Genomic DNA, 71,035 nt, shown 5'->3' with positions numbered 1-71,035 from the left:
GCACAAATTACCCCGGTTCAACCAATCAAACAACAAAGTGCAGCCACAAATGAAAGCAAATAATTATACGACATCACATGGGATCAGGCTTGATCATTTATTACTGTCCATACCTCACACCACCAATATCAGCACAAGAACTTAATATGGTCTGATCACTGTGAAGCCACGCAACAGTTCTGATTGAACCTGGTGAATTGTCAACTTCTCTTGGGGGTGCATCTGGACGATTCAAGTCAAATATACGAAGAATTTTCTCAAATCCACCAGTAAGTAGAAGGTGAGTATCCTGCACAAAGGACAACTTAGATATTGGATGCATACAGCAGAAACAAAGGAGAATGCCATAGAAACAGATACAAAGGAATTTTTTTAAACTCAGAATTTTTTTTTTTATTAATGTCTAAACTCACCTACATGATTGCATAATAATGCAAATAATACAAAGGAATCAGATTATACAAATCCAGAACCAAATAATATATTTCTAAAAAGGAAAAATCAAACGGTGGATATAAAAAGCAAAATCAAATGGAAGTGATACAAATGAAGGAAAGGAGACCCAACAGCAAAAATCAAAGGTTACATACAAGTTAATTGAAAGACACTACAACTAAAGCTACCAACTTATAATCTATCACAAACTAACATGTCTTAGAACTTAGGTGCACCAAAATACAGAAAGAACAAAAAGGAAACACAACCAGAACAAGGACCAGGCCCATAATGTCAGGCAAGAAACCCAATTCAATACTCCGCTGAGAATAAAAACTTGGTAAATGTATAAACAATCAGCTTATTTGAATAATTTTAACAGCAATTGAGACAATGTTGAAACTTTTGAAGGCACTTTCAAACAAATATCAGAAAACAACATCGTTAAATTGCTACAATCATTTGGAATTTGGTTTAAGCATCTCCTTTTGATGGATCAATTGCATGCTGACTCCTCTTACATTGAATAGCATGTCACTCTGTCATTAAATGTGAAGACTATGACAACTTGGACATTTAAAGACTGATAAAAATGTTCCCTTCTTGTACTATTGACAAAACAATACCTTCTATAATGAAACATTACAAATAAACAAAACAAATCAGGCTCAAGAAAATAAAGAAGTAATAGAATAGAAGCAAAATTCAATTCTACCTCTGAAAATGCGCATGCTCGAACAATATGCTTATGCTCAAAAGACTGTAATTCATCCCCTGTCAATGCATCCCACAATTTCCTGCAAACAATATACCAGACATATTATAGAACCTCTCTAAATTGATTGAATTTATGATATGTTGATCATTTAGCATCTTTCCACTTGCCACCATGTGCACTAACATGAGAGAAAGAGAGAGGGGTCTTAAAAGAAAATTGCCTAAATAAGGAAGTATACAGGTCACCTGGAAAGGAATACATAAGTCAATATATATTCATGAATTTCAAAACATAAAAGGAAGGAACTTAAATAACATACGCAGAAAAATCAGCGGAGCCAGATGCTGCACGCAAAGCATTAGTGTCCAGGCAGCAACTCCACACTGCACCTTTGTGCCCTTCAAAGGTTCCAATCCAATCACCAGTCTCCCCATTTCTCAACATGGGACTCGAATCTGAATTTCAAAGGATAACGTTATTTTGAAGTGAGGAATTACAAGGTCTCAATGAAAAGAGGTTCAACCCCAATTTTAAGTTAACAAATGATGAATCAATCATTATGCAAATCCTAGTTCAGTAATTTCATGACTACATTCACATTAGCACAAAGAGACAATAAAATGATCCACAGTCCTTTGGGGTTATCTTGCATTTGGAAGAAGTGGTGGAACAAGGGATAAACATAACGACTATTTGATTCTTTGTTGCCATAGTAAATAGGAGAAATAACAATGATCAATGTTGAAATCTCGATTCCCAATCTACAATAACAAAAAGATCACTGATACTATCTAAAATACAATTAAATCAGTATCAAATTCACATCTTACAGCGGTCAACAAAACCTAGACCAAGCTTTCAACTAAATCAGATGAATGTAAGAACAATTCAAATTTCAATGGCATAAGTAACAGAAATGAAGTAACAACCTCAATGACCAATGACTATTCAATGGAAACCCAATTGCTTAACGGAATCCAAAATCACAGTTAACAGCAGATACCCAAATGAAAATGGATAAAATTCACTGCTTAAAACAATAGAAAACCTTAAGAAAAATAAAGAGAGAGCAGGCATACCCTTGCTAGCACTAATGAGAAAGAAGCCATCAGGAGTGACAGGACTGTAAAACAAATCCACAACAGGACGTGAATGTCCATGGCACACTAATGGCACAGCCACCTTCTTCTTGTCCATTTTGCCCCTCAGCAACAACAAACCCCAAAAAAACCCTAATGGATCAAGAATTCCAAGAACCCAAAACGAGAGAGAATTATATAGACAAAAAAAAGCACTGATACAAAACCCAATTCACCTATTTAAACTACACAACAAAGTTTGACGTCAGAATTAATCTCCTTTTCTCTCTATATTGCAGGGAATGTTGCTGGCTAAAGCTATGATTTTCTCTTGTTAAGGCTATATAAATTGTTTTCTATGAAACAGAGTTTTAGTGATATATTAAAAAAGAAACAAAAATCAAATGAAAATTAAAAAAAAAAAAAAAGGATAGAGAACTACTACTATGTGAGGGCTAATCGCAGAAGACTTGAACTGGATAGGGAGTGGATTTATAGGGTTGATTTCCCCCTTTCTTTTTCTTTTCCTTTTGGTCCTTTTGCATTAAGGCTCTGCTTCTCTTAGAAATATAAACTCAACCCCCTATTATTTTCTACTATCTCCTATTTAACCCACACTCTACATGATGATGATGGGTATTATAAATAGATTTTGGATTCTTTGACATAAAATGGTGCTATAAATTCATTTTCCATTATTGGTATTTTTATGGTATATTATATTTAGTAATGAAAAGTATTTTTTTTATTACCTTTTATTACATAGAAACAGTCATGGTTAACCTATACAGAGTTTAATTATATTAATTACAAAGAAATTGGTTCCATTGAGTTAATCTACATTAGCTTCAAGTTCTTAGGCTAAGTTGAGAAAGCCCATTTCATGAAGAATTTTAGGTCGACCAAAGAACCAAAATCCAGTCCTCCTAGTAGCTTGGGAGTTTTTCAGCTTATCTGGGCTGGGGTTAGCTGTATCAATTGGATTACTGTGATTATTAATTTTTTTTAAAATATATCAAAATAATATTTTTTAATATTATTATATTAAAATGATTTACAAACATAATATTTTTTTTTTATTAAAACTCTGTAAAATCACGGCCGCAAACAGGGAGCCAAGTAATCCCAAGTACATGCGGGCTTTGTGGACTGTAGCCCCCAGAAAGAGTGAATTCTCAATCTCATCAGAGGGATGAAAAAGCCTTGAACTGTTTTTTGTTTAGATAAATTTTACTGAAGCCATTGAGCGTACTGGTTAAAGAAGGAGAGAGGATGTTGGTATTGATGGTTTAATTGGAGCTCGGAGATTTTGCAGTCGATGAATGAAAAATCTCAAGGCTCTTTGGTTGTCCCATACATTTGATATTGCTGATTAGTTGTCTACAATGTTCTTAAGATTTTGTTCGAAAAGCTTTGCCATTTGGTTGGTAGAAGAATATTGGCTTGCAATTCTATAAATTGTTCCTAAGATGGTGAGATATTTGATCTATCTAAGTTTTGTGATTTATTCTGTTAAATTCGCAACTTGAACCTTCTATTTTAATGTATTTAATTTTTTAATGATATATTTAATTATAGAATACATGAGTAAGGTGATTGCCTTAAATTTGTTTTTTCTTAAACTATTTTTTATTTAATTATATAACAATTTTTTTATAAAATTAAATATCAATCAAATATTGAAGTATTTATTTAAAATTGAGATAAACTTACAAGTATCAAAGTGAAACAAACCACATAGTCCAACTCAAAATAAATAAAATCTCGAAGCATGAAATTAGAATAAAAATCAGCAAGAAAAATAAATAAAAGTGGAAAAATAAAATGAAAACGAAAGAACAAAAGAAAATAAAAAGCCCAGGCTCACGGGCCTAGGGCTGCCCACCTGTCTTGGGCTATAATCTTTTTAGGAGCGGACGAATGTCGTCTATCCAACTAGTTTTTTTTTTTTATTAAAAAAATATTAGGCGATTGTCACTTGTTATTACAGATTTTGGCCACTGATTGTGGCCATAAAATCAGGGAGCCACTCCTAGGAATTAAAAACCTATCTGACCCATTTTTTCAGCCAAAAATATCTAAGAAATTATATTAACCTTAAAAAACCTATTTGAGGCATTAAATCACCATTTAGCCACCTTTTAGGCAAAATAAATGGAAAAAAAAGACCTAAATGGAACTCTTCTAGAAAAATAAAACTCATTGACACCAACAACGATGAGTTTCATATTCAAAAAGTGAGCGTTTGTCAACTTCTCTCATTCGTCGTAATTTGATGTAATTCGAACACCACCCTTAAAGCTAGCGATTGGCCATTGAACGATGCCACACACGCCACCTGAAAAGCGCAATCTAACCCATACATTGATGCGTCAGTCATTTTTTTTAATAATATTTATTATCTATTAAAATACTTGTTTCCCCCTCAACCTACTTGATTATATAAAAAAAAAGGGTGAAAAGATTAAAAAAAAAAAAAACAAAAGGTTCCTGGATGAAAGTTATATGATTTTTTTATATTAAAAGTAAATTAATTATTTTATTATGCTTTTAAAAATAAAAAGTCTAAACAGTCTCTAGACGATCATTTCAATATTTTTTTGCTTTTAATGGTAACACAAATATTTCTTTGTGCAGAAAAGTACAAAAATACCATATTATCCCCAACAACCAGGCCAAATATTTTTGATGAAAAAGGTAAAATCATAATTTTACTATTTTAACATTTACCTTATTTCAATCCACAATGCAAATGAATTAGAGCTACAATATTTAACATTATTTTTACCCCCATCCATTTTAGTATTCTCTTAATTCGCTATTAGCATGTTATTCTATGTCTTCAATTAGAACTACTTGAACTAAAAAAATAACGTGTGGATTGTTTTGAGAAAGTGGGAGGGTTAATTTCGTTGTATATACTATATACTACCTGGTATATCATGATAACCAATATGTTATTTATTTATTTTTTTTTCTTTGAGATCAATTTAAGTTCATTGCATTTTTTATTATCCCACGTAATCTCATAGCAAATTAAGAAGAACACAAATTCGCACCCCATGTTTGTGTGCACGCCTGTCATCCCCGCGGTGTTTTACCTGCTCACTGGGCTTGCAGGATATTGTTCAGTGGGTCTGGGGATTAGTCGTGGTGCGCGTAAATTAGCCCAGACACCCCGGGTTATCAAAAGAAAAAGAAGAAGAAGAAGAAGAAGAAGAAGAAGAAAACAAATTCCTAAGCTATTTTTTCCATAAAAAAATGTACCAAAGAAATTATCACCATTGGTCCATCCTTCAACTTTATGTGATATATATGCACGAGTTTGCTAATCGCTACCATGTATATTTTCCTTCAAACCCTAATTTGTAACAATTCAGCATCACAACTTGTTAGAAACTTCAAAAAACTTCATTTTCGTTCAATTTGGCTTCAATTGTTTTGCACCACAGACGGCTGTATATCACCATGAATTTCGTTGGGAACTCATGAAAGGGACAAGCTTGCATGATCACATGTTGGATTGGTTGGACCGTAGGTGAACTGTTTGGAGACTCCGTGATGCAGATCAGAGTAAAGGAAGGATAAAGGAGTTTAGCTAAGGGTAAATTGAGTTTATTACATGTGAAAACCTTCAAAGATTAATAATTATAAGGGAAGATAACTAAAATATTTATTTTTTATTCATTCATGTTTTTGTTTGTCAAAATACTATTATAACTCTTTATATAGAAAAATTAAACAAAAACCTTGTAATTTTGAATAGGAAAAATAAATTAAAAAAATTATTCCCTTCAAATAAAAAAAATAGAAAAACATAATAATACAAAACTATAAAATATAAATATAAAATTAACAAAGAAAAATATCTATTTTTTTAAAAATAAATGCTTCATCAGTATCCCAGGATTGGAAAGAACTCGTGCTTGAGTCGAGACGTAAGTCTGAAACCATCATCTACCAGGAACATCATTTGTATGAGCCACCTTATCCAACACAACATCTTCGTAAGGGTTGTCCCATCATAAACCTCTAATACAACACTTTTGTACCAAGTCAACCCATCATAGATCTTACAATTAGGATTTTCAAGAACAATAACCGACCCAGATAAAAATAACATACTAGTACTTCTGAGATGTTTTTTTTTCCAAGAAGAACCTCCTCATCTTGTTCGGCATAAACATGTCCTGTTCTGCGATCTTTCTCAACCATAATTATTTAACGGCACAAAACAATTAAACACAAAAAATCATTGAGTTCTGATATATATCCTTTACAACCTTGAACCAAAACCACCAAAAATTATTGAGTTCTGATATCAACCAACACAAATAAAAACAAAGGATAAAGAAGTACGTTACATGTTAAAACACTCAAAGATAAAACATACCGTAAGTCCGTAACTACATGGAAGACAATCAAAATATTCAATTATTATTCATTCCCGTTATTATAACATTTTATATAGAAAAAATAAAAAATTCTGAATAAAAAAACTAAAATAGAAAAATTATTCCCTTCAAATAAAAAAAATAAAAAACTATAAAATTAAAAATTAAAAAATTAACTAAAAAATATCTATGTTTCTAAAAAGCAGCTCGTGCATCTCTCCAATTTGAAGCTGCAAATCTAACCTTCGGTAGACACCTTTTGGCTACAAATGCGCGAGGTTTAAAAAGGCTTCTCTTGTTGGTTATACAGTGGCAGGCAACCTTCCCTGTCAAATAGAGAAGTCGGTGAGTGTTACAGTAATTCAGACTGGCATATATCCATTCGGGATCTCCATAATCTATATTTCTTGCCCAAAATTATCTGAGAATTGTTTGAGCGTTCAAATATGGAAAAGTGATCACCCCTACACAACAAAAATATTGTTCTCCTGCTTTTTGATCGAATAAACTTGTTTGGGATGATGAGATATAGTTTGCCCTCATCATATAAAAGCAGTCAATTAAACAGAAACCACAATCATTAATTCTTAATAATGTTTTTGTCCTCGTATATACAAATCATGGCTTGTCCTAACCGTACTCATTCCATTGTCACCGATCTAGTATTATATTATAATGGACTCAGATGAGAAAATTAGATACAGCAAAGAGCATATGTACTTACTTTCAAAATAGAATGGATGGTTGATTAATTTTATATATATATTTATATTTAGACCCAGTTTAATTTTGTATTTTAAAAATATTAGAAAAATTAAAGATTTTTTATTTTTTTAAAAAAACATAGATTTTACATTCTGAATTGCCTGTCAATGCCATAAGGGCACAGCGCCATCCGTTTTTCTAACCTGAATACAGGAAAGAGGAAGGAAATCCGTGGCCCTACTTCCACTTGGAGAGTCTCTCGCCAAGGTCTCTTCTGAAGACGTGTTTCAGATTTTGCCGCAGTCTCCGTGGGTGTCGGAATAATTACCTCGATGCTCTCTCTACTATTCAATTCTTATTAATTCGGTACTTCATCTTATAATTCTCTCAAATAAGCCCCTGTACTGTCTTTCCATCTATTAATTTGCCCTTTGGCTCCATTCCTCTCTATTAGTGTTTATTTGGGAATTGCTATTTTTAATGCTTAAAATAAAATATATTACAAAAACTACAAAATTGGAAAAGGACCGGAACCCTTTTAAATTAAAATCTCATTATCTTTTTACATAATATATCCAAACTCGTAAAAAGAAAAACACAAATAAATTAGTACTTAGGAATCAAGATTGTAAACTTAAAAATGCATTTAGGGGGGGGGGGACTTGTTTGATTGCAAGCTCTAGTTTAAATTTATTGTTTAATAACTTAAAATGATATCTAGTTTTTATTTTCAGTCAGAGAAATTATTATTATTATTATTTTTTATTAACGCGGGTGTTTGGATCAGCTTGCGTGTACCTCGACTAATTTCACAGGCCCGAAGTTAACGACCATGTAAGTCTCCAGTGGCTATCATATTAGCAACCACAGGACTCAAACCTGAAACTAGAAGATAAGTAAATTTTTTGATCTCAAGCTCTTAAAACTGATAAGAGAAATTATTTTAATTGTGCGTGTCCATGACATTGATAATTGCATGCCACCAACTCCTCTAGTGTCAAAGGATCGTCATCCCTCATCCAGAAAACTCGTCGTCTAAATTATTGCCCTGCACCAAAAGCTATGAAATAATTGGATTTGGATTTGATTTGAGCATAGGATTGGATATTGGGTATGCTTGTGATTTATTCTAAGGTGTATGAATTTGTTTGTGTTAAAGGGACAATAGAGGATTGGTGTCATGTAATGATAAAGAACAAGAGAAAAGGTTGAGATGAAAAGATTTTTGCTGTCTTGTCGTCTTTATTATAAATCGTTAAAGTAATCTCGGAGGAATCGGATGGAAGTTTAAAAGACAAAAAGATCGTAGAAGGGTCTCATCAAGATAAAGCATACGATGAGGGACCATACAGACAAACATTGAATAGTAGAGGGACAACCGAGCTTATTGACTCCCTGTGTATAAAGAGATGGCGAAGTCCTCTACTACAAGCAGCCAAGTCGAGAAGAAGTGCCATTTCACACACAACACACTTGGTCTCTGTTTTCTCAACCGAGATTCCTGGTGAATTTCCGTAACCAGCATTCTGTCTGGTATTTCTTTCTCCGAATTCTCTACTATTTTACTCATACAAACAGGCACATTCCTGCTTGCTTCAGCCCTTCTTGTTCAAGACTTGATTTTTGTGGCTTTCATGTAATCTTGGCTTCCTTGTTTTGGGCTTACTTTTCTTTTTCTGTTTCTTGGCTGTGCAAGAAAAATGAAAAGCTGACTTTCGGTTGTTTTGGTAACAAAATCTGTGGCTGGTTGATGATGACATGCAGTCAAAAGAAACGAATCTACATTTCTTTTCCTTTCTTGATTTCATTTCTTTGTAAGGAAAGGGAGATTTTGCTCGATCAATCCTCCCTACATTTCATTTCCTCAGCTTTGAATGTCAAAGATTTCCTTTCTGTTTTTTTAGAAAGAATCAAATTTCTCTGTTTTCCATTTTGTCCTTTCATTTTTTACTTTTGATGTAACAGTTTGGTAAAGGAGTTTCTTTTACAGGTATAGCAGAATATTTAATTTGCTATAATTTCCTAAACCTCTGTTTTCTCCAAATTTTCCTCTCTTTCGCTCTCTCCCACACCTCTGTTTTCTTCTGTTTTCTAAGTGGTTCGTCTTCAGTATCTTTTCTTATCTGATTGTAATTGCACTACTGATACTATATTGTAATTCAGAGATCATGGAGAACATGAAAACCCCATTTAGAGGTATCCTAAACGATGTTAAAGGAAGAATAGCTTGCTATAAACAAGATTGGGTTGCTGGCATTCTTTCTGGATTCGGGTATCTATTACTCAAGTAGCATAATCTTCCCATCCTGTCTTTGAAACTTTATCTAAATTTTCTTTCGATCTTTTGTGACAGTATACTAGCACCAACTACATATATCTTCTTCGCTTCAGCCCTTCCTGTTATTGCCTTCGGAGAGCAACTTAGTAGAGATACAGGTTGCCTCTTTTGAACTCTCAATTTTCATGCTATCCTCTCTAGAAAAGCATAGCCCAGTAAAAGGTGGATATTCGGACTTGTAGAGATTGCAGTGATTCCTTTTGTTTACTTTAGAAAATGAAAGATCAGGAAAAGGAAATGGAAATCCTGAGAAGCACAACCTCTGATAAATTGCAGAATTTAATATATTGCAGCTTGGTGCATAAAAAATAAAAAGTAGACCGTTAAAATGGATTCTTAAGGCTATATTTGTTTTTTTTTTATTAACTTACCCTCTTTGCACTATTTGCTTCACTTCTTGTTCTAATCACAGGTCCATAATTTTATTTAAGGAGTTTGGAAGTAATGCAACTTTTTCAATTTACTATTTGTAGATGGAAGCTTGAGCACAGTAGAAACATTAGTTTCTACTGCTCTTTGTGGCATCATACACTCAATACTTGGTGGCCAACCTCTTTTAATTTTAGGAGTAGCAGAGCCAACTGTTATAATGTACACTTATTTGTACAACTTTGCTAAAGGAAGGGAACATTTAGGACAAAAACTCTTCTTGGCTTGGGCTGGATGGTATGGGAAATTCGTTTTGTGTCTTGCTCAAAATTGTTGCTTATATTTGGATTTGTTTTATGTATTCGTTTTTTCTGGTGACTGCTGCAGGGTTTGTGTCTGGACAGCTGTTTTGCTGTTTCTTCTTGCAATATTCAATGCTTGTGCTATAATCAATCGGTTTACTCGGTTAGCAGGCGAACTTTTTGGCATGCTGATTTCTGTTTTATTCATCCAAGAGGCTATCAAGGTATGTGAAATCAATACAAAAAAGAAATAAAAAAGTTTGTGTAAGTGAATAGAAACTTGATGAGTGTGATGATACTATGGTAATTAAAAATGTTGCACCATATTTGGATCACAGGGCATGGTCAGCGAGTTTGAAATTCCCAAATCTGAGGACCCGAAGTTAGATAAGTATCAATTTCAATGGCTTTACACTAATGGACTGTTGGGTATCATATTCACTTTTGGACTTCTTTACACTGCCTTAAAAAGTAGAAGGGCAAGAGCATGGTGGTATGGCACAGGTTTGTGTAGCAACGTTTAGAATCTTTGCATTTCTGGTTAGATATTCATAGGTTGAACACGAGGTTTTAAAAATTTTTGCACCATGTTGTCCAGGGTGGTTTAGAAGTTTCATTGCAGACTATGGTGTTCCTTTGATGGTTGTGGCATGGACAGCACTTTCATTTAGCATACCTAGCAAAGTTCCTTCTGGGGTTCCCAGAAGACTTTTTAGCCCTCTTCCACGGGACTCTGCATCCTTACATCACTGGACTGTCATCAAGGTAACCAAACCTTGATTGGAATTTCTAAGGCAGCATTTTTTTACAAATGGATCATTCTTTTGCTTAATGACTTGTTTGGTGCATGACTGTTTTATCAGCTTCAAGACACTTGCAGATAATATCTATTTTTTGCATCAATTACAGGATATGGGAAATGTCCCTCCAGCATACATCTTTGCTGCATTTATTCCTGCTGTGATGATAGCAGGGCTCTACTTTTTTGACCACAGTGTTGCATCCCAGATGGCACAACAAAAGGAGTTCAATCTTAAAAATCCTTCTGCGTACCATTATGACATCTTGCTACTGGGCTTTATGGTACATATCATCCACATATGTTAAAGCTGGCTTTTCTTATCATCATGTTTCTCAAAAACTTGTGTTCTACTATTGACTGGTTGGTTTCAGACTTTGCTTTGTGGATTAATCGGGCTACCTCCTTCTAATGGTGTTCTACCACAGTCTCCTATGCATACTAAGAGCCTTGCAGTCCTCAAAAGACAGGTCAAATTGCAGATTTTCAATAGAAAACTTCTTAAGCTAATTAGCTTAGCAGCCTTTAGATGCTTATAGAATCTGGTTGATCATTTGCAGTTGATTCGAAGGAAGATGGTGGCAAGTGCCAAGGAAAGCATCAAACAGAAAGCTAGCAACTCTGAAATCTATGGCAATATGCAAGCTGTGTTCATTGAAATGGACAGCATTCCAATTGTGAGTTCTTTGATCAATACAAACTTAAAGTGTCCGTCCTGTTAAAATCAACATTATAATGCTTCTTACGCCAAACGCACGAACATTTTCTAACAAATGACCTGTACAGGTTCCGTGTTGTAGCCATATGTTTAAAGTTTTAAGAATTTTAGCTTGTCTCTGGGATGATGGTAAAGTTCACAAATCGTCGCAGCATATTAATGCCAACACCATGGTTTTCTGATTTGCAGAATGCAGTAATTAAAGAGCTGGAAGACCTGAAAGAGGCAGTCATGAAAGGAGAAGATCCAAAGGATACGTTTGATCCTGAGAAGCACATTGATGCCTACTTGCCTGTCCGAGTTAATGAGCAAAGAGTTAGCAATTTTCTTCAGTCTCTACTTGTGGCAGCATCAGTATGTGCTATGCCTGCAATAAAGCTGATACCTACATCAGTACTTTGGGGATATTTTGCTTACATGGCAATTGACAGTCTTCCTGGGAACCAGTTCTGGGAGAGAATGCTACTTCTATTCATTGCACCTGGCCGGCGCTATAAGTAAGTTATTTGTCATTCCGAGTAATACAATAATCCAAATGGTATTTTAGAATTAGAGCAATATTTTCTAAAACCTTGCTCAGTTGCATCTTAAGAACCAGATTGAACCAAAATTGTTCAATTTTTTCTCATGATTTCAGAAAATTCTGTTTTTTTATAGGAAAAAAATTGAATCTTGAATTTTCCCATTTTCTTCAAGATATCTCTTTAAATGCATCATAAATGTTAAATGTTTTTAAGAGCTTCCTGATTGCAAGTGTATGTTACTTTTATCATTCTGACATGTATTGTTATTAGCTGCCTATGATTTTACCGGTTACCACTGTGCCTGGCATTCACTTTTGACAGGGTCCTGGAGGGGATTCATGCTTCCTTTGTGGAATCAATTCCATTCAAATACATAGCCATATTTACCATCTTCCAATTCGTCTATTTCCTGGTCTGTTTTGGTGTGACCTGGATTCCGATAGCTGGAATCTTGTTCCCCCTGCCGTTCTTTATTCTCATCAGCATCAGACAGCACGTCCTTCCTAAGTTGTTCCGTCCAAATCATTTGCGGGAACTAGATGCAGCCGAATATGAGGAGATTACCGGCGCCCCACGACTTTCTCTCAGCTTCTCTTTCAAGGCATATTATTCTCCAGACCTCTCTTGCTATCTGCTGATTCTTTGTAGTTTTTATTGTGCTAATACTAAATTCATGTGACATTCTATGAGGAACGTGTTCTATCAGGAACGAGAAGCACCTGTTCTTGGAAATGAGGAAGGCAAAGTCGAAATGTGTGATGCTGAGATATTAGACGAGCTAACTACCAGCAGAGGGGAGTTGAAGGTTAGAACTGTAAGCTTCAGGGAAGAGAATGCTACTCAGGTATTCTGGTTTCTTTATTCTTAAAAAGTACAAAGAACTCAAGAGTAGGACTATTGGTGCTATATTGCATTTGAAAAGTGCACGTTCCAGTACGTACATAAATGTGTTTCAAATTTCTCTCTATCAATTTTATTCACATATTTGGCATAAGAAATCGATGTTTACAGGTTTCTATGTCGTTGTTGCAGGTCTGCTCCAATGGTGCTGTCCAACCAGAATGAGAGATGGTGAATTGTACTCGGAAGATATAAATGGCGACGACGACGACATTTACAGTTAGGAGAGAAGAATTCCATCATAATAGTTACAGAAAGAAGCCAAGAACAGATCATTAAGTTTTGTCCAGTCAGAATTATCCCATCCTTTAATTTCTAGTCCCTTCAATGTATATAAATCCAAATTAGCATTAGTAAAGCGATAGAGAAGATTTGCAGTATATTTCATGAGATTACTTAGATGGATGTCTCGCCGTATTTAATTTTTTTTTTTTAAGAATCGGGTCAATTTAGTTAATTTAATAATATAAATAAAAAAAATACAATGATAATAAATAAATAAAAAAATAACAGTAAAAAAATAGTTAAAAAGAACTTTGATCTAAGCCCGTCCGAGTTAGTATATTAAATATGCGACTTGATTATAATATCGGGGTAATTCTATCAAAAACAAATTGAATAAAATTATAAAATTTAATTATCAAGTAATTTAAAAAAACAAAATTCAATCAATCCAGTTGAATCCAACTCGCTGCAAAATTAAGGAGAAAGCCCGCAGCGGAGCACGGGCAGCATATGTAGTGTTTTCTATGATTCATACGGAGAAGTTTTCAATTAGTTATGGGATCCACAGGCCACAACAATGCAGAAGACGCCTATAATAGGCATTTTTCGAGGAACAAGCTCCTATAATTTTTTATAGTAGAAAAAACCATAGATACATCATTCTTCGAGGAACATTATAATTAAACTCATTTCAAGCCCCTCTTGTTTACATTACAAGAAACCTATGGTACATAAAGACATATATATGATGATCAAGATGAAAGAATGTGGTTTGCACAAGCAATGCAATTAGCACATTATCACAGATGACGCCTTGGATTTCGAACACTAACCAGCTTCACATCATCTAATACTGGGCCGCATAGAGAACCAGAGTTGTCACTTTTCATGGTGTAAAATGAGCTAAGAAATGTAATTCTTGTGTGATTTGACACGGCCTTGAACACGAACTTGGCACGCTTGAACCCTCCTTTGCCATTAGATTCATAAGGAACTTGAGTTCTGTCCTTGCCAGCATAAACCTCTACAACCATTGATCCCACACATGAGTTGCTGGTGTCACCAACATAGAATGTGAGGACATAGATCTTATTGATTATGGTCTTCACAGTTTGCGAGATAGCACTCTCTTTTCCTGCTACAAGCTCAACAGCTCTTTTTCCCTCTGGGACTGTAAAGTGCTCTCTATCTATGTACTTTACTGCCTTGAGAGAGTCAACTATCCATCCAGGTAGAGGACATTGATCATCTTCAATGTGGGGAGGGATTAGGACACCCCAGTCTGTGTTGGGAAACATGTAAGGACCCTCCTCAAAATTCCCATTCTTTAACAAGTTGTCTGCGATATAATAAGTAGAAATAAATCAAAACCAAATCAGATTAAGATTTGATTGAGAAAAAATCATATTAATTAAGTTGAAATCCAATTCCTTGATAATTTTGTTACCTCTGGCACGCTTTGGATTGGACAAAAGCTTTAACGCGACGGAATCAACAAGTGGGCCGCAGGCGGCATCCTCCTCCACACCAGGGTTGTGGATGGAGATCTCAACCTCAGGCCCGTCAGCATGGAAAGCCCATGCATAGGCATCCCATCCATTGCTACTATACATTGTTTGCATTGGCAAGATTCCCCAATCTCTTGGCTCCGAATTAGGTGAAACAGACAAGTTTAGTTTCTCCTCTTGGGCACAAGTGCGAGCCACATTGAAGGTTAGAGAGTAGAACTCGCCTTGTGTGACCTTAACTTTTTGCTTAATTGATGCTTCGTTCCCTAATCTGACTGCGTAGGCTCCAACAGGCACTACCAGCAACATGTCACCTTGTTTATGCCCTGATTTAATGTACTCGATGAAGCCGGAAATTTCCCAGTTAGGAATTGCATTCTTGGCTGTCACTACCGTTCCTTTCATTTCCGATGGCTTTGGCCCATACTCGAAGTCTCCATTGGGCAATAAACCTGAAATCAATGGCCATTAGTTGACTCAAGCACATGAAATATAAATGCTGCATGTAAACGCCATCCTGCATGTTGGGATTGATATGAAAATGCAAGCTAAAATCAAAATTAAAAAAAAAAGTGAATTAAGTTTTTTACAAAATTAAGGGTCTGTTCACTGATAGAAAGTTATTTCTTTTTTTTTCATTTTCGTTTTCACATTTTTTTAGCAAATAAGGAGCTGATTCTCAGCTTAGAAAAAAAAACAAGCAGGGTCTTGAATTCAGATCCAACGATAAGAAGGAATCGAAGAAAAAACAAGCAATGGCAGATACATGTATTATATATCCCACAAGGAACCAAAAGGAAGTGACCAGCAAAGATGTGGTAGCAAGCAATTCAAAGCTGAAACTTTGTGAGTGGACGAAAAAACATTTGGAGGACTTACCATCGGTGACTGACAACGCAACTTGCCAGGTGATGCAGAGTGACACTAACAGCACGGTGGCTCTGTACATTGCGTTTAATTTACAGGGAGAGAGAGGGAGGAAGGAGATGTTAGGCATGGAGATCGCTTGAAGGTGTGCCGTGTGCGTTGGGTTTTATTTGCTTTGGTCCACGAAAAAGACACCGGTTTGGGTCAAAACTACATGAGTGCCACTGCATCTATTTGTTGGTCATCTTCATTCAAGACAAAAGGTCACTAACATTGTGGATTAATCTTAAAACGTTCTCATGTTTCAAAATCACTGTTTTTTACGTCATTATAGTTTTTTTTTTCATGGTCATCTGTGATTATTTCTTTTATTGAATTGAGAATATGAATTTAACCCAATATATAATTTGATTAGAAATATATTTAATTAGAAAAAAAGATACAAGATAATTCTATACTTAGATGCAAGAACTTGGTATGAATGTACACTTCTTACAGTTCTACACACTCAATAAGAGTTAGAACAGAAATTAAATTATAAAAAATAGTGATCAATTCAACTGTAATAGTAAAAGTAGCTTAGAGAATACAATTCCAGCATTTTTTTTATATTTGGAGAATGATATAAGAATCGAATATTCTTGGGGAGCTAAATTTTAAGATTTGGTCGTCTTCTGGTGGAGGTTAAGAGGGAAGGCATTGAAAGCCACGCGCTATAATTAAGATGTTGTTTATAATAATAATCAAGATTTGAATGGTTCCTAAAAGTCTGAGAAGCACGTGGTTTACATAATGTTTTGTTGTCTGCATCGGTCGCTTCTGGGAAGCTGATTGGTGCCCATGATCTGTAGATGCATCAATCGACAAAAACAACCTTAATCCACTAATTTGGAAGCTGATTAACTTAATTAATATTATGGCTCGTGTGGAAGAAGCAGAAACATCTCAGAATCAGATGTGAGTGACAAATCATGTGGATTAGATTAAAGGATGATTCAGATCTTATATTATACAACCCATGTGCGAAAGAGGCGTTATCTTGATGAGTATGCATTCAGTTTCCTGACATATAATTACAAGCCAGCTTAATTTAGTACATTTTATAGTTATAATATAGTTTTTATATCTGGTTCTGCTCTTTTTTGGTCGGCAATCATACTATATAACTTAATGGTTCGTGGGCATGTGCAGGCAGTCAATGGATGCATTGGGATTGAAGACGCGATATATAATATATATTAGATTATTTTTTTGGGTCGAATCAAATTTCTTTATAACATAGAAAAGAAGTTCAGTCAATGATATTATGAGATATTAGGTAGTGATATCTTCTAGAATGGAAAGTAAAAAACAAAAATAACAAAGCTCAAGGTTAAATAATCTAACTTTTAAATGATAAAATTAAAACATATTAATTTTAAAAAAAATATTAAAGAAAAAACCTGAGTCAACCCGAGGTCACTCTACTAACCTATTACCCACGATATAAGATCAAGATTAAAAAAATTATTTTTAAAAATAATGACCTAGAAAAAAGAATCGAAGTTAAATAAATAAATAAAATATTAAAAAAAAGACTTGAGTCACGCTGGAAATGAAAGAACAAATCAAGAAAAGGATTAAAAACAACAATCAAATGAAAGAATATCATATTTGATTTAAAACTAAATGGAAATGGATGAAATTTAAGAAACAAATCCAAGACAAACAAAGATCAATAAACAAGATAACCACAATTGAAATAAAAAATAAATAGGAGGATAACTCTGAATTTTTGTTAACCTAGCATGAATTTCAAGGTAATGAGAGAGAAAATAGGGGGAGGAGAAAAAAATCTCACATTTGTCGAACCGTCATGAATTGCATTACATGAACTTTCCCATTAGGAGCACCACCACTAGACACTTTGGAAGACACGACGGTTGGACTTTTTTTGTCGTTGAAAGATGCCTCATGCACCGTCTAAAGGGTACAGATAGCATCTACTCACTAACGCGAGCTATGCATGCCCCATCTACTTTATTATTATTATTATTATTTGTTAAAATACTAATTTGCCCCCAATTCAAATAGATTATAACAGAAAAACTATGATGAAAATATCAAAATACCCCTTGACCCCTCCTTTTTTTTACAATGAAGTAATTTCTTATTTTAAAAAATGAAATGGCGCAAAAGCCCCTCTCATCCTTTAAATTTTTGTTTATTTTTTTAGGGTATTTATGTCATCTAACTGTGCAAAAAATTAATTAACCATTACACCTGATTAATTTCATAAAACCAAATGAATCCCCTGTAAAAGACCATCTCACCTCGTATAAAGGTCATTTGTTTTGTGTAATGAAGAGCAAAGATATCATTACATTGTAGCAATCCATGATTTAATATATCTTATCTTACAGTAAAAGATTGATTGCGTTTAGTGTTTATTTTCTAATATATATATATATATATATATATATATATATATATATATATATATAAAAGAAAAGAAAACAACAACTATAAACAACACATAAAAATATTGAAGAAAAAACCCGAGTCAATCCGAGATCGCTCTACTAACCTGTTACTCACTATATAAGATCAAGATTAAAAAAATTCATTTTAAAAATAATGATCAGGAAAAAAAAGAATTGAAGTTAAATAAATAAAAAAATATTAAAAAAAACTTGAGTCACTCTGAGTTAACTTGACTAACCTGCGACCCAAGATAACCATATAGAAAAAAAACATAAAAAATCAGAAAGCTCAAGACCCAATAGCCTAATGTCAAAGGATGCAATTGAAAAAAAAATCCAAAACAACTCAGGTTAACTTGACTAACCCGCAATAAAATGAAAAAAATGAAAAAAAAAGTGTAATTAAAAAAATAAGGATCGAAATTGGATAAAAAAACAAATGAAATTTTAAGGGATAAAATTGAAAGAAAAAAAACAAATTAAGAAAATGATTAAAAATGAGCAATTAAAAGAATGAGGATGAAAATTAGAAAAAAAATAAATCAAATAAAATATTGAGGGATAAAATTGAAAAAAAAAAAGAACAAATCAAGAAAAGGATTAAAAACAACAATCAAATGAAAGAATATCATATTTGATATAAAACCAAATGGAAATGGATGAAATTTTTTTAAAAAAAATTCCAAGACAAACAAAGACCAATAAACAAGATGACCACAATTGAAATAAGAAATAAATAGAAGGACAACTCTGAATTTTTGTTAACCTAGCATGAATTTCAAGATGATGGGAGAGAAAAGAAGGGGAGGAGAAAAAAATCTCACATTTGTCAAACCATCATGAATTGCATTACATGAACTTCTTCATTAGGAGCACCACCACTAGACACTTTGGAAGACACGACGGTTGGACTTTTTTTACCGTTGAAAGATGCCTCATGCGCCCTCCAAAGGGTGCAGATAACATCTACTCACTAACACGAGCTATGCATGCCCCATCTACTTTATTATTATTATTATTATTATTTGTTAAAATACTAATTTGCTCCCAATTCAAATAGATTATAATAGAAAAACCATGATGAAAATACCAAAATACCCCTTGACCCCTTCTTTTTTTTACAATGAAGTAATTTCTTATTTTAAAAAATGAAATGGCGCAAAAGCCCCTCTCATCCTTTAAATTTTTGTTTATTTTTTAAAGGTATTTATGTCATATAACTGTGCAAAAAAATTGATAAACCATTACTCCTGATTAATTTTATAAAACCAAATGAATCCCCTATAAAAGACCATCTCACCTCGTATAAAGGTCATTTGTTTTGTGTAATGAAGAGCAAAGATATCATTACATTGTAGCAATCCATGATTTAATATATCTTATCTTACAGTAAAAGATTGATTGCGTTTAGTGTTTATTTTCTAATATATATATATATAAAGAAAAGAAAACAACAAGTATAAACAACACATAATTCCCCTTGTCATCACATAAAATTTCTAATTTAAAATTTTATCATCAAATATTTTCTCATATTTCTTTCTATGAGGTTTACAACTCCTTATATAAACTCAAAAAATTAACCTAAACAAAATAGAAAAAAAAGTCCTACCCAGAAAGTAAAAAACCAATAAAAGTCCAGAAATCAAAAGATCAATAAAAGTTCTAAATAAACTAAATAAAAAGAAAAAAAACTAACCCGAAAGAGAGCTTATGGGCTTGATTTGGCATCCTTTTGGATCTTGATTGATTATAGCTATAGATTTGAGCTTCTAAAATCTTTTAACCAAATTTGAGCACAATGTAATGGTTTGATCAGAAGTTATGGTTATTTTATCAGGGCGATTACTCTACACAACTCAAACATCTTTTTTAATTTAGTCATATCCTATTAATCTATAAGTATTCTTGTATGGCTATTCACATAGCTCAATTATGACAAATCCATAATGTACTAATCAGAACCACCTAAATCAATTAGGTCGGGAGGGCATGACATGTTGCTTGCATTAGATGCATATATATGCATGATTTTAAAGTATTTAGTGAAATACTAGATTATTGGCTCACGCTACGCTGCAGGTCAAATTAATTTTCTTTAATGTAAAAAAAATAATTCAAGTGTCGCTAACGTGTTTTGTAGTAAGAAACATTTTTTAAACGTTTGAGGGTTGACCCGATATGATCCAGTCAACTTGATGGATCCAACGACAACCCAAATGACCGTTAAAAACATAGTTTGACTAAAACAATTTCAAGACATCCTTTTCTTTTAATATTGAGATAGAAACATATTGGATCAATTTATGTCAACTCAAATTAACTTGTCAAATCTACGACCCATGTCATGAGACTAAGATAAACTCATAGAAAGAAAATCAAAGCAAATTATGAAACTCAATTCTCAATTAACCCAGTGTTAAAGGATGAAATTGAAAAAAAATCAATTAAAAAAAGTCCCAAGAACTAGAAACTTGAGTCAACTTGAGTTAACTTGTCAAGCTCACAATAAAGGTCATGTAACTGGATAAACTCATAGAAAGCAAATCGAAAAAATTATGAAGCCTGATTCTAAGCCAACCAAATGTTGAAGGATAAAATTAAAAAAAAACAATTAAAAGAAAAAACAAAAAAAACAACGTGAGTGAACTTAGGTTAAGCCACCAAACCCATGACACGAGTAATACGACCAAGAAAACCACATAAAAAGTAAACTGAAAAAAATTTGTGAAGCCTAATGTCAAATCAATCAAATATTAAAGGATAAAATTGAAGAAAAAAATCAACAAAAAATGATAAAAAAAAATATCCTATTTAATTTGTCAAACCCTTTGACTTAAGTGATGAGGTCGGGTAAGAAAATCCAATATTAAAAGATGAGATTGAAAAGATAAACAAAACCTTAAAAAAAATAAAAAAAATAAGAAAAACTTGGGTAACAAAACCAAAATAACCTCATAGAAAACAAAAAAAAAATATATGAGTTAATTTATCAAACTCGTGAACCGGATAATTAGATCAGGATAAAAAAATCTAATATTAAAAAAAAAATCAAGTAAACATTGCTTTTGTGAGGAGGGGAATAGTAAGTCCCCCCTCCTCATTTGTTAATTAATAATTAATGTGGTGCAAACATCAAATAAAACCAATTATGATGTTCAGAAATCTATGTTGAATTATAACGTTAAAAAAATAAAAATAAAATAACATAGATCCATAGTATGAGTGAGGCACCAAATTATGGCAAGATTAATTTGGATTTTCTCACGTTGAGAGACGAACATGATCATTTTGAGTTAAATAATGCAATTGAAACCAAATATCAATGAAATCAATATTGAATTATATTATCCATAGCTTAGACTAGAAGGAGCTGAGCAGAGTTAAGAAATCTTAGAAATTATTTGTAATTTATTTTCTATTTAACTATATTAGGAACATATATAAACGGAAACCTTTTTTCATTGTTTTTTTTAATAAGGCAACGTCTCAACTTTAGGTAATAATACAATGTCTTCTCTTTCAAACCTAAACCATGTACTTTAGGCTACCATATATAAATCTCACTAGTTCTAAGTCTAATTCTATGATCTTTATTATTAACAAACATATCTTTATTTTTCATGTCTTCCAATGTAGTTAACTCGTTGAAATACAAAAGGGTTATTAAAAAAATAGAGAAATACTATGATTTTCTAGAAAAATAGATTTAGAAAAATAAAAACTAAAACTTCATATCCAAATGCAACATTTATCCATCCAGAAAACTAGTATTCTTGTCTTTCAAATTTAACTTGAGTTTTGGAAATATAATTTAGAGATTCTCTGCGATTTCTCTTTACTAATTATCCACTTTTTTTCAAAACAAAAAAAAAAAAGAAAAGGAAGAAGACATGAGCAATGCGATTTTATATTCGAGCACTTTTTAGCAATGTGAAAGATTAAAGATATTTGTTTTATATTTCTATATTTAGTTGGTATCATAAATTTATTTTTAATTATAAATCTAATATAAAGTCTTTTTGTTGAGTTAACAACATAATTTTTTCATGATAATTTTTAATTTGAATAAAATAAAATTAATATTTTACAATTAGATTATAAAAAATACAAAATATTAAGATGACTTTTATAAAATATGGTTTTCATTTTTTTTAATGAAAAATAGGTGCAATCTTGAAGTATTTCTTGTTTTTTTTATTGGAAAATTTTGCCTTCTTTTCAATAAATAAACATATTTTCCAATTCAGAAAAAGAAAAATTTAAAACCTATACGGAAGTGTGGGGCATGAAAGTCATTACATTGTATTTCGTGTCATATGAGAACTCATAGGGATTAATAGTCCATGATACATGGTAATGTTGGTGGTGGTGTCATTCCCACCATAATTCACAAGTGTATTAGGTTTTTTCAATTGTTTCTTATCTCTGACATGATAACTTATTGACATAGAGACAAATTATTTTCTTTAGAGTTGGGAGAATTCCAAAATGAATATTTGAGGAAGCACTAAAAGGACTACCTTCAATGTGTTAGAGAATAATATAAATCATATCTTGGGACCTCACGTAACAGCTTAAGCTATTGGGTTGAGATGATTTTTTGACATAGTATCAGAGCCTTGATGACCAAGCGGTCACGAGTTCGAATCCCATCATCCTCATTTATTTGATAAAAATTAAGCACAAGGTAGTGTGGACTTGTGCAAGTTTCAAGCCCAAAGAGCTTTCACTTAAAGGATATGTATTAGAGAATAATATAAATTAGGAGTGAGCAAAAAAACTGAAAAACCGATTTAACTGAAAAAACCAAAAAAAATTAACCGAAAAAACCGAACCGGTAAAAAAAACCGATTGAACCGGTTAAAGTATTTAGGAAAATGTTCGGTCCGGTTCGGTTTTCGGTTTTGGTGTGCCTGAACCGGCCAACCAACCGAACCGGTTTGGTTTGGTTTAAAAATGAAAAAAAAAAGTAATAAACCAAGCGCGGGCCACCCCTCCCTCCCATTAGCCAACAACCGTAGCAGACCTTTATCATTTCTTTTCCTTTCACACAGCTGCCCTCTCCCCTCCCATTAAGTCTTTGAATGCTTTCACATTGAAGGGTACCTTCATTCACAGCCCCCATGCTCTCTTTGTCTCTCGTCTCTCAACGTGAAGGAAAAGTAAAGATTACAGGTAAAGCTTTAATATTTCCTTTCAACATTTGAGTAAAATTTGTCTTCTTCTCTTTCAATCTTCCATGCTTTCTGTCTCTCATCTCTCATCTCTCATCTCTCAAACTTGCCATGTCAGAGATGAATTGCTGATGATTCTTCCATTGATTTACTTGATTCTTCTTCATGGGTCACGGCATAAAAAGATCCCACCTCAATTGCCAGAGAGGGATTATTTCGGGTCTAGAAGCTAAAGAGTGTCTAGAAAAATCAAAGCAGTGATTGCTAAGAATTGATACTGTTTTTTTGCAATTATTTTTTCCTTTGCAAGAAGTTGTAACAACGAGAACAACATTGTTGATTCTTAGAGGATGGCATCTTGGCATTGTAGTTCGGTTTGAACCGGTTTGGAAGGGGAAAAAACCGAACCGAACCGAACCGAAATTAATCGGTTTGAACCGGTTTTCGGTTCGGTTCGGTTCAAAAACTAAAATAAAAAACGGTTTGGTTGTTTATTTTGGTCCAAAACCGGACCGAACTGAAAATGCTCAGCCCTAATATAAATCATATCTTGAAACCTCACCCAACAGCTTAAGCTATTGGGTTGAGATGATTCTTTAACACAGTGGGCCACCTAACTAGGGCCTAGGTGTAAAAAATACTCTTTTATGTAAGATACAGAGAGGTTGTGAAATCTGCTCCAAAATCATGACTCATAGAGTTTTACCTTTATTGGTTTAGTCATTAGAATAATGGGCCCTATTAGGATTGTGTGACGTGTCCCTACAACAATCATTCTCTATAATATGTCTAGTTATAAAATTAAATCGGATACTGTTAAAAACATAGTTTTGGTTTGGTATCACGTTACCTAATTAGAAAGATATTTTATTGCTTTCTATAAAGAGTGATACCGAAATAGTAGTTTGGAGATTGTTTTATCTCCAAAGAAGTAATGTCTCAGCCTTAGGTAATCCAACGTGTTTATTTTCAAACTTAAACCATGTACTTGAGTTCTCATAAGCTATTATTTATAAATCGTAACATGCAAGTCTTATTCTAAATCTTTGGTCACCGAGTTTAATATTAACAAACATATCTTTATCTTTCTTTTTAGGTATCTTGTTGAAATACAAAAGAGTTATTTAGAAATAAAGTAATACTTTAATTTTCTAGAAAACTTGCCTAAACAAATAAGAGTTGGAAGGTTAAGTAATTGGAATAGCTTTGAGAGAAGGACTTCTGAGTAGCCAAAAGTTCTAGTGAAATAGAATGTGTATCAAGTGTGGGCTTTAATGCTAAGTGTTCTAGTGTAAATACAAGTTGTTTCCTTCAATGATGAGAAGATTCTAGGATGAATATTTAAGGAAACATAGAAGGGCTACCTCTAGTGGGCTACCTAAATTGGGTCTAGATTAAGAGACTACTCTTTTATATATGATATATGGAGAGTTGGAAAAATCTTTTCCTAGAACCTAATGCAAAGAGTTCTACCTTTGTTAGTTTAGTCGCTGTGATAATAGGTCTATGAAACCTGTCCTTTTGCAACCATCATTCCCTATAATATATTTAGTTATGAAATTAAATTAAATAATTTAAAAAAATCAAAACCATCACTAGTAGATTTTTTTTTTCTTGATTTCAGTATCACGTGACTTGATGTTGTTATTAAGCATACTAGAAATATCTTTTATTTTTATTTTTTGCAATGAGTGATATTGAAATAGTAGTTTAAAGATTGTTACTTCTCAAAAAAGACAACGTATTAGCTTTAGATAATCCAACATCATCTCTTTCAAACTTAAACCATGTATTTAAGTTCTCGTAGGCTACTGTATATAAATCATAAGTTGTAAGTTTTATTCTGATTCTATCATCATCATTCTTGAGTTTAATATTAATAAATATATCTTTATTCTTCATGTCTTTCTTTTTAGGTAACTCATTGAAATACAAAAAGATTATTTAGAAATAAAGTAATATTGATAATTATTAATCATTAGAGGTTGAGTAGTGCTAGCATCAGTTGAGAAGTTATGTCAAATCTAACAGGAAGCTTACCCTGAAAATAAACACCGCAACAAAAACAAATAACTTAACTAATTTAAACATGAAGTTTATATGGATATAGAAATAACTCTCATTTTTTATTTGAAGACCAAAATAACTAATAGGAGAAAAATATATATATTCAAAAGATAGAATTGAATATGGCCCCCACATTATCATTTACTCTTAATTGAATATTTGTTTTGATGTATCGAATGTCATTAAGGATGGGAATAGAAAAGACAAAGAGTTTTTGCCTTTTTCTTTACGTTAGTTTCTTCTAAATTACACATATTCATGTAAAGAGAATAAGAAAGTTGTTTTCTACTTTAATCATTATATGTATTCTTCATGTCTGAAGTGAAACTAGAATACAACACTATTTGTTTCTTATTTAACCATATTAAAAACATATACGAACAAGAATATTTTTCATTGTTCTTCTTATAAATAGGGCAAGACCTCCATCATGTTTATCATAAGAAAATATCATGAGACCAACAAGAAAGAGAGAGAAATGAAAGGAGAAGAAAAAACATATGTAGTGTATTTACTAATGCAATGACACTTACCAAGTCAAGAGTACCTCAACGTTATATTCTTCGTCCTTCACAATGCCCAAATCTTATTAACCTATCTACGACCCTTCCCATTTTAAACCTTTCCTTTTTGCACCATACTTTTTATAGGTCTCACATTATAGATGAGATAGGGAAGGCATGCAAGAAAAATAGATTCTTTCAAGAATTATTTATGCAAAAGTCAGTAAATATGAGTTATACACTACTTAGACATGTTTATATTACTAAGCTATGTGTATTGTGTGAAAGATGTGTTCCTATAATAGCTATTGTTTTCACATTATATTACTAGGTGCAACATGTTATATAAAGGCATAAGGATGGTTGGTCTTTATATTTTCTTAAGAATAGAATTTGTATTACACGTGGGCTTTGCTACCAAGTGTTCCTTATCTCTAACATATGACTTTCTATGCCTAGAGGCAAGTTATTTCATTTAAGGCTGCGAGAATTCCAGGATGAATATTAAAAAAAAAACATAAAAGGGATACCTCTAGTAGGACTCCTCACTTGGGCATAGGTTAAGAGAATATTATTTTGCATAGGATACTTGGAGAAGTGTCAAAATCTCTTACAGACACAAACTCAATGAGTTTTACTCTTGTTAGTTTAGTCATTAGGATAATGAGATTCTATTAGGACCACGAGACTTATCCTCTCAACCTTCATTTCCTATAATATATTTAGTTATGAAATAAAATCGAATACTTTAAAGAAAATCAAAATCATCACTAGTAGATTTTTTGCTTTGGGTTTTTGTATCATGTGACTTTATGTTGTTATTAAGTATACTAAAAATGTCTCTTATTGCTTCTCACAATGTGACTTTATTTAAGTAGTTATTTGAAAACTATTATATCTTTGAAAAGGCAACATCTTGGTTTTTAGGTGATCAAACAACTTTTTTTTAAACTTAGATCATGTACTTGAGTTTTCATAGGCTTCTATATATAAATCATAAGTTGTAAGTCTTATTCTAATTTCATGGTCACCATTTTTGAGTTTAATATTAACAAATATATTTTTATCTTTCTTGTCATTTTTTTTAAATAACTCATTGAAATATAAAACGGCTATTTAAAAATAGAGTAATCCTCTAATTTTCTAGAAAAAATTCCTAATCCAAAGTCTAAATGAATGGATTTTTAGGAGTTACGAGGTTTAGTGAGAGGAATAGGTTTAACAAAGGGAGTTTCAAGTAGCTAAAAGTTGGATCCTTTTCAAAATGATGTGAAGTTGGTATTTATAGTGATATAATGATAATTATTGATCATTAAAAGGTTGGATGGTGCTAGCATCAACTAACAAATTACACCAAATCCAAATAAGGAATTTAAGTTAAAAGAAAACAGACACCATGACAATAAAAAATAACTTAACTAATTCAAACCTGAAGTTTACATGTACAAAGAGACAACTCCTATTTTTTGTATGAAGACCAAAATAATTGATAGAAGACAGAAAAACATATTCAAAAGTTAAAACCGAATGAAACCCCTATATATTATTTACCCTCAACGGAATATATGTTTTGATGTATTGGATACCACTAGGGATGAGAATATAAGAAATTGATAGTTTTCCCTTTCTTACCTTGTTTTCGTCTAATTTGCACATATACATTTAAAAAGAATAAGAAATTTGTTTTTTTTTATTTTTATGAAATCTCTATATGTATTTTTCATGTCTAACATGAAACTAGAATACAACTCTATTAATTTCCTATTTAACCATATTAGAAACATATACAAACAAAAACTTTTTTCATGTATGAGATAAGAAGGGCCTACAAGAAAATTAGATTCTTTCATGTATTATTTATATAGGGGTTAGTAAATATGAGATGTACATCACTTAGACATGTCCATATTATTAAACTATATGTATTGTGTGAATTATGTGTTCCTATAATAGACATGTTATATACTTTATATAACCAAGTACAACATTTCATATATAAGGTTATAAGGATGGTTGGTCTTTACATTTGTTAAGAATAAAATGCACAGTAAATATATGAGGAAGCATCGATGGACTACCTTTAATGAGCCACCTGATTTGGGACTAGATTGAGAAACTATTATTTGATGCAGGATGCTAGGAGAGGTGGTGAAATCTTTTTTCGGACCTTGACTCAAAAAGTTTTACCATTATTGGTTTGGTCATTGGAATAGTAGGATCTTATTGAGATCTTGGGACTTGTCGCTACAACCATCATTCTCTATAAAATATTTAGTTGTGAGATTAAGTTGTATTCCTTTAAAAAATATCAATACCATCGCTAGTAGATTTTTTGCCTTGGTCTCGGTACCACATGCCTTGATGTTATTATTTGACATATAAAAAAAATCTATTGTTGCTTTTCATAATGACAAATATCCAAGGGGTAGTTTGAAGATATTATCTAATAAAATAAAACTGCTCAGTGTTTCACTGTACACTACACAGTGCAGTCTACAATGAAACGCTAAGCTGTCTTTTTTCTTCTTTTTTTCGTTTTTTATTTTTGCTGAGCTATATTTTTTTTTTCCTGTTTTTATTTTTTATATCTCTAAAAAAGTAACATCTCAGCTTTAGGTAATGCAACATCTTTTCTTTCAAACATAAAACATGTACTTGAGCTCGTAGAGACTAGATCATAAATTCCAAGTATAATTCTAATTTTATGGTCATCATTATTTATTTTAATTTTGACAAACATATCTTTATTTTTGATGTCTTTCTTTGTTGGTAACTAGTCGAAATACAACAATATTTTTAAAAAAAACATAGTAATATTGTAGTTTTCTAGAGTTAAAAAAAACTAGAGTTAGAAAATGAAAACTAAAACTTCTAGTTTAAATGCAATGTTTCTCCATCTAGAAAACTCAAAAACTAGTTTTCTAGTTTTTTAAATTTATATTGAGTTTTGAAAACATTTTATAGGTTCTCAATAATTTTTCTTTCCAAGTTTTCTACTATTTTTCAAATGAAGAAAAGACATGAACTATATAGTTTTTTATTTTATATACAAGTAATTTTTAGTAATATAAAATATTAAAATTATTTTTTTTAATTTTCATACTTAGTTATGTCATATATTTAATTTTTATTATAAAGTTAATATAAATAATTTTTTTGAGTTAACAATATAATTTTTTTCATGATGATTTTTAATTTGAATGAAGTAAAATTAATATTTTATAAATAGATTATCACAAATATAAAATATTAAAATGACTATATAAATTATGGTTTTAATTTTTAAAGAAAAGTAGTTATAATTTTGATTTATCTTTTTAGTGAAAAAAATGTCTGTATTTTTAACAAAGGTGCAAGTTTTTATTTTTTAATGGAAAAGAAAAACTAGAAAAGTAAAAGAATTTTTTTTTTTGTTATTGAATATACCTTGGATACTTTGTTCTACAAAATAAGAGTGACAAGCTAACACACTAATTCAAGTGTAGATAAAACGAGAAAAAATCTTCTTTACGGTGGGGTTTAGTTAGCTTAACAATGCTTTTAATCAAATTTTATCACCAAGGTTAACAAATTTCTTGTAATCGATAATATAATTAAAAAAAAGTCTTAATTTTAGTATAAAAAATGACATAATTTTTAATTATAAGCATGTTTTTTTAAAATGAAATGCAGCAACAATTAAATTTTAGTTTTATTATTAAAGCATCTCATAATTATTATTTAATGAAAGCATATTTTTTTAATAGCAAGTATTGTTTTTTAAATAAAAATCTATCATGATCTTAAAAATAAGTTAAAAATAATTAAAATAATATATATATATATATATATATATATATATTGAAGAAATTGCTAACATTCCTTTTAAAAATATATAATATGAATTTTTAGGAATCATCAAAAAATTGAATAATAATTTAAATATCATGTTCTTTAAATTTTTTTTTTATAATGCATTATAATTAGAAAAAAAAACATAGAAAAAATAAACCTATAAATTAGACTCACGAGCCTAGCCCAATAAGCCCAACATGTATAAACATACAAGATTAGACTTGTATCCTTGATCTTCTTTATTTTTTTTATTATTATTCAAGATGTCTCCACCCTTTTATTTTTTATTTTTAAAATAAAATAGATAACATTTTATTTACTTGTCTATATTTTGACACAAAAAAAAACAGGTTAAAAAATTAGAATTTGATTTTCTAGACCTAAGAAAACCATTTTTAAATCTATTTTCATCTAAAAATATCTAATAAACACTATTAGAATCTCTATAACTAATTTCTCAATTTAAAACACCCCTAAATTAATTTAAAAACACAAGATTAAATAAAAAAGTTCTTTTTCAATCATTATCTACTTTTCCTATTGATATAAAAGTTCAAAAATATCTAAATAGCATTTTTCTCGTTAAAAAAACATATTGACACTAAATTCATCTTTTGCTCCTATAATCTAGTTAATTGTGTTTTCTCTCTTCTTTGTTATTTTCCAATGACTCTCGAGAAACACAAAAAAAAAAATATAAAACTAAAATGTCAAACTTTTTTAACACCAAGAAAATCCAATAACAAACTAATCAAAATCCAATAACAAGCTCAAGTTATAAATTTTTTACAAAAAATAAAAAAAAAATCCCAACAGGAAACTACAATGTTTTCTTCACTTTTTTTTGTTGGCTTTTTAGATTTCTTTTTCTTTGTAACTGTAATTAAAAATTTACAAATAGATTCTAGATGATGACGACGACGACGTTTGGATTTAGGTGTTTACTGTACGGTTTATTGGGATATTCCATGAATAAACTAAACCTACCGAATAATTTATCCTAACCCTACTATAGTCCACTAATCAACACCAGCATGTGTAGCCGTCCTTAGGTCAGTGCTAGACGAAATAGCCAAAAACAAATTCAATTTCGATGATATCCACATCGTTCTGTCTACATTATATCATCCATCCATACTTTTTAAAAAGATTTTAAAAATAAATTGACTTCAAGTTAATTTTTTATATTTTTAAATTACTTTAATATAACAATATCAAATATAAATTTTAAAAAATAAAAAAAATATTATTTTAATATATTTTCAAATAAAAACCAATAATAGAAATCCTAACAGTGCTTCTCGTTTTCTAGAGATAGCCCATCAAATAAAGACTTCAGGGTCGAATCTGATAGGGTGAGGTATGATTGACAATTAGGTTTGGCTCCCTCGTCGCGTAGCCCTAGATCTTTTGGTTCTTACAAGGAACAAAAATAGAGAACAACACGTGCTTAGATCACACGCCGACACATCACACATCAATTCTTCATCATGACATCTAATGCATCAAGAGTTTGCCATGTCATTCATCAACTACTATTAACGGCAAAGATCCAACGACAGTTTATCACGCTATCAAAGCCAGTTCATCATCATTTACAAAATAGACGTTCTAAATATTCATTTCGACAAATTTTTGGGTCCCACAATTAAAACGTGGGGTTCCCGGTTTTTACTTACCAACCGGAGGTCCGGTTTACTTCTCCTGCCGACCCGATCCATCCGAAGCCAGACGAGACGCGATCGCCGAGTGATACATCATATCGTGGAACGTACTGCCCTCCAAAGTCTTCCTTCTAAGCTGCTTCGCTTTCTCCTCAGTGAACGATCCAAGGGCGAACCTCGATCTGGGACGACCTGGTTCCTGGTCCGAACCCGATAACCCGGATTCCTTATCGGGTACATCATCGCCTGTGCCACCGGCAATACTATTGCCGTTAAGGTAATCAGGAGAGGAAGACCAACCAAAAAGCGGGGACCACCAGGTTGAAGAACCGGACTTCTTGCCATACGGGTCGGGTGTCCTGGGAGATCCGGATGATGCTCGGACTGGAGCTGGGACGGAGCAAGCGAAAGTGAGTACAGAGGCCATGATGAGAAAAACTGATCGAAGTTTTAGATTTTTCTAGAGAGAGAGTGTGTGTAGAGAGGATAGGAAAGTTTGAGAGAGACTGAGTGAGTGCTGCGTTGAAGACAGGGAGAGAAAAGGGAACAACAAGTGGAGCGGGGAGCAGGTCTAGGATAAAATTTTAAGGTAGTAAGCTATGATCACGTACGGTTAAGTGTATGCATTTATTGTTACGGGTATAGCTTCATGAACTTGTACGACACTGTTTTGAGGTTTATGGTACAATTATTAAAGCGAGTATGATTTGTGGTGAGTGAGGAGGGATGTAGAGGATTAAAGATCCGGAGAAGCGGATAAGATTGAACACGTGGAAGGTTGTTGGAAAAAGGAAGATGAGGGGTCAAATTTGGGGCCTTTTTTGCTTTTATAGGATGTTAAAGGGTTCACTTTTTCAGGTCGTTATTGGAAAAAAAATGGAGTGATGCGTGGCGGAGTTGAGAAGCAAGACATGGATAGTATGATATGATCATTTTACTTCACCCGTGATATCTTTTAAATTTTATTTTTAATATTAATATATTAAAATAATAAATCAACTCAAAAAATCATTAAATAAAAAATAAATAACACTTAAAAAATTAAAAATTAAAATTAATAAAAATATAAATTGACATAGCATATATGATTTTTTAAAATGTTGTCATAAAATCTAAAACGAGAAGAGAGAGAAAAAAAAAAACAAAAGGTCTATCAAAGCCCAACTATTACTTCTGCGTGCCCATGCATCTAACCACCGGGAAGAGAAGGATGCGATGCTTTCATTATCTGAAGGTGTTGTTTGAGTGTCAAGAAGTGTTGCACGTGTTGTCCAAAAAGCGCATGTATTTCTCATTTGTTAAAGAATATTAAGCACGTGTCAACCACTTTTATTTTTTTAATTATATTTATATTTGTTAAAAGGATGAACTTTCTCTTATTTAAATTGATTATAACTAAAAAAAACCATTATAAAAAATACAAAAATTCTCATGGACACCAATTTTAATTCCTTTTCTTTTAAGAGAAATTTAATCGTTATATTGTGCAATCAAAGCATGAAAGAAAAAAAAATCTACTGGAATCGGTTTTATTTGTTGTTTTTAAAGTTATTTAAGTCATTTTATTATGTATACAAAATATAAAAAAATATCAATGTGTCCTTATTTAATATAATAATGACAAAAAAAATCCTATAGAAAAGATTATTTTGCTCCCATGACCAATTTATTATTTTATTTTTTCAATAAACTAAACAATTCAATTAGTTTAAAATTCTCAATGTTATTCATTTATTTTTATTTCATCCTTTACAATTAAATAGCCAATTTTAAATTTGGTTTTAGAGGGTTTTTTTTGTGTGTGTTAAGTGTTTTCATAAGATGTTATAGCATAAATGAGAATTTAATAAGAAAAATGAAAGAAAAGTAAGGAAAATAAAATAAAAATAAGTAATTTTTTTGTCTGTTATAAATATTTTATAGTGAAGGGAACAAGTAAAACTTTTTAAGAATTATAGAGGTGAAATCGAGATTTTTTTAGCTGTAAGAGATAGAATTAGGATTTTGATAAATCCATCTTATAAGAATATAGTTTATTCTTTGGCAAAAGAGTAAGTGAAAATAAGGTTTAATGCTAGGAGGTAAGGATACTTCAAAAATATTATGTTTTTTTTTTGTAATTCTAATTACAAGAAAATATGGTATTATTATTTCTAAATTAAAAATATATATTTTATTGTAAATAACAAATTAATAAGCTGATACGTATGAATAATTAACATTGAAAGAAAAAAAATGATATTATCAGTGATCCTTTCATAACCATGATTATAATCATTGAAAAAGTTTGGTTTTTAATATTCATATACATTTACTTATATTACAAAAAGAAGCAGCCCGATGTCTGTCCTTTTGTTTTATTTCTTATATTCCTGCATAATATTGATTTTTGCTATTGTTATTGTTGATTTTAAGTGCTATTTTTTATTATTTTTATTTTTATATAATATATAAAATATTTTAAGAAATCAACGTTTTTGTTTTCGTTGTGATGATATTTTAAAATTCAATATGCTCAGAAATAAAAATTATTAAGTATTTGGATAGTTGATGATTACATTAATATTTCATTCTTCTTAGTTCATGAAATTGATGATTAGTAATAAAACCTACAAAACAGTATATTTTAATAGGATTTAAGGATTCTCTAATGGTAAAGTCAGTAAATCTTAATACATGATTGTATTAAATAAGAGAATAAACTTAAAATTCTAATAACAAGAGTATTTGTTCTTAGTTGTGAATAATAAATGCTCTGTAAATAAGAATATGAACCATTTAGAGAGTAAAAAAATATGAACATTTTACCTATGTGATTTATATGATATATATAACATTTAAACTTTGTCAAGTTGCTTAAATCAAGGGATTGAAACATCATTTTCTCTTGATAGTGTTAATGAAGCATAAATATTGATTCCACCATATGAATAAAGGATAAATATCTATTACATAATAATATTAACACCAGAACCATATTAATGTCAGAACATAAATATATGATTATTCTCTATCCAAACATTCAAAAAATTTTATTTTTTATCATATTGAATTTTAAAACATTATTAACAATAAAATCTAATTAGATGTTGACTCATCACTACATCAACACACACTAATTAAAAGGTGAGCATCGATTTCTTTTAAATAACCTCAAGTAATTCTACTCCTTTTTTATTTTTTGAAAAAAGAGAGTAGATGATAAAAAGATGGAGAGGGAAAGAACACCTATTGAAGAAATATAATTAACAAATAAAGCTTCTTAAGTTAAAATTTTAAACAAATTGATTTGTTAGATGATTGATGCTAAAGTATGAATTCTATAAGCAATAAATAATTAATCTTCCATGGAAAAACAAATGCAAAATATTATATAAAATTACCCTTTGATAGAGTCCAATTTTTAATGGTTTTCAATGGAAGCTCCATACCCACTTTCTGCGAATATACCTTGCGTTTTTCCTTTGTTTTTGTCTAAGAATGCATTTGGAGCTTTCCTCTTTATTTTTGTCATGATAATGATATTTTTGAGGTAATTTGCCCATCAACTTAGACTAGTTTTTTTTTTTTAAATTAAAAAAATGTATTTTTTAAGGAAAAAAAACAATTGAAGAGTCACCACCACCAGTCATTTTATTTATCGTGATTGGATCTTTGTTTTTTGAAGAAAATGAAACTAGAAGGCACGCTTAAAATAATTTTGATATGAACAGCGACACCCCCAAGAAACAAAATTAGGTCATCGACGACAAAATCAAATTTCACTTTCTAGACAACACATCTTTGTATTTGTAGTGTTTTTTTTTGACAACTTGAATCGTAGGGCATTCCAAGCTAAAGAGGCCCAATGTCAATATATACACTGACTGTGGATTCCAAGCCTCTTCATCTTGTTGAATAAACCTGTAAATATTATGTGCATCTCACCCTCTGAGTTTTTTTTTTTTAATAGTAAGTATCCGAACTAGTTTATATGTATTTGGATTAATTTTTTAAAATTTTAAAATTAATAATTATATAATTTTTTAATAGTCCTGAAATTTATAATACTCGAGTGATTTTTAAAAAACAAATTCAGCAGTTAAGTTGTACTCATTATATTTATTTGAGTTTGTTTTGTTACAGGGGGAGGGGCACAAATGGGAAGATGTGGAAGCGGGAAAAAGGTATTATATTTTTGGCAGATGTCTTCATTAAATTCACACTGCTAAGAATACTAAAAGAAGCTAAAACTCATTCGGAAAACACTTTAGCTCCGAAGCTAAAATATTGATTTAATATTAACTTTTAAAAATATTGAAGTTTATCGTATGGTCTAATTATAGTCGCAAAATTTAGCAGAAGTAAATAAGTATTTTATATTTTTAATTGTATAATGAAATAATTAAAATATTATTGAAAGTAAAAAAACAAAACATGGTATTAAAAAGTATTTTTGTACTTTTACAATAATATTTTTATTATTATAATATAGCTAAAAAACAATTTGATATTTATCTAAATATAAAAAAATAAAACAATTAAAATATATACTGAAACGACGAAAAAACTCTTTAAAGCCAAGATTTTAAACCTAGAGTTAAGAGTTTTTTTTTTTTTTAATCTTTTCACAATATTTTTTTGTATAATTATCAAGTCAATTGATAGAGGATTTGATATTTGACTAAAAAAATACAGGCACAAGCAGAGCACCAAAAGATATGTGCAGTGCCCCCTAGCATATTGAAAGCGCTACTAAGTCCTATTTCATCTAGAGCAGCGCGTGTAGGCATTGGTAGTTTATTTTATCGCTGGTTAATTTTTTTTTTCTCCCCTGAAAATTATAGTTTATCTCTTATTATTATTATTATTAGTATTTCAACTTCAATCTTTAAATATTATTTTTTTATATAAAAAACAAATTCAACTCGTGGCAAAACAGGACACCCCAGCCTAGTAGTAGGTCTATACAAGTTAGAAATGTGGAACCTTGTCAATCCTCCGTCAGCTGGGCGAAAGAAATTTGTGTATGGTGGAGTTGTTTGGATCAAGTGAAATGAAGTGGATCAGTCAGGCATGTTTTAGAATTGCTTCCGACCGATCAATTACAGTACAGCTACATATACAGCCATGTTATTATTATGTTCTCCAATTTTAATCACATCCAGCTTCAGCTTGTATACTTTCTTTAGATGAAGAATTTCTCAGTCCTATCCAAAAAGATTAATCATGACCCGTCACTCCATCCTGCCATACTTTCTTTAATCAAACACTTGAACTCCATTTGTCTCTCTATTCAATTCTTTCTGATCTCTCTCTCTCTATATATAATTGAAGAAACATCTGACGAAATTTGAAGAACGAACTGACACTACGAACTTGCTTTGCATAAAAAGATAGTGTGGTGCAACTCTTTTTTTTTTTTTTTTTTTGTCTTTTTTATGTACAAGTTGGTAAGAACAATATAAATAATCATTTATTGAAATCTATCCTAAAAGTCCACATCAAAATACTACATCTTAAGAACTTACCTTTTATCTCTTACATATTTTTCAACCTCTAAGAATATTGTTTAAGTTGAGCCATTCAAAATCAGGCTACAAAACTAGAACATTCTTCTTTTGCCAGGTCAAGGAATTGGGGGGGGCTGACCGCGGGTTCACAAAGACAACGATGGAACCCTTGATAAAAAAAACCCCAATTAGAGAAGCATACGAAAATGATTAAAAGAAATCGACCTTTGTCCTCTTAATGTTTTATTCACAAAAACTGTTGATCGTCAAAATAAGTCTCTAAAGACCTCCATTACGATAACTGCTCAAGTCTCAACTATAACCTTGTCACTCATAAGGATGCTGGATCATCAACAAAAGATGGTTGAAATTGTACCTCATGAGGGAGGTCTTTCGACAATTGCAAGGAAAGCCTCCCAGTTTCTTCATTCCATCACGTTCCCATGGGCTTACTTTTCTTGCTTTCCTAAGCACAAAAGAAATGGACTTCTTAGTTCTCTTATTCCCTACCATCCGAGTCAAGTGCAGGTGCGCGTTTGAGAAAAGGATGCGCTGAGCGAACCTTCGCTACGTGCCTTTGTCCCTGGTTATGTCTACAGTTGTACATAATAATGGACGGAACTGTATAAGCAAGTGCTCTATGCTATATCCACTTTACAGTACTCATACATCAACATATCTATTAACTATCGAAGAATGAACAATCCAATTCTATATAGTATATAGAGAAAGTCATGAGGATGACAAGGTCTCTGATTAGATCTTAAATTGGGAACAAATTGCACTATTGATTTTTAATTTTTTTTCCGGAAAAGATTGCACAGGCTCCATCCATGATATTGAGTAGAAGCACTTGTTTATTTGTCAAGTATAAGTTACATGACTGATTTTGTTGCTTGGCCCTCAGAAGATTCTTATGCTAGAGTAGCTCTTTTGCCTTTTGTATCCCTTGACTGCAGACAAATAATTTGTTAGTACTGAGCTTCAATTGAAAGGACAGAAAATGAGAAGTGCACTAGATGGGACTCCAAGAGAGAGAGCGGAACCTGTGAAGCAACAGATCGCTTTGAATCCAAGAATTGGCTATAAATACCAAAGAGTCTTTGCTTCTCAGCTTCAGATATCGATGGTCTTGCTTTGGAAGTAGTGGTCTTTAAAAGATCATCAGTTATGACTGGCATTTTACCAGGGTCGCCCATGTCTGCACTGCTTAAATGTTCATGAACTGCCGCAAGCTGCGCATCTGAGAGAAGAGCTTGTAGGTCAGCACCGCTAAATCCTTCTGTCATACCAGCTATTGTTTCTATGTCAACATCATTGGCAAGAGGCAGCTGCATTGATTTTTAGATGGCAAAGTTTGAGAATACAGATATATGAAAATAGAGCACCTAAGTTGATGCCAAAAATCAAACAACATGACCATAAAAAATGAACCTTTGCAATTTTTATGTTGATTTCCAAACAGCAGTTGGTCTTTCTGGAAGCTTAGCGGCAAAGATTACACTTCTTTTTTTCAAAAAGCAACATAATTTCTATTTCACCTTATACGGACACAAAAGCTACCACAAATACAGCATACTATTTGATCTACTATTAATCTCTTTCAAAAGAGTTTCTATTGCAATAAGATTAAGAGAAAGACCTCAATTTAGCCCTCATGTTTATTTCCACATGTTAATGTACACCCCATGTTTATTTTTGGTCAATTTCACATAATTTGGCCAAACTATGGGACAATTCCCCCAGTTGGCTCCAGTTTAATAAAGGCATCATGTGGTCACTTAATTACATCATGTAGACAAAAGAAATACACAAAAAACTGAGAGAAATTAATTTATACACAAAAAACTGAGAGAAATTAATTTATGCAAAACAAAGTTAATTAAGACTCCAAAGAACAATGCTGATTAAACAAAACCAAGGCAATTAAAATTAAACAAACTCAACAACCTATCTCTTCCACTCCTACTCTACACCAATTCTCTTGATCATTATGTCTAAATTCTGGATTCTCAGATCACTTCCATATTCTCCAAGCTTCAAGACAACAACAGCACCAATATATGAGACCCAAATCAAACTCTGCTGTTGGGTATAAAATCTTGAATATCAAAGTCCTGAAGCCTCTTTAGCTATTGTCAGCATCAACCAAACAACATAAAAATCCATCAACAAGTTTCAAAGTTGTGGTGAAACCTCACCTCCATATGATCTCATTTGCATCTTCCTCACAACCCCAATCAGCTGCTCCATATCCACTCCTTTTCAACAGTACTTTTCAACTCCATCGTTTCTTACATGGCTGGGTTTTCATTTGAGCAGCTTTTTCTAATGTGTACTCAAGCATTGCTGTGATTTTGTTGCTGGTTTTTGGTCTACTCTTTGTTGCAGACTCGTATAATTTAGCTTTCTGCTAGCTTCTCTTTATCCTCTCATCTCACGAGTTGCACTCTTTGAGTTTGATGAAATGCTGATTTAAACAACGTTGATTTTGAAAGAACTTCACAGGTTGTTGCCAGAGGAGTAGACAGCATTGTAATGGCAGTGGAGGTTAAATCATGGATAAGTCATGGTAGTGGCAAGAATATACAGAAACTTGAGTTGAAATGGATTTTGGATTATGACAGATGGTTGAGATTGTATTTAAAAATGGGTTTTAGCATTGAGTTTCAATAGCAAAAGATTGTGGGGATTATAGTTATGTATTGATGGAATGGAAAGTTGTGGTAATTGAAAGCTTTGGGAAGATCAGATTGGAAACTCTCAAAATTTTTATTTGAATGGAAGAGTACACTCTACCTTAGATGGAGATCTTTAGAATTCATATCTATTTTTCTTGTTCGAATTCACGTTTTATTTAATTCTATAAAAAAATATGTGAGCTTGTCAAGCGAAACTCACGTCAACAATACCTAACGAGCACTTTCTTTTAATTGCAGTAAACTGGCCCATATTTGGGCCAAATTAGGTGAACTGACCAAAATGAAACACAATGTGCAAATTGACTTTTTGACACAAATGAAGTAATTCTCTAACATTAAAGGGGGCAATTCTTATTGTTTGTGTTAAGGGTCTATTCTCATTTAAGTATGTAGAATTCAGTAGGAATCTAGAAAGACAAAGATGGGGGGGGGGGGGGGGGGGGGTGGGGCTGGCTAAGAGAAGTTGCAAATTTCATCGAGCTTTGGTAATTCTTTTTGCAATTGATACATTTTTTTTCTTATCTAAAACAAAAAGGTTACAAATGGGCAGTATTACTCACCTTTCTAGAAAGAACTGCTAGGATTTCCAGCCTCTCCTTCCGAGATGGAAAATCACAGAAAAGAAGGCGATCTAACCGACCAGGTCTCAACAACGCAGCATCAAGTAGATCTGGTCTACTGCTTCATCATTTGATAATGGGAAAACAGGAATAGTAGAATGTTAGTCTTCAAAGAGTCATTAAAATCTAATTAACAAACCAGGGAACAAAAATTTGTCAGAATCAATGTTAATCATGGAGCTGTAAACATTTAATAACAAATTCCCACAAAATGCTAAAAATTAGATCACTGGATATCCAGTCATGAGATGCTGAATGAAATACATGATTAAAGTCAATTTTGAAACCAAATTTATGCAAAAGAACAAGAATCCATTAGCAACACATCTATCTGGCATCGCCAATCATCAGTGGCAATCCTCCATTGAAATTAACAAATCTAGAACAATTTCTTTATATCCCTTATAATAATTCAATTATTTCATTTGCAGGAGTCAATTTTTACAACATGTAATTTTATGGCACCCAATTCCTTCCACCTTCTCATTTGGACGAAAGTAAAATTTATGAAAATAGGAAGAGAAGAAAATACAGTAAGGATGGGAAGACATTCTCTAATCAGCACAGGAAGCTAACACTAGTATTCAGCCAAAAAAAGGTATCCATCATTTGGTATCTGCTTTCTGAAAATGGAAATGCCATGGACTGCTACAAGCAAAACCATGCACTAAATTATATGCAATAGATTGCAAGTGCAGAAAATCTCTCTTGTTAGTACCAAGTAATTAATGTCTCGAGTGGAACCTGAACCAGAAATAAGTATATACACCAGATTGAAACAAACCTTGTTGCAGCAAAAACAAAAACTCCAGTCAAAACTTCAACGCCATCTAATTCAGTTAGAAACTGGGAAAAGGAAGAATTCAGAAGTGAGAAAAATTGATAAAGAAACCATTTAAGATGAAAAAACCAAAATGAGAAACTAACTTGATTAACAACACGATCAGTTACTCCAGTATTGTCATGCCCTCGTTTTGGGGCAATGGAATCAAATTCATCAAAAAATAGAATACATGGTGCTGCAGCTGCAGCTTTTGAGAAAATATCACGAACCTGTAGTGAAAGCAAGGGCATTGCCAGCAGTCAATATGCATTAAATTTTTACAAGGAGGAAACACAGGCATACTCCAATACAGGAACCTATTATGGTCTCAAGTTCACTTCTGGGTCATTAAATCACACAATCAAATGCAGACCACCATCAAAGTGCATTATTGAATTCAACTAAAAGAACAAAAGGAGTTCACACTCAATTGTAATATTGATATCTTATTTTAATCAATTTCAACATAATAAAATACTGCATCCACACAAGTTCCATGAGCATATTTTTGAATCTCCATGATATACCACAAACTCTTTGATCAATTATGCCAAACAATGATCAGTGAATATTAATAATGAAATTATCAGTAAATTATGCAGTATTCTTCAGTTGAAGCAATACTGGAAATGTAAAGTGAGTGCAATACATAACTGATTGCTTACCACCTATCTAACAAACAATTGCAAACTGACTATTCAACAAAGAATAAATGGTAGTGATGTGTCAAAGGATATAACAGGAAGACAAAATGTTTGGCAAGGAAAACGTTTGTGGTGTGAATTTGTTTTGACAAAAGGATATGGCTTACAAGCATCATTACATAGTGTGGAGCTAAAGTTTTTCAAAGCAACAATCTTCACAAAGCAGTATGCCAAAATGCATCAAGAATAAATTTTTGTGTAAGCATTGGACTTCAAGCAAGCAAAGAATTTTCTTATCCTTCCAATACACTCCAGGAACTTTTATATTGAACAACACCAATAAGCAAGGAAGAGAATTCCAAATCAATGCAGTGGCAAACCCTTTGAAATGTATGTGAATACATGGAAAGAAAAATAGATGAAAAAAAAAAGTTTCAAAAACTTCAATTCACTTGGAAGAAAGAAAATAAGATTATTGACCCAATAAAAAGTAAATTCACTACCATTCCATTAATATTTCAGGAGCTAGCGTTCTGGCTTGACAAGGACAAAAACTACAGCACTGTGCTAGGGTATGTAGATATGAGGAAAATTATGCAATGGAAGTGTCAAAAGTTCTAGAATGGCTAATTTAAAAGAAATTATTTATTTTATTTTTCATTTCAAAATGGGAAGGGAGGTTTAATTGCTCTCTTACAGCTTGTTCAGAAGCACCAATGTATTTGTTCAACAGCTCAGGTCCTTTCACTGATATGAATCGAAGAGAACAGGCAGCAGCAGCAGCACCAACAATATGAGTTTTGCCACAACCAGGAGGACCGTATAAGAGAACATTTGACCTTAAGCGTAAAGGAGATTGGACAAAGATATTCGGGAACTTTGAAGGCAATTCAATCATCTGCATAGAATTAACAATAACAACTTCAAGCCTATCATAGAATAAACATGGGAAAAGAAAAGGGCACAAAAAAAAGTAATTAAAGGCACAAACAAGTTTTAGAGGGCAGACATTTGACAAAGCACCAAACAAATAAATGAATTACTGTTTCATTGGATAGTCCAAAGGCTAGTGTTTAATGAAAGACCACTTTAAGAGTACCGAAAAGGTTAGACACCATCCATTACTTATTGAATGAATGAAACAAAGGCATAACTGTGTGTGACCGACACTCAGGTTTCCGTCAGAAAAACATATTTTACACAATGTTTCAAATCCTTCAAAAGCATTTGCGCTATCAGGGAAAAAATTATTGAAACAAAAAGAGCTTATTCAAAGCAGCAATCACCAGAGCAAGGAGCTTATACAGTAAAGCAGAAAACCAGATGGAGTGTATAACAAACCTAAGTACCATAGTCAACAAACTCAATGTAGAATCAGATGATCCAAAACAGTTGACATAAAAAGGAATTGCTAAAGAGAAATGTCCTTTAGAAGGATAAGGAGTGTCATTAACACAAATGTATCTATTTTTGTTGCATAAACTGCCTTCAACTTGCATGAGAGACTGCAATCAAATTCAACTTCGCAAAAAAGCGAAGGGGTATATAAGAATGGAGTTTCTCAACTACAGATATGTCATAAATTGAAATACTATATACAGTAATCATCTATACCAGCCCTCTCCATGGCCTAGTTGTTAGTATTAATATGAGCATCATGTATCAAGTTCAAGTATTAAGGATAATGGGGAAGAGAAGTGTTTTGTTATTCAAATCCATTCAATTAGGTAACTCAATTTTCAGCACCACAGTGATTGAGATGTGGCAATCTCTAAATACAAAATATCTAACAATAAGCACACAGGTTATCTAAAATTTATGATCCAAATTTGAAAGCCCTGAAAGGTCAAAAAGTTGGAAACACGACTTCTCATTGGTAAGATCCTATGTTCACAGGTCTTCCAACCCCAGTATTTCACCCATCATAAAATCAAGACTAAACACAACTTCTTCTATGCAGGATGGGCTGAGAGGATCATGATTCTTTTCACAGTTAACATAAGGTTTTCTTCAGATTTTTCATAAACTTCTTCATCATGCTTTCAATTTTATGACAACTATAATTTTGGCAACATTTCTAGTTTTAATTACAGTATTGTGGGTCATTTGGCACTCAAATTAATAGTATTCCCAAAAACTTTCCAGTTTTTCATTGGTCTGAAGTGTGAGCAAACTTGTATAGAAGACTGCATTTTCGCATATAAGGAATTGATAATAGCTTGAAAATAAATTCTATTTTGAGTGATACACCTTTACCAAGGCCATATGCCTATGCAGTATGCACCTTAAGGTGAGGAACAAAATGAGTATTTGAAACTACTGGGCAGTGAGCTGTCTCATCGATCTAGAGAACTATTTAACTCCAGAGGAACCAAAAAGATTTCCTATGATGGCACAATTCCATTAGAAGTTCTTGCATTCCTCTCTATTTAATTAATCCACAGAGCCTAGAGGTGCTTTTTTCTTTTTTTCAAAGCCTCACTTTTTTTCTTACAACTAGCGTGATACTCATTTCACAATATTCAAACAGCCTGCAACTTGAAGTTAAGATGAATGGGAAAGCAAATAATTGAAATGCTGATCTTCTGTTAGCAACAAATTAACAGTTAACACAACCTGCAAATGATATAGTCAATAATCATAAAATCATTTTTGATCATTAAACATGTTGAAATAAAAAATCATACCTCTCTAATAGCATTCCTTATGTCACTAAGACCACCAACATCATCCCACCCAGAACGGCCACCTTCAGGGGCAGATTTAGTGATGTCACGCATAGAAACTGGAAGGAACTCGTGCATTGCCCTAGAGAAGTCGTCCTTGAATAACGTGGGTATGTCATGCTTTTCAAAAGTAGAATGAGAAGGCAAAAATCGGCCAATGGCAGCATGTACAGTTCTATCTACCAATATTTCCTGATACATTGAACTGCTTCATATCAGAAATTACAATTCATGCATGTGCAACAAAAGTAGCTTCAAACACAGTTTTTCACTCCCAAGAATTTTGCTAACATAACCAATTTTAGAAGTATCACAACAGACTTAAGACAACAAATTTGAAGTTTAAATGCAATAATAGCTATGTGCCCTGTGCAAGATTGATAAAATTACATGTCCCACTTCATCATGGAGAAGGTGAGCATAAACAAGCTTGAATGGTGATGAACTGACAATGAAGAAGAAACCTAAAGTAGCCACCCAGCACATTAAAATAACATGCAATTTTCATTACAAGAATGATGGAAGGGTATATAATAAAATTAAATGTTAAGTAAAGTGCCAAAAAACATGAAGCTCCAACAAAATTTTTTTTTGAAATCTAGCTATTGCACAGGAGACAGCCAACAAATGAGAGACCCAAATTCACATCAACCAACTTTAAGAACAGTATCAACTGCCTTCTGAGTAGAGAATTCATGATCTAGCCAATTCAATTCAAGAAGATTTGAGTATTTTGTTTTGCTTATCACAATTGCTTGGTAGTTGAAGATGCTAGATGAAGGCCTTGTTTCAGGAAAACCAAGCACATGAATATCTGTTGTGTTATGCCATCGTCTTCTTTCCTATGACTTATAAATGAGCTTCAAATTGTTGTGAATGTTAGCGTTTGATTCATGCTCTTTCATGAATTTTTGTTAATAAAAAAGTTATTCCTTCCTATGAATTGTTTATTTTTCCACTTTGAATGATTTACTGTCTTGCAAAATCATCATTTTAGATGATATATTTGTAAGGAAAAAAAAAACAGAAGAAGAAGAGAGTAAAGGAACAAAATGTTGATACATCCCAAATCCAGAATCACAACAAATACCAGATCATATGCATCATATCCATCACATTTGGAAGCCACATCAAGCAAAATGTCGTCAGAACACAGTAAGGAACGCCTCCGGATTTCATGCTTCAATATAGCCTCGCGTTCTGAGGCAGCAGGAGCAGGCAGTTGCACATGGAAGTCAAACCTTCCTGAAAACATCCAAAGACACAAAACCAGTATAAAAAAGACAAACTGAAGAGAAAGGGAAGTGTTAGTAACCTGAAACCTTTCACAGCATACTTTCTAAGTGCAAAAAGTGACAGACCTGAAGAGCTCAATGACTGTGGAATATTCTCCAGAGTCTGCACAGAGGCTATAAAGGCAATCGGGCCAATTCCACATGTGCTCTTCCTTTTTTCCTGTACATTGCCATATTAAATCTTCATGTTCAGAATAGATCCATTTTGTGTTATTTGTCACCTGAAACCAATGTTCCTCTACTAGTGTGGATGTCTTCCAATCAATCATAATTATGCATGCATATGAAGGCACTGTCATTAGAATCGACCAATTGCACATTGTATGCAAAAGTAAAACAGAACACACATTTACAATGGCTTCAATATTATCAATTCAGGAAGAAGGGAAAGACCATGACGAATTTATTACCCCATATTCATCTATAAAATCTGAGAGAAATTTTGTCAGCGCAACAACCGATGTTGAAGGTTGTGATCCTTCAGAGTCAGAAGAGGCTGACACAATGGTATCCAGATCATCAAAGATGACAAGGGAAGGTGCATGATCTAATGCTTCAGATATGGAAGCAGAAAGGGTTTGACGAATGGCCGAGGCTTTATCTAAAGTGAGTCCAGAGCAGCTTACAAAAACTCTGCATGCACAAAACTAAATTAGAGCAATACAAAAAAATATGTGTTTGTGTGTGCCACCCTTATGCCTTGTTATGATTAAATTTGTTCACAAGAATTAACACAGACAAACATTTGATAGATTTGATTACCAGTTAAAAGGAAGAAAAAAACAGACAATTGCACAAATGTGTTAAAAAAAAGAATTCCTCACATGTGGGCAAAGAGGTCTTCACGCTCTTCAAGGGATTTTGCAACAGCTCTTGCTAAAGTGGTTTTTCCAGAACCCTAAAAAGCAAACACATTTCAATCTCTTGTATTAACTGATACATAACTCTTGGAATAATATGTTTGATTTGTATGATAAAGCAATGACAAAAAAATAGACAATTGAACATGTAGACTTATCAACATGCCAAAATCCAGATACTTTTTAGAAATGAAGGATTTAGTTCCATTGGTGAACAGTCAAGGACTATGAACTTGATTACACTTTTGATTGTTTTATATTTTTTATATTTTTTGGTGAATTTCATTCTTGAATAAATCATTAGAAACAAGGAGAGAAGGAAATAGAGATAAAAAAAAAAAGGTCATCTTCCATTCTCTAGAAAAGACAAGATCTGATGCAACTAAATTCTCATGACAAGAAGCAAAGTAGGATTTAGGATTATTAAGACAAAATTGGTTTTATTTGATTATCTCGCATTTTAAATTGTAATTAGGGAACTCCTTACTAATGTATTTCCAGTTTAGTGGCATGGACATGTTTTCCAGTGTATAATCAGAATCTAACTTGATTTGAAATTCTATTAGGTTCTTGATGCCTTTATAACATCTTATCATATGTTTTGGCATACCCTCTTTCAAGATTGGCTATTGACGTGAGATTTAACATTACATTTCTCTTTTCCTATTTCTGCTGTTTTTCTTTTGGTCTTTTTCTCTCCCTTACCTCATCCCATGACATCTTCACTACCCTCAAATTCTTCATCTATCCACTGTCATTTGGTACATCAATACAAACCTCTAAATGCAACTGAAGCTCAAAAAAAAAAGGTGCCAGAAAGACTAATTGATCCCAAAATAATATAGGGGCAATAATTGTTTTTAGAGATTATGACACTTCTCACCAGTCACCATCCAAACATAGTACACCATGCGAATACATAAACAATAAAGCTTTTTCAGAGAAAGTCAATGTGCACCCTTTCATCTATTTGTGTTATTAATACCTGTTACAACATTCAAATGATACCTGTTACAATTTCAAGCAGATAGAGGTATTGTCTTTTTTTTTCATGGATGAAAACAATATTGTCGATTCTCGGTATCTGAGTGATAGTTCAAAATGAGCGTATCTACACATCTTAAACCGGCAGCTTGCACATTTGATTCCCTTAGGCATAGGGTGACAAAAAATAACCATGTGATTTAAACATGTTCCCTGACATATGACACAAATAATCTGCATCTAACACCTACAAGGAAGTTCATTCATCTTCAAGATGAAAATCTCCATACAATTGAACCAAACGGACAATGTGGGATGATAAAACTATTGTCTGCAGTGCAGTCATGTTTGGTTTGACAGTGATAATGAGCATATTTTGTATATCACACATCAAATTATAGATAACTTCACTAAAATCAAAGAGATAAAACTCACGTGAGGTCCATATATTAGAATGTGCCCAGGCAGAGGAAGATTGTATGTATTAAACCACGTGCTATAAGGAGGATATAACAACACCATCAATCCTGCATTGAGATAAAATTGTAATCAACTTAAACTATTAACAGGGAAAGGAGAAAATTCTTTACACCTTGGTGGGGCATGTGATGCGTGTCAGTAGTAGGAAAATTAAGCGCAACAAAAATTGAGAGCTGCATAGGGTGCCAGCACGAGCACACGATGCAGTTTGGCATGACCATGTTATGGCAAAAATATTGGAAAAATCAATCCATAGATGTTTCATCAAGCTACTTTGTCACAATACAAAGATGCATGCAAACACAAAATAATCAAGCATCGTGATTAAAAAAAAAAAAACAAGATCGAGAGAGAATACAGGAGAAAGCCACAACATAACTTTAAGCAATAAAGCTAACTTCAATTCTAAATAGCATTCGATAGACTGTATACACTAATCCAGCTAGTAAAATAAACAGTCACTAACAATCCAAACTTTTCTTCTGCTTTTTCTTTTTCTTTTTCTTTTAGATCAAACAACAATTATAGAACACATGATTACGGGCTCTAAGAAAATTCCAATTCACCAAAACCACAGAAAAGGTTCACCACATAAATATTTACTCAAACAGTCACTCTGTCAAGAACGGAAGAAGATCAAGGTGAAAGTGCAACTAGACAATTACTGACCCCAGTTCGACATGCTAAGAAAAGTTAATATCAATGTAGAAAGAAGGTATCCAGTATTGTGCGCAGAAAACTGGCTTCAACATCCACCTTGAGATTGTTCCGTGTCTTAACAAACATGACAGTAGAGATTGTCATTATTCCTCATTATCATGTGTATGTGTTCTGTTAGCATCTGGAAAACATATATAACAAAGGAATGTAGATCATTACACTATATGCTCATGAACAACAAAATTCCACATGATAAAGGCTTCCCTGAGAACTTCAAGCACTGCAATTAGAAGCATAGAGAGAAAGTACCTACTGTTAATCACATCAGAAGCAGTTGTCCCCATCCAGCTCAAAGATGAAGCATTTGAACTAAACCCTGTAAAAGAGTTACTTTCCTTCAAAGAATAGAAGGACACAGGGCCACCTAGTTTCAGCCTTTCAAACAACCCTACTCCAAGATTATCCTTTTTTCTTTCATTGAAGGCAAGACTGTATGCATTAACCTTTATTCCGTGCACAGATTCCTCAGGAATACTCAGTACATACAAGAATTCAAGTTGCGTTCCACCAGTCTTATTTCTGTTCTTTAGAGATCCATTTGAATAAGAAGATGCCTTTTCCCTGGTCTTCCTATCAATCCCAAAGTCATATCCTTTCACTTCAAAGTGAAGTAAAGTTTCTTTACCTACAATTAATGAATTAACTTCCACCCCAGAAGTTGAAGCAATAGCATCAAGCTGTGCACGATACCATGCTTGAAGAAGTCTTCTCAATCCCTTTTTATTATCAGGCAGATAACCAGTCTCTTCTTCCTGTTTAGAAGGAAAGTCTTGTGACAGAGAAGCAAAAATTTTGTCGTGGATTGACCAATCTACAGCATCCATATAGGTGTCCAAGCTAGTTTTTCTTGGTTTCTGAAGTTTATCGATGTCAATCAGTTCTAGACCAGGCTTCTCAACGGGCTTATCTTGTCCAGGCATCTTAAAGTAACAGGGAGAAAGTGAAAGTGATGCAATGTCCTTCAAATCAGTAATCCATCCCTTTAAATAAATCCCTGAAAACAAAAGAATATTCTAAATTCAAAACTGCACAGTATGGCATAAAAAAATCAATTGAGGAGTCATAATTGTTAAGAGAGGAACAAAATCCTTATTGAAGCATTTTAAAGCTAAAAATGAAGGTTCACATAAAAGCAAATAAAACAGTATAAAGGAACATAGATAAGATCAATGAGTGCTCAGAATAATTAACATACATGAGTGCAGCCCTGCTCTCAAATACAAACGAAGGGATCGAGCTATCATTACATGTCCTTTAGCCACTGAATCGGAAAACAAAAGGCGGACAATTGCTTGATGAAATTCTTTCTTGTCAGTTAAAGTTCCATTGTTAGCTTCCTTGGGAGAGGCACTTTTCACTCTCAATGCATCGCTATCAGGAGTCTTAACACCATCTTTTGATGACAATCTTGGAACAAGTGTGACCAACTGCAGAGAATCTAAAGAAAACATTTGAGCAGTTTCAGGATGCATATAAGCAACACAAGTGGGTGCGGTGGCCAGCTCAACACCTTTGACATCACAATTGTGAAACAATCTTCTGTCTAAATCTTGAAGACGCAACAGGGCCTTTGCCATATTACTTTCTTTATTATAAGACTGCACAGTGGCATCTTGTTTATTAACAACCTTTTCGCGTCTTTTTGGAGCAACTGCAACTTCAGCTCCTGGAACAAGTTGAACTGAAAACAATCTCATAGGTCAGGATTAACACTAGGAGCCCATGACAAACCTTAATTTAACATAATTGTCAACAACCAATGATATCAAAACCAAAGCATATAAAAAAGAAAAGGAATATTATGCACAGACTTGCAACGAGTATAAAAGGAGATTTCTTTAATACAGGTGTGAATTCCAACATTGGATGCTGAGCTCAATTGAGGATCATATGACAGCTTAGCATGAGAAAAATCAATGCATCTATTATATAAATTTGCCAAAAGCAGCAGAATTTCAGCAGCTTGCCTTCACAGTAACAAGGAAGAATAGAAGACACATAAAAGTGGAAGAAAAATGCTAATATGTTACATGGTGAATGAAGTTCTTTCCAACCTCCTGCAGATGAAAAGAATGCTGAAATGATGTGACCAAATTGAATATCCTTAACTGAAATTTTCTATAAAAGATGTTAGATATGGATAAAACGGGCATCCTCTAAAAAAGTTGATTATGTGAATTTGACCCCGGGAATAGTTATGGGTTAGAATCATTATTAAGTGTCCATCAAAGCTTTTGGAAAGTGCTTTGTATGTATACATGTTCTTATACCAGGTCAGAGAATGTCTTATACTGCTTGTTGTCTCTTTTTACACGGTAAAATCTATCAAATTTAGGAGGGGGAGGGGATAGCAGACAGGAAAAATGTAAATTATATACACTTGTTTCATTATATTAATCGAAACTCTAATATGAAAATACATAATTAAGACCATAACAAATGTACCTTCAAGGTATTATGAATCCTATCATTTGGAAACAAGTTAACTTGTGTTGTGTGTGTGTGTGTGTGTGTGGTGGGGGGGGGGGGTGTGGGATGGGAAATCTAGTACTCCCCACACAAACAAACTTGACATTGAGTTCAAACCAGATTTTTCTTTTAAATATCACTCTTAGACTCAGACTCCCCAATACACCTTATCTCATAAATCTATTGGCCCCTTAAACCTAAAAAAAATAGACAAAAATTCTACACCAAAATTACCTTGAGGTCAGAATACAAATGCAATCCCGAACAAACCACATAGATTCACAATATACCATAACAATATTGAGCAGCTGCAGAATACAACTTAACGAAAGGGGAACGAGTTGCAATTCTTCGGTAAGCAATGTATTGCAGTTGAATTTATCAAGATCACAAGCCACAGTTTGGTAATAGGACGTGGTAAGACCTCAACTTTTGTACTTCAATAGCTTCATGTGAGTCATTATTAGAGTTCAATAAAATCGTTTTTTTTTTAATGTACATCCAAAAGCACAGCATCATTTCAAGAATTGATAAATCAGTGTTTAATTCCAGAACTAAATTATACAAAATAAGAAATTGATAACAACAAAAATGAAATTCTTTAAACCACATAACTAGAAAGCACAACTCAAAAAAAAAAAGGCAAGGCTGGTAATCACTGAAATTTCATCAAGCTACTATAATTTGAGTGGAAAGTTGCAGACATCATCTTACCCACCGCTCTCTTGGGAGATGTTGAAACCACGAGGAATGTAATGACAGCGCCGCCATGTAACCACAAAGGAAATCTCATTCCTTCATTGACAATCCTCACCTGCAAGCAGATATGATTTCTCAAATGGGAGAAAAAGAAAAAGAGAAGAAAAGAAATAGCGCAAGAAATACCTGCTTTAATATGGAAGCCTCGGCTTGTTCAGCGTTAAGTTCTAAAACTTCCCAATCATCCTCACTATGAGGTTCAATGGTTACTAAAGTCGCGTTGACAACATTAGAAACAGCCCTGACTTGAACACTAATATGATCAGGCAATGAAATGCACTCTGCAAATTGTTGCGCAACCTTCACTCCACAGATAACCAAAAAAAAAAAGAAGCAATTAATCCTTGAAATTTGCAGTCATTAGATTAACTAACGCTCCAGTTTAAAAAAAATTAAAATGAATCAGATGTAAATTGAGGTACCTCGATGGAGGAAGAGGAGGAGGTAGCACCGGACCAAGCGACGGTCCAGTGACGGTTGGCGGACGGAGAGCGTAGTTCAAGAGTGAGAAGTGGAGGGAGAGGAGCAGGGCGGCGAGTGGATTCAAGGATTTGGATTAGGTTGATAGGAAGAGAGACAAAGCAGTTCTCTATACCGCCCACGTGCTTCACTTGGAATTCCATTTTTCGATAACTCAAGGAGGAAAGGATGGAGAAAGAGAGCTATGGAATGGTGTTTTGTTTTAAGTTAATTAGAGTAGAGCGGAAGAAGATATATATATATATATATATATATATATATATATATATATATATATATATATATATATATATATAGAGAGAGAGAGAGAGAGAGAGAGAGAGAGGAGGAGGTGGTTAATGAGCTGACTGTTTTTTTTTTTTTTTGCGCTTCTCGAGGCTTTGCTTCTTTCTTTTTATCTACTGACTTTGAGTTTGGAACGACTTGTGAACAAGAGGAAAAGATGACTCCCACAACTGACGCTTGATACTGGTAGAACTGCCGTCTTTTCTTTTCTTTTTTAATTTCATGACTTTCAATATGCTCCTGTGAAACAAAAAGTTTTTTTTTAAAATCAAATTAATATTTATTTAAAATTTTTATTGTTTTGATGTTATACTATATATATATAAATTATTTTAATATTTTAAAATATATATATATATATATATTTTTTAAGAAGTAATCTGAAACATTACATCTTATTTAGCATTTCATCATAAGTTTTAAGATGGAATTGAGGTTATATTTTTTATTTAGAAATATATTAAAATAAAATGTTTTAATTTTTTAAAATTAATTTTTACATCACCACATCAAAATTATCCAAAATTATAAAACTAATTTTATTTTAAATAAAAAAAATCAAAATATAAAACAACATGGTTTATACCACATTTCCAAACACACCCATGTAAACAACCAACCGGTTTTACATGCCTTCTCTTCTTTTTTTTCCTCTCTCAATACTTCCCTTGTCCGCCATTAAAGTGTTGTTCGTGATGGATAAGAGAGAGCTTTAAAACTCTTAATAATAGTTGTTAGTACTTGCACAAAACTCACTTTAAGAAATAGAAAGAAAAAAGAAAAATCACATTCCTATTAAAAATGAATAAAAAATATTTGCATTTAGATTTTAAAATATTTTTTTCAATTCTCTCCATATTTGAGATTCAAGGTTTTGCAGTTCAAATCATCACAGGAGTGCTAGTAAATACTTCAATAACATTTCATGATTGCTTTAATTCAGTGGTGGTGGATGCATCCAGCTCCAGGCACGAAGATTGCCACACTCCACAGGGCTCATCCCATTTTGCAATCAGACATTGACTGCATTCTCACTGAATAAATAAATAAATAAATAAATAAATAAACTTCGATTGAAATATTTTGCTCGAGTTGTGTCTGCGAAGAATATACTTCCACCCCAATAAAGAGGCTATCAATTCACCAAGCTACTACCCTGCAAATATTTCAACAATCCTACCATTTATATGAATGCCATTTTTCTCTTATATCACACCCAAGCAAATTATACCAGTCGATAATGCAAAAGCTCGAGCACGTACTATATAATTTATGAGAATTTCGCGATTTTAATCCACATTAAACTTTCCAAATAAAATAAGATTATATATATCCAATGATTCAATCTATATCATGACATGGTTATTTATAGCCATGCGAGTGGCATTGCAGTTTAGATTTTACAAAGAATTGAAAGTTGATAATTCTCAAGATTTTGAATATCTATTGAGCTGCTTCCAAAGTTGACATCACATGGGCTGCAAAACCTTGCTTTTGGCATCCCCATTAACGCCACAACACGACGCCAATATGGGAAACCATAAATAGAAACTCGACTCCAGAAAACGGAAGTTGAAGAGGTAATAGCATTACTAATCAACTTACAGAAACACCATATCAAAGGAACCACCGGAGGCAAGGCATGATTTCCTTTGACCACCGCTACATCCATCTTCAATGAATCCTTGTTTGTCATGCAAACAAACATGAACTTGAATAAGTAATGGCTTTACTAATCAACTTTCAGACATGCCATATTAAAGGAATTACCAGAGGCAATGACGGGCATGATTTCCCTTAACCATGGCAACATCCATCTACAATGAATACTTGTTCGTCATACAAATGAACATGGACATAGCATGTCAGGACATATTATGAATGTTGCTACCAGCTAATACCCCAACCTCCATCAGAGGAAGCATAAAATCAACAGCAACTTATAATAATTTGTTGAGTCATAGAATTCTAGAGCAATGTGATGCAATAAAGCATCGCTTCATTTATAAAGCAAGCACAGAATGCATATTCCTGAACTATGATTTGTTTCAAGTTTGAAATGTCATCTACGCACCACATTATAGGCAATTGGCAAGGAAATGCCACATCAAACAGCTTCATTTATATTGTGTGTTGAACTTTGCACTTGAAGGACTTTCTAAGAAATAACGATCCTTTCAGAAAGGTTCTGTTCTGGTAAGTGAGTTCTTTCACCCATTAAAAAGACTATTAAGTCATTTAAAAGATTTAATCATCCAGAAACATTAAATTTCAATAACACTACTAAAAATTTCCAATAAAATCACTCTCCCACAACAATCTGCATAATAGTTTCACCTAATTATCAATCAAGGCCACTTACACTCGAACAACCATAAATGACCACATTAACAAAATCAATTTGTTGGTGTTAGATATTTTCTTCAACATAAGAACACCTGAAAATCCAAAATATCTGTGAACACACAAACATCCTCGTATAGATCACTGCATTTATTAAGGAGGAAAGGACTTTCACTTACCCTTGGACCTTGACCACCTGAAATTTGGTAGAATTAACTGATCAAAGTTGACCTTATATTTTAAAATTTCAATCAAAAAAACCCATTTAGAGAGGAGAAAACAAAATTATGAAAAAGATGGCTAGATATGATCAAGCATTAAAAAGTTAATCAAAAACTCACACCCATGGCCAAGTCAGCCAGACATGAGCCAGTCAGGAATCAGGTGTAGATATTGCCCCATAGCCTACCAAGCATGGCAGTAAACTTTATGCATCATCATCTTGAGACTTTTAGAAACAAGGAATGCAACCCCTCAATATTGGCCATGAGCCGTTCCGACAAAGCATCAGCATATTAGTCAACTCAAAATCCATGTGCTGCTGGAAAATACATGGATGTGAATGATCTTTCAGAAAAGTTGTAGAGAATATATAGATTCACAACGCAAAAGACAAAAAAATCTTCTTCCCACACATGTTCAGACAATGACAGATTTTTGTACCATGTTTTCTATAATTGAATAACCCACTCAAAATTACCCAGTTCAAGAACACAAAGTCTTAGTTTACTTCTAATAAAACTGTAGTCAATTTCAAGTTCGTTGTTGCCTAAAAAATTGAAAAAGATCAAATATAAACAATTCCTTGAGTGACTGTTCTGGTTCAGAGAACTGGATACAAAAAAAAAGGAAGGAAGGGGAGGGAGGCATTGCAAAATAACCAGAAAAGATATACATGTCGAGAAGCTACACATCTTATCCATGGACTCTACAACGCATTGTCAAAGAAAAGTTACAGTATAATGTTTGGGTGATGGACAAAATCCTAAAATCACCTACTAACAATCCTACTATTAACAGATGTCAAATTTCTTAACACCATCAAGTGTTCATCATCTGAAATGTGGAGCTCATCACGTAGGCTTGTCAAATTTTCTTCATCTTCCCAACTCAAAGGCCCTGCACTATACAATGCCTCAACAGTAGAACAATAGGCATGTAATTTTGACCTATGCACTTCAACTCCAAATTTCTCATCATAGGATGGGGAATCTTTTATCTCATATTCTGATCCATTTGATGATTCAGCATCACTATGCAAATCCTCTAAATTTTTATCACATAGGTTTGGACAAGGCAAGTTGTGACCATAGCTGCCTACAGCACTACAACTACCAACGGAGGACATACAACTATCAGTGTCAACAGATATTGAGGATTCTACAAGACTACCATCATTATTCCTACCTACATCCATTTTAGAGAGCTCAACTTTTCCAACATGAAAGGAAGAGTGCACATAATTCTCACCCAATATTTCATTTGGATAAATAAGCGTGTCTACCTTTTCAAAAGTAGGAGATGGATAAGCTGAACAAATTTGTTCATGACTACCATTTTTTTCAATCAGTCTCTTCTTTTGAGCAGTAACTGGATATGTTTCAAGATCACTGCCAAATGTTGACCTTCTCTTCAATGTTCTAGAGGAAACCATAGGGCGCCTTCGCACTTCAAAAATTTTCTCCACTGGAAAGCAATCATCGTCAGCAGCCAGGTGTATCCCTGTATCCGGTAGTCCTTTTCCCATAGGCACACAATAATTCTCCAAACCCTGTTGCAAAATGCCACACATATAAATGATGGTTAGGAATTGTAAAACAATAAGAACTCACTAACATAATTATACATAGCATCAATTTGTGACACTTGGAACACAAAATTCATGTAAATTAAGCAGATTAAACTCCAAAAAAGGAGAATATCAAATTCAGTCATATAGCAACTTGATCGTGAGCTACAACAATTTAATTACTTCCCAGATGAGGAAAATTGGCTGGCAATTTAAGTGCAGTTCACAATCAAACAATTTTAGTGATCAAAAGGACCTAATCAAGCAAAGCATTGAAGACTTCATGTTTTAGGGTGCATAGAAGGATAAATGGATGCAATGAATTAAAAAAAAAAAGCAATAATCCAGCTATTAATCCCATATAAACAGGGTCCTAAGAAAGATGATTAGGGCACAGTCTTGACCCTAGCAAATTTTGCTCGAGGCAACTGCTCTCAGGTCTCCAATTCAAGAACCATACTTGTGCACTTATCAAGACAAACTCTTAACACTACTGGATAATCAAAAGGAAAGAAAAACATAACAAAGCAAATGCAGATTGAATATTACCTTCCTCATGACAATCCATTTGCCATCTTGCCAGCACTGTCGAACTCTTAAATGAGATTTATGGACAATGAATTCTCCACACAATCCAAGTAACCTAACAAAAAAGCTTTTATCACCCATAACTTCCATTACTATTGCTGTCTTCCAAGCAGAATTGTGGAACACTTCAACAAGATCCCCAGGGACCCAATGATCATCCCCCGCCATCGGTGGCGAGCAAGGCCTAATTGCCTTCCTAGGCACCCTCTCCACAACTGCCTCTGCATCATTATTCATTGGAAACCAGCCATACTTCACACTGTACGTGTGCCCATTCCCAGAGATTATCTCGGCACAAAGCCAAGAACCCGTTGCAACCTCCGTTTTGCTTAATACCTCCACTTTCATACCTGCCTTGAATCTCATGATGGCTAAATTAAAATACCGACAAGATTCTACCAACCTGCCGTATCAAAAATTCAATTCAACAAATCAGTAATTTCACAGAAACAGAAAGATCATACAAATCCCGTTATCAACTACAACAAGAGAAAAAATATTAAAAAAAAAATTACACAGAAAAGAACCATGAAATTATAACTCTGCATATAAAATCAGCCATCACAGAAGAGGTAATAAAATTTACCGGAAAATAATAGTAAACAAAAAATTGCAAAAAAAACCTAAAAAATCTTATCAACGTGCAAGTGATAAGAAGATTGTGAAAAGATAGAATTGATTAATAAACCATCTATTCATTCAAGCTTAGTGACCAGAAAACCCTAAATTAAGATGTGTATTTGAAAATTAACTATCAATAAATTGTTTCTCTTCAACATCAATTAATAAATAAAACCATATAAAATAACCGAATATCAAATCAATAAGAACAAAACAATGATGTATAAAGCACCAAAAATCACTGAATCAAACGCGGATTGTATTTTTTCACTAACCTTTTTCGCAGAGTTTGTTTTCTTCTGCTTTCGGATTTCTTTCTTTTTTAAAACAAAAAAAGAAATTGAGATTTTGTTTGTTGTTTGTGTTTGTGTTTGAATGGTGAAGCCGAATGATTAGGGTTTTCAGAATTCTTATTTAACTTAAAAGTTATATAATCAGACGGCTATTAAGCGTCACTTGATGACTACGAAAGTGGGATCTAGCGCGGAGATGTAGGGTGTCTGAGTAACCAATGAGGTTGCTACACGTAAATCCTCCTTTTATATAAAACATTTTTTATTTTTACAAAAGGAGCTCCTGTTATAAAAATTCCAAATTGGCCCGTTTCTTTAAATATATATATATATATTTTTTTTTATCATAATGTACATTAAGTTCTTGCCGAACTAAAGAGTTGTTTGACAGCGCCATTGAACTAAAGGTTTCATGTGATTTCGAGGCTTATGAGGCAAGTATTTCGGTAGGATTCAGTTTTCCATCAATTATTATTCGACCAATTTTGGCTACTTTGGTAATTATCAATAACCAATCCACCGACTTTAGCTGAAAGGCCAACTCATGTTTGGCCAATAATCAATTTGCAGTCCAAAACTAATTATATGAGTGTTTTTTTTTTAAACAGATTCTTGTTGTTGGACCAAGCTTGGTCAAACAAGAACATCGGTACGGCATCACTTCTTGGTGGCTTGTCAGTTAAGACCAAATCAATGGCGACTTTGGTAAAGTTTATTATTATGTAGCGAATTTTTAAAAAATATTTTTTTATTTAAAAATATATTAAAATAAATTATTTTTAATAAAATTCATTTTATATCAAAACAATTTAAAAATATTTAAAAAAAATTTAAAATAAAGAAAAAAAAATTTCAAGAGTTTGGTGCACGTAAAAAAAAAACCACATAATTTATTGAACAGATTTCTAAATCCAGCCAAGAGTAAAATATCCATAATATCACAATCTAGTAATTAAAAAAGATTCATGCGAGTGCGAGGGGGGGAGCAAAGAAATGTATATTTGGAAAGAATGGATTTTATTTTATTTGATATTTGATATTGCATTAAAACAGTACTGCCGCTGGTAGTGCCAGAAATGGCATTTCCTTTCTCCACACATTTTATTATTTTATATTGTGGATGCATATTTTAAAATTATTTAGTTTTAGAATTATAAATTAAATTCACTCTTATTAGATTTTGATTAAACCATTTTTTTGATAGATTTAAGATATCAAACGATATAGTTTAAATTTCTAATATTTATTTTAGAATCAAGAGCAATTAAAAATCTAAATTGAATATCCATCTCAAATGTAAAATATATAATATATTCATATACTGATATCGTTTTATTGTATTTGGAAATATGGATTTTCCTAGTTCAATTCCAATTTATAAATAATTCTCAAATCTATTTAATTTATTTTAGATATTAAGAGCAATTAAAAATTTAAATCCAATATCCATCTGAAATGTGAAAATATATAATATCATATTAGCATAAAAAACTAAAAAATATCATGTTTTCACTTTAGACTAATATACAAAATATTTGTGAATTTAAACAACGTAATGATATTTTAACATTTCTTTACAAAAACCAATACCTTATTGACGAGGGGTAATAAGTTCTTTTCCATATAACTCGTTTTTAATTATCAAATTTATCAGGACTAATTGGTTTTTATTATGGGTGATTATTTTCAGTTTGGTTTGATTTTTATTAAAAAAATAACCAAATTGAATTTTTTTTTTTAAAAAAAATCAAAACCAGTTCAAACCAGCCGGTTTCGATTCAGTTTGATTCAGTTTTTTAGGACAAAAAACAGTTCAAACCGGTTTGGCTTGGTTTTTCGGTTTGGCTTGGTTTTTTCCGGTTTGGGTTCGGTTCGGTTTTTTTGGTTTTAGGCTTATAAAACCGAAACCGAACCGAACCGGTCGGTTTTTTCAAAATTTTAATCGGTTTTTTTCACTGTTTGGTTTTTTCGATTATTTTTTTCTGATTTTCTTGATTTTTTTGCTCGCCCCTAGTTTTTATGTGTTTTGTCAACACAATAAAATTACTTAATTAACCTTAAAAACTAGCATCCAAGGGCTTATTTTTCTTTTCCTTTCTTAAGCGTGGTGAAATGACAACCTTACCATTAGAATAAAAATTTATTAAGCAAGCGTGCAAAGGTTTTTTTTTATATTTTTAACTTGATTTGTTTTGTTATAGCCAAGTTGAAAGATAGGCGATTTAATATTTTAATAAATATAAAATATTATTTTAAAAAATAGCATATGTTAATGGGTGGGAGACGTCGTGTCATATAGGTAGTTCTTGAGGGGTCATTCAGAGGTCTAACAGTGGCTCACAGGTTGTCATTCCAATTATCTCGTAGGCCTTTCCATCCTATGACGATGCATGTGGCCAACAGACATTCGATTTAACACCGACAACCTTTCTTTCTTCTTTCTTTTCTTATTTTCCCTCGATTTCCACTCTTGCCCCTGTAATTTTTCAAAGCAACCCTTCAAATTTAATCATTATTCTTTTAATTATTATTTGTTTTAATTGAAATAACTTATAAAATTAATTTTTTTTTTCAATTTCATCCTTTTTTAATTTTCTTATCTATTATATTTGTCTCTCATTATTTTAATTGTTATTTTTTGCTTTTTTTATCCTTATCTTGATTTATTTTATTTTTCAATTACATCCCTCGTTATTTTATTTAATTTAATTTTTATACAAGATTTTATCTTTATTCTTTTGATTGCTATTTTTTTTTTTATCTTTTTCTTGATTTAGTTTATTTTTCAATTTCACTCTCATTGTTTTATTTCATTTAGTTTTTATACCAAATTTGGTCTTTATTGTTTTGATTGCTATTTGTTTTGTTTTTTTATTTTCAGATGATTAGGAATTTTGTTTTGCAATTTTTCCAGGTTTGTCTTTTATGGGGTAACTCGGTCTCATGACTCGAGTCATGTGTTTCGAAGATTAGCATGATTTGAATTTGGTCTTTTTTCAGGTTCTTTTTTATTTTTATTTTTAAAAATTTAACCTTCGGTATAAGATTATTTGGTCTTCAGTTTGTGATTTTGCCTTTTTCCTTTCTATGGAGTTTCATGTTTTCATATCCTGGTATTAGTCGAGTTAACTTGGGTTGACTCAAGTTTTTTGTCGATGGTTTTTTAATCGATATTTTTTGTTTTGATTTTTATTATTTAGTTTGTTTGATATTTAACCTCCATTATTTTATTTAATTTCTTTTGTATGAGTTATCTCGACCCCACAACCACTTCGCAAATTTAACATGCTGACTCAAGTCAGGTTTTTTGTCCTTTTTTAAAATTAATTTTTTTCAATTTGTCTTTCACCATTTAATTTGCTTGTGATTGAGCTTTTGATTTTTTTTTTCTCTTTATGAAGTTATTTCGTTCTCATTTAATTTTTTTTTTTATCAAATGAGATCATTGATACATTTTAATAATATTTAGAATGTATCTTTTTATAATATCGGTGAACATTTATTTTTTTATTAGTCATTATCATTGTTTTTCTTATTGTCATTGGCGCTTTTATATAAATCATGTTGTTAAATTAACCAAGCTTATTGAATCAATTCAAATCAATGACCTGGATCCCAAATTTTTCCTACTCCTTTAAAAATCTTCGCATTACCTTAGCATCCTTTTTTTGTGTTAAAAAATTGACTACACTCATGGCATAGCACAGATCACCTAGCTAGTAAACAACTAAAAGAACAAGGGTTTTTTTAGGTGACATCACTATTTATATAAATAGTGAAGTTGCTTCTCACTTTTTTTTTATATTATCCTTTTTTATATTTCATTCTCGTACTTTGCTTGTTTATTTCTTTTGTGAGCTAATTCAATGAGATAAATTTTTAAAATTGTATTAGAATGAAAAAAAATAAAAGAAAGAGAAGCACAATGTAAAAACATAAAATTTGTGGCCAATCTCAAAGTGTTTAGAATTTTCATGTTAGTACAAAAATTTATTTTATTTATTTTCCGGTTTCTAAGTTTGAGAAAGGAGAGAAAAACTCATTGAAAAACAACAAAGAAAAAAGAAAATTATATGTTGGCCATAAAAAACAGCCTATATTCTTGGTGGTTTGGGTGAATTTGTGACGGGATTGTTCTTGGCAAAAGGTCTCATGAAATTGAACATACATCACACAAGATCATTGACATTGCCCTGTTCTGTTTTGCAACAACACAGGTGTTTGGTGGCTTGATCAGACCTGACAAAGATAGCAAGCATCGTCCTTTTTTCAACTGGTTCCACTTCTTGGTGGGTTATTCGACAATTTTCCTAAGCTTAATTAACATATATTAAGGATTTGGCATATTGCACGCTGCCGAGTCTTGGTGGTATGCCTACAATGCTGTATTAGTAGTCTTGGGGTGCATTGCTTTGGGATTGAAAGCTTACACTCGGGTGAAGGGTTGGAAGTCAAATATCTCAGATAAGAACAAGTGCACTAGCATTGCAACAGAGGAGGTTAGATTCGATGGACATCAGGAAATTTAGATTCGATGGACATCATTTCCCTTTCTTAAAAGAATTCCAGAAACCAATCACATAGGAGGTTTAGATGGCAAAATCTTGATTTAACTAGAAACTTATTTTTTGATGTTATAATTTTTTTTTTTTTCTAGTTTAATTTTGATGTAGAATCATAATTGATCCTTTCATATAGAAATAATAATTTTTTTTATAATTAACACACACACACACATATATATATAATATTTAAGTCCCTGTAATATATTCCACAGTTTCTTGTTGAAAACTGAGGATGCTCATTTTCTGCAATTTTTCAATCGCACTTTATGCGTCCATTCACTTTTAATGAATTTGCAAAGGTGCAAATTCAATTAATATTATTTTTCATACAATGATGATTTTATTAGATTTTTTTTTTATATATAACCTGGGGTATCCGGGTTAGCTTACGCGCACTACAACTAATCTTCGGGCCCACTGAACATCTTGCAAGCCCAGTGGGCATGTAAGGTACCGCGGGAGTGACAAGCATGCACAGAGAGAATCGAACCCAGGTGCAGAGGAAGGAAACAAGTCCATTCCCCCGCTTGACCACGACTTATGACTTAAAAGGGTGTTTGAGAGTATGATAATGGTTGTGGTTCAAAGTGTTTTTTCACTTGGAAATGCATTAAAATAATATTTTTTATTTTTTAAAAATCATTTTTGACATAACCTACCAAAACAATATAAAAATAAAAAATAATAATTTTTAAATAATTTTTTTTTAAATTTTTTTAGAAAACACAATTTTAATTGTGTTCCAAAGACTGCCTTTACCGAATGTACTTCTTCCCTGTATGGATTTGGAATCAAGGTAGAACGAGTCCAGTCGAAAATCGAACTTACCTTTTAAGGGCAAAATTCATGACCAAACCTCAAAGCTCCTTTCTACCTCTCCTTCGTGAGCTTCAATCTGCTATCTATTAAGTTAACTGTTCAAATGGTCATGATATTCGGATGGTGCAAAGAACATAATCGTTTTGTTTTCTTTTCACATGTAAAGGCCAACAAGTTTGCAGAAAACAACATTATAATCATGTTAATGGAGCTCTTGAGTTGATTTTTTTAATACACCTTAATGAATACTGACCAACATTTAATCATGAGACAAAACCTGAATTTTGAATGGTATTTGAGAGCTGATTGATCTAATAATTTTCGCCCTTTTATGTGTTGTTCTAATAATTATAGCAATTATTTAAAACATAAAATAACATCTGATCTTTAGATAATTTTTGTATAAATTCTAAATAATTTTAAAATTGTCTAACAAGATCTTTGAAACTCCTGAAAAATTTTAAATTTACCGTTTTCATCGTGTGTATATGTTTCGAGTAACCTAACAAAGAAGCCATTTTAAGCCGACATCAAAGTTGCCTAAAAGTAATTTTGATAACCTAATTAATTTGGAAGGCTGTAACATAGAGAAGGAGGAACATCTTCTAATCTAATGAAGTTCATGGCATGGCATGATAGTTAGACAATAGATAGACAGTCGCGTGTCGCTGCTGGTTGAGTTAATTTTTTTAGTAATAGAAAAAAACAATGTTAAAGTATTGCCAACATATTTTAAAACAAAAAAAAATTGTTACTTAAGTTAAACCTTAATGCCAAGGATAAAGATGAAAAGAAATTGAAAAAATAAAAAAAATTCCTAGCCTAATCTTTGCTAAAGATAAGAAACTTGTGATACAAATTATGGATATGCCTTGCACACATTGCTCCCATGAATATGCCTTACACACACATTGCTCCCATGGATATGCCTCCATGTGAACCGACATCAAAGCTAACAACTACTTGTTTTGGATGCTGGGAGGTGCTGCCCAAAAGATGCATGCGTTGGACAAGCCAACAACTATTTTTTTTTTTTAATTTATCAAAAGACCTAAATGCTCTAATCGCCTATGATAAAAGCCATAATAAAAAATAAAAAAGCCCTTTGATCTAAGTTATGAAATTTATTACCTCTAAGGGCACCTTAGTTTACATTGTACTAAGAAAGATAGAAAACTGAAAATACCCCTGTGCAAACAGTTAAGCAAATTTAACTTTGAAGAGTATTTTAAATATTATTTATTGCAAATAAAAAATTAAAAGATTATTACTCTTTCATTTAATGAAATTTAGTAATGATAAATGAATATCATGAAAAAAACAATTTTGCTCATAAAAACAAGTTATATGGTTTAAATTATGAAGGGTAAAAGGATAATTTTACTGTTACAATCCATGTAAATAAATTTATGATCTTTTTAGATTTTGTTTTAATTCTAGGCATAGACAGACCCGTCCCTGCATTTGTTTTTCTGTTGACTGGAGAGAGAGTTTTTCTCTCATGCAGGGCAGGCTGGTGGGTGGGAAAACTCCATTCCAAGGTATCCTCCATCGGACTTGATAGTTGTGAGAATTGTGGGTCGGATATTTCTTGTCTGGACCTTTAAGTTATTAGGTTTGCCAGCAGTATTGTTTGTTTGTTACCTTCAACTTTGAAGAATTTTCTTCATGCAAGCCATTTGACAACCCTAGCTATGAAAACCCAGCCATATCGCATGGTCACAGACTAAAGCAAGCCACCCCGGTGAAATTCCACAGTCACATCCCAAGCCAACGTAGCCAAGCGACACCCTCTTGCCACAAAATGAAAGCAAATGCTCCAGCCACTCAACCAGGCGCACGAAGCAGAACAAATATTACGCCAAGCCTGCAACACTCGACAATCCAAACCCAAATGAAGCCAAACCAAATTCCGAACCAAGCCAGCGGAGCAACATCTCACATGATGACTAAACAAATCCCAAGGCTATGCCAAGTTGAAGAGACCCTGCGCCGTTCGGATAAAACGTTTGAGGAACTGTGGGTTTACGCTACCCGTTTTAGCCTTTTTTTTTTTAAAAAAAAAAAGTGGGAGAAAAGAAAGAAGGAAGGGAAAAACCAAGTTACGCACGTGGGGAAAGTGTGTCACGTGCAAAGGGAATCCACAGTGCTCACACACGCCTGCCTCGGTTCCCATACGGGAACCCCATCGCCACCCCCATTTCATTTCATTCCGTTCCTCCATTTTCTTTCTTTCTTTCTTACTGATAATAAAATAAAATAAATAAATAGCAGCAGCAGAAAGAGAAGACGTGGTATTACGAACAGGGCGTGACCTCACATCAAAACGAGAACACATTCACAAGAAACAATGTGGAGAAGACTGGCCTCTTCACACCTCAGAACCCTAGTCACCAGCACCAGCACCACCTCCGCCCGATCCACTCAATCCCTTCTCCTCAATCGATCAATCATCAATCCATCTCCCTCCACTTCTCTCTTCAATCGCTATTTTAGCGCCGATTCAGGTCATCTAACTCTCTCGACTGTAGCCTAGTCTATTATAATCTCCTCTCAGATCTTCACCTACACACAATTACAACAACACTATTCCCTTGTGATTGTGGTTTTTGAGGGTAGTATTTGATTTTTTATTTTATTTAGGTATGTGCTAGGGAGATGAGATTTATTTTAAATCTTTGAATTATTTTAAATTTAATTTAATATCTATGCCCGCTATTGGATTGAGTTGAAATAGATTTCCGATAAATGATTCTGCTGTTTAACGCTGAATAATTTATATTATCTGCGTCATTTATGGTGTGCGAATGCGCTTGTGGAAATTGAAATCAAATAATAAATTATGAAGAACTGCTTTGTTTTGTAGTGGATGGTGCCGTGAAGAAGAGAGTTGAGGATGTAATGCCTATTGCCACTGGACATGAGCGGGAGGAGCTAGAAGCCGAGCTTGAGGTGATCTTCTCCCCCCCCCCCCCCCCAACTCCTGGAATATGAGGAAAGGAAAAGGGAATTGTGTTTTCAATCATGTTCATAAAACAGGAGAAATGAACTTTTGCGTTCTCTGATTTTTGGTTTGTCATTTTGATTTGCATGAAATGGGAAGGTAAATGGAACTGAGTGCAGTGTCACATGCACTTGTTCAAACTTTGTTTTGTTTGGACCTAATTATGATAATTTATGATGATAATGCATCGCATTTTTTTAATTCCAGTAGTCATCAACCAAGGTCTACTTATCTCTTGGGTTTAATTATATAGTGGGTAAGAGATCATTCTGATTTCAATTGTTTTTTCTATTCAGGGAAAGAAACTTCTTGATATAGACTATCCCGATGGCCCTTTTGGCACAAAGGTTAGTGCTTTGCACTTTGCAACTTCAACAATGTTGATTCTGGTTTAGTATTGTGTTTTTAATAGATCAGGTCATTCTCTATGTGTGCTTTTATATATTATTATTGACCGCTGTTCATTTGTGCTATGAGCTGTGTTCTCATTGGTTGTAATGCTTTGTGTTTGTGTGACAAAAATGGTTCATGCCTTACCATATGTTGTTTTGAAAAAAAATGAAAACACAGTCATGAGGGTGACAGCATTTTCTTGATTAGGATGCAAACTTGGCATGAGGAAGAAGTAAACTTCGGGTTGCTTGGTTTTTTTTTTCTCACCGTTGTGTTTCATTACATGGTTGAATGTCATTGTGATTGTGTAAGGTTTCTTGTGAAAGTTGGTCGACACAATGAGTGGTTTTGACTGTGATTTTGGTTAAAGTAAAGATTAAATGGATCCCTGTCTAAACTTGATCATTAACATGGCTCCTGTGTTGAGGTCTCTGGGATTGTGCCAAGGGCTGAGTCGCTTGACCTTTGTATTGCTCTAAAAGTAGTTTTTTAAATTGTACAGTATTATTTAAACAGAATTCATCATGTACTTAAGAACATGGTTAGTAATCAATAATGAAAAAGAAAAAAATCAGAATGAGAACGAGAAAAACCAATGAATCCAATGGGAACGAAAGACGGTTACTATGTTATACAGACCTGAGATGAGAAAAAGATTCTACGACAATAGTTAATTAATTGTTATTGGTGGTGGTGGCTGTGCTGGCAGCAGTGAAGGTGGCAGGGGTGTTGTTTTGGGGCAGTAGGTGGTTTGGTGGTAGAGATGATGGCATTGATAGTGGAGGTGCTGATCAGGGTAGCTATGGTAGCTATGGTAAAAGTTTCAAGATCATTCCTATTCCTTGTATCTGAAATCCCCATCCCATGGTTATATCTCTAGAAGGACTTTTCTGATTCCATTTTTTTTAGTTTTACTCAGAGTTAATCACTGAATGAGTGGGTTTAATTTAATAACCTTTATTCACATTCATTCCCATTCTTGGAAGGTTAACAAGCAGAATCTAATGGCTCATGTTAGCCTGGGTTGGTTCAGTTCTCATTAGGGCCATATTTTGGTCCAACCTGCACTGCGCGCTCGCACACACACATATATATTTGTAGACAAGTGGCATCACATTTTTCTTCACTAATTTTACATATGAGGTCTGTTTGTATACATTATGTTTATTTATATTAGATTCTTTCAGATGGATGTGTCTTTTGCTGTTATGATTTTATTTGCAAGCACAACTCTGCTAAACTGCCATTTGAATCTGCTGGTAGTTCAATAATAGCAAACCTCAAATAGGTGCTCTTCGGATTTTCTACCATTGTAAATGCTTGCAGGTCCTTTTTTAATGTAGATTTTATGTATGGATCACTGCCTATAATATGGGCCCTTTTGAATTGTCAACCATTCATTGCTGACAAGTTGTTATCTCTTTGTGTCTGTATTATACCCTCTGTTTTCATGGCTCAGAACTGTGATGATCTTGACTTTATATATTTCCCTTGTAGGAAAAGCCTGCTGTTATCAAGTCCTACTATGACAAGAGAATAGTTGGATGCCCTGGAGGTGAAGGAGGTTGGCTTCTATCACTCTTATATCTCCATTTTTGTTTGGGCTGATTAGTGCATCTTCACTGAAAGCAAAGGTAATTTATTGCAGTACATTGAACAAATGAAGTTCACATAATTTTCTCGTTTTTGAGTTGCAGAGGATGAGCATGATGTTGTGTGGTTTTGGCTGGAGAAAGGCAAGCCTCATGAATGCCCGGTGTGCACACAGAACTTTGTGGTAAGTAGAAGAGTTGAATTAAAATTACTTAGCAATTTGTAGGGCCTTCTCTGAAGTGTACCAAGCTTAACTTGAATGTCAATATGTATGTATAAATCTGGTCCTTAGATCTAGTTTTGTATGCATGTGAGCATGCACCTGTGGTTGAGCATCGAAGGCTTTGCAGTTTTTATTCAGTGTTGAGTGTTCAATTACAAAGTGATGTCTATGGACTTTGTTTGGATTTGATTTTTGGATCACAATGTGCTGTCTATCATACCATTCATGACTTAGGGTAACTCAAGTAACAGAATGCGTAACCAAATAATTGTCTTTCGGTCCAGATACATGGAATTCCATACAAATAGACCAAGTGTCTTTTTTTCACTGAATTGTCTTTGGTTGCACTTCTATAACAAGAAGTTGCTTTGAGTAGTGCTGAAATTTCCTGATCATGTTGTTGGTGTTTGACAGCTGGAAGTTGTGGGCCCTGGAGGACCGCCCGATGGACACGGTGACGACGATGATCATCATCACTAATTGCAGCTTTCAATTTTGCTGTTGGAATAAAATTTGAGAAGATGATGAGACAATTCCCAGTATACAATGCAGCTTCGAAGTTCAAAAGCTTCACAATGTCTTGTTTGTTTTTGATTGGTCCTTTATCGTTGTGGCAGTTGCTTTGGCAACAATTGGAATGGAATCTCATTTGTGGTTATGTAGACATAGACAGGTCAATTACTGGATCTCGGGATTTTGTTAGGCCCTTTAATGCATTGCAAAATAATCAATGGCGTACATTCTTTCCAGTTTTTCATGAAACTTCATGATGTAGTTTCAAGGGAGCCATAGAATCTTTGGAGTTCTGTGACATGGTGCCCTTCTTGCTCCATCACCAGTACAGCATTCAATGTTATTATTGGCGTGTGCCATTGCAAATTCGGAATGATGTATCACGAATAGCGTATGGATTTTATCAATCAAAACTTCGATTCTGATATTTAAGAGGGGCCATGACCTTCAAATCTCACCTCTGTAGTCTTTCTTGCTGTTTTATCATTTATGCGAGTCTGTCACAAGAGAAAGCGGTGCGTGAGACCACGTCATCGTTGCATCAATGTATTGCATGCAAGGAAAACCGGAAAATGGAAACCCATCAGTTTATTAATAAAAAATTATTAAAATAATGTTTTTTAATTTTTTTAATATTAACACATCAAAATAAATTAAAAATATATAAAAATAAATTAATTTTAAAAGACAAAATTTAACTTTTTAAAAACAGCAGTAATTTTTATTTATTTTATTTTTTATTGTTGTTGTTGATGTATGTGTTCAAGACTTAGCCTACAATGAATTTATTCCTATTTGGATAAAAGGTTGACGTTTCTTTTTTAAAAGTATGATAAAGAGATTCGGGTTAGTCTGTGGGTGATTTGGTGTTTGATTTCTTTGGATAATGCTAAATAAGTTTTATCAATTAAACGACTAGATAATCCCAAATGATAGCAAGAGATTTCTTTTCTCACTCATGTTTTGAATTCGAATTTTAGAATCAATTTCGAAAGAATTTATTTATTTATTAAATCTACCATGTCAAGGTAAAAGTGAGTCCTTGATTTAATCTTGTAAATTCTTCTTGAATACAAATATAGAGATGAGTTTTTAAGATGGTTTCAGAAGAGATTTAATATTAATATTGTAATGAAGAATGAAAATCATCATTGAAAATATAAAGAATGATCATGATGTATTTATTCTTCACAATGTGTATTCCTAAAGTTTTTTTCTTGAACAATAGATTCAAATAACATGTATTGACAAATAAAGCAATCTAACTGAATTAAAAATATATTTTTAATGTTTTCGAATTGTTTTGAGGTGTTGATATAAATATATATATTTTTTAAATGACTCTCTCTTGTTTTGAAATTTAT

The 71,035-nt window shown here is 32.8% G+C and overlaps 7 protein-coding genes across 23 annotated transcripts in view; 2 read left to right on the top strand and 5 right to left on the bottom strand.

Moving 5' to 3' along the window:
- LOC7490969 (uncharacterized) overlaps positions 1-2,688 on the bottom strand; it is a 4,565-nt gene extending 1,877 nt beyond the window's left edge. Inside the window, exons 1-4 of one of the 2 annotated variants that reach the window (XM_024593142.2) lie at positions 2,233-2,688; positions 1,473-1,608; positions 1,151-1,232; positions 114-289 (exon numbers count right to left, since the gene is read on the bottom strand). In XM_024593142.2, the coding sequence (XP_024448910.1) occupies positions 114-289; positions 1,151-1,232; positions 1,473-1,608; positions 2,233-2,350 (512 nt within the window). In that variant the 5' untranslated portion in view covers positions 2,351-2,688. The remainder of the gene's footprint in view (positions 1-113; positions 290-1,150; positions 1,233-1,472; positions 1,609-2,232) is intronic. The other variant, XM_002298080.4, reaches the window with a different exon arrangement.
- Positions 2,689-8,491: 5,803 nt separating this feature from the next.
- On the top strand, positions 8,492-13,680 carry LOC7486618 (boron transporter 4). 6 transcript variants are annotated; one of them, XM_024609760.2, is made up of 14 exons: positions 8,493-8,864; positions 9,495-9,603; positions 9,685-9,767; positions 10,143-10,335; positions 10,426-10,564; positions 10,679-10,844; positions 10,939-11,105; positions 11,250-11,423; positions 11,514-11,609; positions 11,700-11,816; positions 12,047-12,354; positions 12,703-12,982; positions 13,088-13,225; positions 13,414-13,680. In XM_024609760.2, the coding sequence occupies exons 2-14, from the start codon at positions 9,500-9,502 to the stop codon at positions 13,444-13,446; spliced, it is 1,998 nt and encodes a 665-aa protein (XP_024465528.2). In that variant the 5' UTR covers positions 8,493-8,864; positions 9,495-9,499; the 3' UTR covers positions 13,447-13,680. The 6 variants fall into 6 exon arrangements, with proteins under 6 accessions (XP_024465545.2, XP_024465528.2, XP_024465525.2 ...); XM_024609757.2 differs by having other exon boundaries at positions 8,493-8,967; XM_052451565.1 differs by having other exon boundaries at positions 8,493-9,145.
- A 428-nt stretch (positions 13,681-14,108) lies between these two features.
- On the bottom strand, positions 14,109-16,220 carry LOC7478790 (protein DUF642 L-GALACTONO-1,4-LACTONE-RESPONSIVE GENE 2). The gene is made up of 3 exons (XM_002298079.4): positions 15,894-16,220; positions 14,954-15,466; positions 14,109-14,845 (listed from the first exon to the last, which is right to left on the bottom strand). The coding sequence occupies exons 1-3, from the start codon at positions 16,009-16,011 to the stop codon at positions 14,307-14,309; spliced, it is 1,170 nt and encodes a 389-aa protein (XP_002298115.2). The 5' UTR covers positions 16,012-16,220; the 3' UTR covers positions 14,109-14,306.
- A 15,202-nt stretch (positions 16,221-31,422) lies between these two features.
- Positions 31,423-32,156, bottom strand: LOC7478123 (uncharacterized). The gene has a single exon (XM_024602218.2). The coding sequence runs from the start codon at positions 32,013-32,015 to the stop codon at positions 31,620-31,622; it is 396 nt and encodes a 131-aa protein (XP_024457986.1). The 5' UTR covers positions 32,016-32,156; the 3' UTR covers positions 31,423-31,619.
- Positions 32,157-37,290: 5,134 nt separating this feature from the next.
- Positions 37,291-53,100, bottom strand: LOC7478122 (peroxisome biogenesis protein 1). 4 transcript variants are annotated; one of them, XM_002298077.4, is made up of 17 exons: positions 52,585-53,016; positions 52,289-52,462; positions 52,118-52,217; positions 50,130-50,615; positions 49,188-49,928; positions 48,170-48,261; positions 46,715-46,788; positions 46,301-46,523; positions 45,957-46,050; positions 45,686-45,840; positions 44,557-44,787; positions 42,567-42,767; positions 41,330-41,455; positions 41,187-41,248; positions 40,343-40,460; positions 38,127-38,411; positions 37,291-38,033 (listed from the first exon to the last, which is right to left on the bottom strand). In XM_002298077.4, the coding sequence occupies exons 1-17, from the start codon at positions 52,783-52,785 to the stop codon at positions 37,995-37,997; spliced, it is 3,402 nt and encodes a 1,133-aa protein (XP_002298113.2). In that variant the 5' UTR covers positions 52,786-53,016; the 3' UTR covers positions 37,291-37,994. The 4 variants fall into 4 exon arrangements, 2 of the variants coding, with proteins under 2 accessions (XP_002298113.2, XP_024439312.1); XR_002977347.2 differs by lacking the exon at positions 37,291-38,033 and adding an exon at positions 39,282-39,580 and having other exon boundaries at positions 38,266-38,411; positions 52,585-53,100; XR_002977350.2 differs by lacking the exons at positions 37,291-38,033; positions 38,127-38,411 and adding exons at positions 38,710-39,117; positions 39,282-39,580 and having other exon boundaries at positions 52,585-53,100.
- A 1,126-nt stretch (positions 53,101-54,226) lies between these two features.
- LOC7490968 (DUF724 domain-containing protein 1) lies at positions 54,227-58,706 on the bottom strand. Of its 8 annotated transcripts, XR_002977371.2 has the most exons (6): positions 58,544-58,706; positions 57,609-58,050; positions 56,775-57,041; positions 55,612-55,811; positions 54,698-54,744; positions 54,227-54,611 (listed from the first exon to the last, which is right to left on the bottom strand). XR_002977371.2 is itself a non-coding variant. In XM_024583595.2 (4 exons), the coding sequence occupies exons 2-4, from the start codon at positions 58,011-58,013 to the stop codon at positions 55,722-55,724; spliced, it is 762 nt and encodes a 253-aa protein (XP_024439363.1). In that variant the 5' UTR covers positions 58,014-58,050; positions 58,544-58,706; the 3' UTR covers positions 54,227-55,721. The 8 variants fall into 8 exon arrangements, 2 of the variants coding, with proteins under 2 accessions (XP_024439363.1, XP_002298112.2); XR_002977366.2 differs by having other exon boundaries at positions 55,612-57,041; XR_008059851.1 differs by having other exon boundaries at positions 54,698-55,811.
- A 7,316-nt stretch (positions 58,707-66,022) lies between these two features.
- On the top strand, positions 66,023-70,098 carry LOC7490967 (cytochrome c oxidase subunit 5b-1, mitochondrial). The gene is made up of 6 exons (XM_002299576.4): positions 66,023-66,452; positions 66,812-66,897; positions 67,246-67,296; positions 68,840-68,906; positions 69,040-69,119; positions 69,573-70,098. Exons 1-6 carry the CDS (start codon positions 66,296-66,298, stop codon positions 69,636-69,638), a joined length of 507 nt encoding a protein of 168 aa, XP_002299612.3. The 5' UTR covers positions 66,023-66,295; the 3' UTR covers positions 69,639-70,098.
- Positions 70,099-71,035: the final 937 nt, after the last annotated feature.

The sequence above is a fragment of the Populus trichocarpa genome, chromosome 1, assembly GCF_000002775.5.
Source record: "Populus trichocarpa isolate Nisqually-1 chromosome 1, P.trichocarpa_v4.1, whole genome shotgun sequence".
In the NCBI taxonomy this organism is placed as follows: Eukaryota; Viridiplantae; Streptophyta; class Magnoliopsida; order Malpighiales; family Salicaceae; genus Populus; species Populus trichocarpa.
This window is presented reverse-complemented; position numbering and strand designations above follow the sequence as displayed.

Bases quoted from the DNA above. Each gene is read 5' to 3' on its own strand.
- LOC7486618 (XM_024609760.2), top strand. From the start codon at position 9,500: ATGGAGAACATGAAAACCCCATTTAGAGGTATCCTAAACGATGTTAAA. The intron at 9,604-9,684 runs GTATCTATTACT...CTTTTGTGACAG, and splicing joins GGCATTCTTTCTGGATTCGG to TATACTAGCACCAACTACAT. The intron at 9,768-10,142 runs GTTGCCTCTTTT...TACTATTTGTAG, and splicing joins GCAACTTAGTAGAGATACAG to ATGGAAGCTTGAGCACAGTA.
- LOC7478790 (XM_002298079.4), bottom strand. From the start codon at position 16,011: ATGCCTAACATCTCCTTCCTCCCTCTCTCTCCCTGTAAATTAAACGCA. The intron at 15,467-15,893 runs GTAAGTCCTCCA...CATTGATTTCAG, and splicing joins TGCGTTGTCAGTCACCGATG to GTTTATTGCCCAATGGAGAC. The intron at 14,846-14,953 runs GTAACAAAATTA...ATTATATCGCAG, and splicing joins CAATCCAAAGCGTGCCAGAG to ACAACTTGTTAAAGAATGGG.
- LOC7478123 (XM_024602218.2), bottom strand. From the start codon at position 32,015: ATGGCCTCTGTACTCACTTTCGCTTGCTCCGTCCCAGCTCCAGTCCGA.
- LOC7478122 (XM_002298077.4), bottom strand. From the start codon at position 52,785: ATGGAATTCCAAGTGAAGCACGTGGGCGGTATAGAGAACTGCTTTGTC. The intron at 49,929-50,129 runs GTATGTTAATTA...TTTTGTTTTCAG, and splicing joins GAGAGCAGGGCTGCACTCAT to GGATTTATTTAAAGGGATGG. The intron at 46,789-48,169 runs GTGAGTTTTATC...TTTGCTTTTTAG, and splicing joins TTCTAATATATGGACCTCAC to GGTTCTGGAAAAACCACTTT.
- LOC7490968 (XM_002298076.4), bottom strand. From the start codon at position 58,013: ATGAGATTCAAGGCAGGTATGAAAGTGGAGGTATTAAGCAAAACGGAG. The intron at 57,042-57,608 runs GTAATATTCAAT...ATTTTGCAACAG, and splicing joins AATGGATTGTCATGAGGAAG to GGTTTGGAGAATTATTGTGT.
- LOC7490967 (XM_002299576.4), top strand. From the start codon at position 66,296: ATGTGGAGAAGACTGGCCTCTTCACACCTCAGAACCCTAGTCACCAGC. The intron at 68,907-69,039 runs GTTGGCTTCTAT...TTTGAGTTGCAG, and splicing joins ATGCCCTGGAGGTGAAGGAG to AGGATGAGCATGATGTTGTG. The intron at 69,120-69,572 runs GTAAGTAGAAGA...GGTGTTTGACAG, and splicing joins TGTGCACACAGAACTTTGTG to CTGGAAGTTGTGGGCCCTGG.